Source organism: Lepus europaeus, chromosome 22 (assembly GCF_033115175.1).
Source record: "Lepus europaeus isolate LE1 chromosome 22, mLepTim1.pri, whole genome shotgun sequence".
NCBI classification, from domain to species: Eukaryota; Metazoa; Chordata; class Mammalia; order Lagomorpha; family Leporidae; genus Lepus; species Lepus europaeus.
Window position 1 is genome coordinate 43,262,634 of NC_084848.1, and position 72,089 is coordinate 43,334,722.

Genomic DNA, 72,089 nt, shown 5'->3' on the forward strand with positions numbered 1-72,089 from the left:
GTTGAGCATGACCAAAGTCCTATGCCTCAGTTTTCTCCCCTTCAAGTACACCCATAAGGTGAGAATAGATTCATGAGTCTTCCATTTACATGATACCTCAAGATTCTGTTCATTCAGCCATTCACATTCACATGTGCCCTGTGATGTGGGGCTATGGGAGGTCTGGTGGCTTGAGAGGTTTATGCTAAGAAGACAAGGCCAGAAAAGAGCCTTCCTATGAAAGAGGGAATCTCAGGGTTAAAAAGATTCTGGCTTCAAATGTCAGGAGCCCCCATAGTCCCCTCAGCCAAAACCAGAGATGATTTTCTCTTTCTTGGTTATGCCTCTCTGCAAAGACATGGACACTAGGATAGAAGTTGGGAGATCCCAGCCTTGTCCAGGTTAATGATTGGTTTGACAGCCTGCCAGTCAAGATCCATGTGCTGATCCCAGCTTCAGTTACCAAGCTTCCACCTACCATCTGCCTATTTTCATTTCATGCAATGGTGTCATTTCTGGGCTCTGCTACCTCTGAGATCTGACCCTTTTTTTTAAAAAAACAGATTTATTTATTTATTTGAAAGTCAGAGATAGAGGCAGAGAGAGAAGGGGTCTTCTGTACACTGGTTCACTTCACAGTTGGTGGCTGCTATAGCCAGAGCTGCACTGCTCAGAACCCAGGAGCCATGAGATTCCTCCAGGTCATCCCATGAGGGTGCAGGGGCCCAAGGACTAGTGCCATCTGCTTTCCCAGTCCACAGCAGAGAGCTGGATCAGAAGTGGAGCAGCTGGGAATTGAACCAGTGCCCATATGGGATGCTGGCACTGCTGGGGGTGGCTTTACCCTCTACACAATGCCAGCCCTGAGATCTGACCTTAACCTGGTGGTTCCTGCCTGATGGGCATGGCTTCCACAAATGATGTAGGTGATTGTATTGTGCACCTACAACTTTTGGCACATTGTTTTTAATTATCTATGTCCTTGTCATCAATCCACCAGGACTGAAATTGCCTTTAGGGTAATAATGATATTCACATTATTCATGTTGCATCAATTATACCCAGGAGAGTACCAGGCATAATACAGACAAGTCACCCCTGTCTCCATTCAGTCTCTGCTCCTCGTTCCCACAGTGCTAGGGGCTCTTGCTCTTCTCCTCCTCCTCCACCCCTCCCTCTGCACAGCTACCACCACCATGAGACCCTCACACACCATGCTCCTCTACTCCCTCTGATCCCATATTCTCTCCAGTTCCAATGCATCCAAATGGGATGACATATCAAGTGTGGAGGTTTAGTTGTACTCATGAAGCAAAGCTACAGTGCTCCACTATCACTAAGTGAATTGTGGATCTTGGCCTTGAAAGCTCTGATTGTCATGCTTAGTTCTATGGTCCTATGAAAACTGAGAGCGTGGCAGAAATTAAGGAGATGCCTGCCTGCATATCACATTCAGTTAGGAGTCACAGAACTCTGCAGCATTGTTGTTGGAGCCCTTTCCATTTATTCACTGCTCAAACCTATTGCTTTATTTCCTGCTTTGTGTCCATCCACTCGTATCAGAGTAGCCAGGACAGAGTTTTTATGAGTCATGAGCCAGTGGCTAGACACCTTACATGGACTTTATAATGTGTATTTTGGTTATTCCAGGAAATTGTTTTTTAAAGATTTGTTTATTTATTTGAAATAGTTATAGAGAGAGAGAAGGAGAGGAAGAAAGAGAGGGAAAGGTCCTCCATCTGTTGGTTCATTTCCAATTGGCTACAATGGCCGGAGCTGTGTCAATCTGAATCCAGGAGCCAGGAGCCTCTTCCAGGTCTCCCACATGGGTACAGGGGCCCAAGGCCTTGGGCCATCTTCTACTGCTTTCCCAGGCCATAACAGAGAGGTGGATCAGAAGTGGAGCAGCCAGGACTTGAACTGATGCCCATATGGGATGCTGGCACTGCAGGTGGCAGCTTTACCCACTATGCCATAGTGCTGGCCCCTCCCCAGGGAAAATTTTTTTTTTACTTCTTTTCTGCTTAATTGTGCTTTAGTTACCTAAGGTTGGTAAATATATAAATTGTGAATTAATGAGGTATTCCAAATTTAGCTTTGAATTATATGATTTTGTGGGTGTATTCATTCATTCATTTATTTATTTATTTGAAAATCAGAGTTACGCAGAGAGAAAGGTCTTCCATCTGATGGTTCACTCCCCAATTGGCCACAATGGCCAGAGGTGTGCTGATTTGAAGCCAGCAGCCAGGAGCTTCCTCCGGGTCTCCCATGTGGGTGCAGGGGACCAAGTATCCTCTACTGCTTTCCCAGGACATACCAGAGAGCTGGATTGAATGTGGAGCAGCAGGGTCTCAATCAGGGGCCCATATGAGATGCCGGCACTTCAGGCCTGGGAGTTAACATTCTGTGCCACAGCACCAGCCCCTGAATTTTACTTTTTTATTTAGACCTTTCTTATAGACATGGATTATGTGTTCTAGTTTCTAAGTAACTGCATCATAATGAGGACCATTGTAGATTGTAGCAGTTAAAAATATTTGACTTGATGATCAACATAAGGCTTATAGATAAGTAGCTACCCATGAGATTGTGTCCTGGATTTAGGGGAAGTTTATAAGTCAGTTGGAGGTAGCCTTTTATTACTGATGAACATGAATGTACTGAGAACACCTTGTCCATTAAATAATAAAATCCAAATGAAGGTTTACACATGAGTTCCCTCCTGCCTCATCTACCACTGAAATCCTGTTGTTTCTGCCTTTTGGATCTCCCTGTAATCTGTTGCCTGTTCTTCATTCCCACTACCACCATACCTTGGTTCAGGTCCTACTAAATTACCTTTGATATACTTTTTAATTGACCTCGCTGCTTTTTGTTTTTCTTACCTTTGTGTCAAAAGCCTCTTAGTTCATCCCAACCTTTTTCTGATTGCTCAGGTTCTCTTATTCCAATATCTAGGAAAATCATGTGTCTGGTAGTTCTTTCAACACACCACACAAAAGAATGCTCACTAAATGCTTACTAAATAGTGAATGGAAAGCCTTACAAAACTAGGGTGAACATTTAACCTGCTTGGCCCTGGATGGTTTCTGTTTATACATTTCAGCCCTGTGTCATTATTAATATCTCTCTTTTATTATCAAAGTTGTCTCTGAGCAACAAATTATACATTCATCTAATTGTGGCAGTCATCAAATAGATATCTATTTCATTGTCTCTTCAACTAGGTAGTTCTTGGGGATCAGAAATTGTATTTGTTTAATTTTTATAGTCTCATTTATTCATTCAACTAAAAGAATGACTCTATCAAGATGATGAGTTTTAATGTCAAAGCAAACATGTTTCTTGCCCTCCTGAATTTTCAATCTGGCAAGAAAAAGCAGTCTACACAAAGAATATTGCCTGACATAATAAACATTAGTGTGAAATGAATGGATACATTTAAGCATTCCTAATCCAGCAATTCTAATCCCATGAATTATAATTGACAGAAGTAATCACAAACAGAACTCCATGTCATCCTACTTCCATTTACATTTCTACTTAAAATCTTAAAAATCAAACACCACACATATACCTAACAATGCATAATATTTATATGCTATCTTGATATTAAACATGAGAAAAATAACCATATAGTAATAGCAATTTTGAATCTCCTTTCTTTTTTAGAGAAGTTATAATCCTATGTGTTTCTCTACAGTGAAGATTAGGATTGTAGATACTCTTCCTCTTCCTCACTTTTTATTTTAGAGATGAGAAATCTGGGTTTTAGAAACTGGGCCCCAAGATAAAAGAAATATTTCTTTTTTTAAAGAAGATTTTTTTTTATTTGAAAGGCAGAGTTACAGAGAAGCAGAGGCAGAGGCAGAGAGAGAGAGAAGTCTTCCATCCACTTGTTCACTCCCCAAATGGCTGCAATTGCCATAGTTAAGCTGACCCAAAGTCAGGAGCCAGGAAATTCTAGGTCTCCGATGTGGATGCAGGGTCCCAGGCATTTGGGCCATCTTCTACTGCTTTCCCAGGCTAGAGCAGAAAGCTGGATTGGAAGTGGAGCAGCAGGGACTTGAACCAGCCCCCATATAGAATGTTGGTGTTGAAGGAGGAGGCTTAGCGCACTATGCCACAGTGCTGGTCCCGAAAGATTTCTTAAACCAATATTTCACTTTAGTTGGCCTTTAACCTAGACTTTTTTACCATACTTCCATGGGCAAATTTAATTTTAATCTCTTTCCACCTCAGCTTTCTCTTTGTAAATTGAGAATACTGTCTCCAGAATTAACCTAAGGTATAATTGATACAAAGTAAGGCATTTACTCTGGTAATCTGGCCCCTAGAAGATACTTGGCAATGTTAGTCCTGTATCCAGTTCTCTCTCTCTCTCCCTCTCTCTCTCTCTCTCTTTTTTTTTTTTTTTGTACTTGGTGAATTAGAGGGTGGTGTAAAATGCGTTGAAAAGAACCACAAATAAAAAACACAAATAAAAATTGTATTCTCAAATCTAGATGTTAAACTATGCCGTGTACACCTGTGCTAAGAGTTACATTGAAATCCTTGTCATTCATTACTTGAGAGAAGCTGTCCAGGAATAAAGCAGCCAGTAGGATTTTTCTGAGGGAAACAGCGTGTGTGAGGGAACCGGGATTTGGGACTCAGCAGCAGTGGCTGTCACTTCTTAAGATTTTGTTCAAGAAAGGAAGAACAGCAGCTGACCCTTGAGATCTGGGGTGGGAAGGAAGGGAAGGCGGGATGTAAACAAAAGCAAACGCCCTCTGGTTCCCAGCATGTCTCCGCCCACCCCACACTGAAGTCCTAGGAGAGGGCCAGTAAGTCTATCCAGGAATGCCCTGGCCTGGACTCCATTTCCCAGAGTCACCCGGTGCTCTTACGTTTTCCTGCTCTGAACGCCTGTGCGTGTGCATGCGGAAGAACGTGCGCATGCGCGTGCCTTTCCATGTGGCTCGGAGTTGGGAACAGAAGTTCATTTACTGATCAGAGAGGGCCCTGAGAGGCCGCGCTGCTCCTTCTCCCGCATTCACTGGGGAGTCTTGCTCTGCAAGTGCAGTTGCAGGCGGTTCGGGAGCGCACACCCAGACCTGCCGCCCGCCGCTTCTGTGCTTCTGCATCTGCCACCGTGGGTCCCAAGTTCCAGCGACTTCTCCTGTCCCACACTCTCCGCTTTGCTCCCCGTGTGTCCTGAAGAAAGGGGACCTGCTCCCGAGATTTTCCACGGCAAGTATGGAGAACAGGAGAGGGCATCTATGCGTGTGTGGGAGAGGGGTGGGTGGGATGGCGGGTGGCGGCTCCCAGACCTCGATCACTTGCTTCTCAGTGATCCTGGGAGCTTCTCCGGCAGAATCAAAGCTGGGGCCCAGGTGTTGTGTCTCCCACCGCCACTTCCCGGTCTCCCAACACTTGGCCGGTCTCACGGGCTGCCTCGCTCAAATTCTTAATGTACACTGGGTGAGCAATGGCACAAGCAGGGCAATTGAGAGCACGCAAAGGAAGGAGTCCCATTCCCTATATTTAAATAATCCCAGTTCTCGCTTTGGGTGGGTCAGAGAATGCCTTGTGGCTGGGCCTCTGGCTATATCCCCTGGTAGTTCCAGCTGGGCGGGGCTCAGTGGCCCTCAGCTGGAGCCTGAGGCAGTGGAGAGGTGGGGATGGAAGATCAGAGTAGGATCTGGCTCCTGGCCCCCATGCGGGACCCTGTGGACACATCTGACAGCTGGGGCGCTATGTGTTTGGCTGACTTTCCCAGCAGCATGTGAAGCTTGTGCAGTAGCTTTGTGGATTGATCGCTCCTCCGTGTTTAATTAACAGACTCTTTTTCAATCTGGAGCTTGAGGCCATGGAAACGCAGCTGATTTATTTTCCTGTTTTTCGATTTCTGTCTTCAACCCTTCTTTCTTCTCATGTTATTAGGGATGTCAACTTTTATTACCTGCTGCTAACCCCTTTGCAAAGTGAGTAGTGAACTGAAATTAATGCAAGTCTACCGTGTGAGTTAATAATGAGCTACTTCAATCTGGATTTTCATAGTGGAGAGCTACGAAAACATAAATACAGAAAAGTATCAATTTTTCTTGTCTAGTTCTTTACAGTCACTCAATGCTCCACCTAGCTGATTATTTTACAGTTCACATGGTTTTAATTAAGAGGGCCAGTTACTTTTTTTTTTTTTTTTTTTTAATTTAACAGGCAGAGTTGGACAGTGAGAGAGAGAGAGACAGAGAGGAAGGTCTTCCTTCCATTGGTTCACCCCCCAAATGGCCACTGTGGCTGGTGCGCTGTGCTGATCCGAAGCCAGGAGCCAGGTGCTTCCTCCTGGTCTCCCACATGGGTGCAGGGGGCCCAAGCACTTGGGCCACCCTCCACTGCCCTTCCGGGCCACAGCAGAGAGCTGGACTGGAAGCGGAGCAACTGGAACAGAATCCAGTGCACATATGGGATGCCGGTGCTGCAGACAGGGGATTAACCAATTGAGCCACTGAGCTGGTCCATTACTTTTCTTTTTTTTTTAAATTATTTATTTATTCATTTGAAAGGCAGAGTTACAGAGAGGCAAAGACACACACACACACACACAGAGAGATCTCCCATCTGCTGGTTCATTCCCCAGATGGTCACAATGGCCAGAACTGCATGGATCTGAAGCCAGAAGCCAGGACCTTCTTCCAGGTCTCCCACACAGGCACAGGGGTCCAAGCACTTGGGCCATCTTCCACTGCTTTCCCAGGCCATAGCAGAGAGCTGGATCAGAAGTGGAGCAGCCAGGTCTTGAACCGGCACCCATATGGTTTTACCCGCTCAGAGAAAACACCAGCTCCAAGTTACTTTTCTTATTCTGGGTTCTGTGTTTAACCCCATGACATTTTCAACATGGGAGGATATTAGTGGTAGATTTTCAAAATGACTGGTCTGTGGAAGCCTTTGTACAAGGTGTTAATGTGAAGAGGGGTAAGGAAGAAAAGAGAAAATGTGCCCCTCTCCCCCCACAGAGATGCCCACACAGTATGGTAAAAGATGTGGCTTTGGGCTGGCACTGTAACTCAGTAGGTTAATCCTCTGCCTGTGGTACCAGCATCCCATATGGGCACCAGTTTGAGTCCAAGCTGCTCCTCTGATCCAGCTCTCTGCTATGGCCTGGGAAGGCAGTAGAAGATGACCCAAGTCCTTGGGCCTCTGTACTCATGTGGGAGATCCAGAAGAAGCTCCTGGCTCCTGGCTTTAGATCAGTGCAGCTCTTCTGGCCCTTTTGGCCAACTGGGGAGTGAACCAGCAGAAGGAAGACCTTTCTCTCTGTCTATCCATCTCACTATCTGTAATTCTACCTCTTAAATAAATAAATAAATCATACTTTTAAAAAAAAAGAGCAATGTGGCCCTGAAAACTAGTGCTATAGACTTTCAGTATAATGAAGTTTTCACTTGATTAACTGAGTGATTCATAGATTCTGTGAGACTCATTTAGCATAGTAAGGTTACCTAGGAAGTAAAAATAGAAAGGGAATCCTGGATAGAGGATAGAGGATAGTGTGTTTTTGACCTTTTCTCCCATGTACTCCCTATCACAGTGCTTGTGAGTGGACAAGCAGTTATGTGTTTCTGCTAAAAAGATTTGCTTCACACCCAGGAAACAACTACTTTCTCAGCAACTATGTTGTGTGTACATTAATATGAACTTGAAAACAGCCAAGAACAGGATTCCTGGACTACTCAGGCTAACTCACTGTCCTTGGCACATCATCCCCTGCTCTGCTATAAGTTTCCGGCAAGTTCTTTAAAATTTTTAGGAGAGAGATGTTTCATATGAGAGACATAATCTGATAATGTAGCAGTGATGTCTTTAAGAAAAGGTGCCATGTGAGGAAGCAATCTGATGTGTCCACTCATCTTCCCATTAATAACTCTCATTGATGTCTAGCACAGGGTGGCAGAAGCAATCCTCCTAATGAATTGCATCAAGCCAGGAGGATTCATCTACAGTTTATCTGAGCTTTCCTTGTATGAGGGAATAACCAAAATACTACATTGTATAGGGTTTTTTTTTTTTTTTAATTCATTTTATTTACTTGAAAGGCAGATTTACAGAGAGATGGAGAGACAGAGAGAGAGGTCTTCTATCCATTGGTTCACTCCTCTAATGGCCACAATGACTTGGGCTGGGCCAGGCTAAAACGAGAAGCTAGGAGCTTCTTCTGGTTCTCACACTTGATTTCAGGGGCCCAAACACTTGGGCCATCATCCTTTGCTTTCGCAGGTGAATTAGGGAGCTATATTGGAAATGGAGCAGCTAGGTCTTGAACCAGTGCCCATGTGGGGTGCTGGCACTGCCAGAGTCTGCTTAACCTACTACACCAGTCCCATGTGCATTTTTCAAAGGAGGGGAGGGGTTAAATTTTTTCTAATATGACTCTCAGAAGATTATAATTTGTAGTAGATGATGATTTTGGTTATATTTTGAGTTTCATTAACTTTCTATATTTTTTAAATTAATGAGTACTAGTAGTTACCTTATTTTTTTTTTAAGATTTATTTATTTTACTTGAAAGAGCTACAGAGAGGAGAGGCAGAGTGAGATAAGTCTTCATCTGCTAGTTCACTCCCCAATTGGCTACAGTGGTCGCAGCTATGCTGATCCAAAGCCAGGAGCCAGGAGCTTCTTCTGTGTAGTAGTTATGTTATGTTATCCTTGCTTTGGATAAACAAACTCGCTCCCATCCCTCATTTAAAATGCTTTTCAAAATAGGTTTATTTTGAGGGCTGCACTGTGACATGGCAGGTGAGGCTGCCACCTACAGTGCTGGCATCCCGTATGGGTGCTTGTTTGAGATCCAGCTTCCTGCCGTGGCCTGGGGAAGCAGTGGAAGATTGCCCAAGTTTTTGGGTTCTGCACTGCATGGGAGACCTGACAGAAGCTTCTGGATCCTGGCTTCAGATAGATCCAGCTCTGGCCGTTGCAGCCATTTTCAGAGTGAATCAGTGCATGGAAGACCTCTCTCTGTGCGTCTGCCTCTCTGTAACTCTGCCTTTTAAATAAATAAATAAATTTTTACATGCTACACCATGGAGCTGGCCCCAAGACCTAACAGGTTTTCTGGGTGCTTATCCTGGGGTTCACTTTGAGCACTAAGCATAGTTATTCTGTGTGACTGAATATTTCATGTTCCTTCTTATGGAAAAATTTTTCTCATGATCTGAGTAATTGGCTACATCTGCCCTTAGAGGAAACTAAAACTTAATTTGGCATTTGAACACCCAGAGTGCTGATTCCTGTAATCTTCTGAATTTAATCAGAAAATGTGTTTTGAAACATTTGGTTTATGGGTAGGCAGGGCAGTTTTCCTGGATCCCTGTGAGAATTGATGAACTGATGGTGTTTTTCTACCCCACATTATATTCTGAAATTTACTTCATTTTATTTTCTTAAAATAACTATATTTGAAATTTGCTCCCCCCTTCTGAAATGTTTGTGCTTCTGTCCTCCTTATAACCATGGACATGAGTAGACATTTTCCTTCTCTTTATGATGCTACAAGAACAATGGGACATTGCAGCTCTCTCCCCTAGCAGCACATCTTCCTCAATGTTTCTCTTTGAATTAGTCCCTGGGTTAACTTGGCTGCACAAAAGGCATATACCTAAACCCAGTGTACCTATTGAATGAAAGTCATCATAAAATCAATATGCCTTGTAAACCTCTCATCTTTTGTTTTGAAATGTGTTGTGAATGTGTCTTTTATGTTAGTGTCTGTAAGCCGGAGACTTCCCACTTAAGGCAGAAGGCTGCTGAGGGACAGCACAACTGTAGCTTTGTTCTGTTACTTTACTGTGGCTACTCTCTCACCCTTTCTCTTTATTTTATTAAGATTTGAAAATTTTATTTTAAAGCAGAGTTACAGAGAAAGAGGCAAAGACAGAAGGATGGGGATCTTGCATCTGCTGGTTCACTCAAGAGACTGCAATGAATAATGCTGGCCCAGCCTGGAAGTCCAACCCAGTGTTCCACGTTGGTGCAAGGACCCAAGTGCTTGTGCCATCTGTTTCTGCTTCCCCAGTTGTGTTAGCAGGGAGCTGGATCAGAAGTGGAACAGCTGTGACTCAAACTGGCACTCATGGGGCTGACATTGTGGCACAATGGGGAAAGCCACCATCTGCAATGCCAGCTTCCCAAATGAGCAGCAGTTCATGTCCCAGTTGCTCCACTTCTAACCTAGCTCCCTCCTGATGGCCTGAGAAAAGCAGCAGAGGATGACTCAAGTGTTTGGGCCATTATAACCCATGTGGGAGACCCAGATGAAGTGCCTGGCTCCTGGATTCTGTGTGCTTCAGCCCTGGCCATTGCAGCCATGTCAGATGGAAGATCTCTCTCTTTTTTAGCATTTATTTATTTATTTGCAAGGCAGAGATAGAGAAAGGGAGAGAATGAGAAAGAGATTTTCCATCTGCTGGTCTACTCCCTAGATGGCTGCAATGGCCAAGACTGGGCCAGGCCCAAGCCAGGCACCAAGAGCTTCATTCAGGTCTCCTACTTGGGTGGCAAGGACCCAGGTATTGGACCATCTGCTACTTTTCCAGGGCCACTAGCAGAGAACTGGTTCAGAATGGAGCAGCCAGGACATTAACTGGTGCCTATACCAGATGCCAGCACTGCAGGCAGCAGCTTTACCTGCTAATCCACAATGCTATCCCATCTGACTCTCCCTCCTCTCTGTAACTCTGACATTTTTTTTTAAGATTTATTTTATTTATTTGACAGAGTTACTGATAAAGATAGAGACAGATAGAGAGGTCTTTAGTCTGCTGGTTCACTTCCCAAATGGCTGCAATGGCCAGATCTGAGCTGATCTGAAGCCAGAAGCCAGTAGCTTCTTCCAGATCTCCATGTGGATAAATGGCCAAGGACTTAGGCCATACTGTACCACTTTCCAAAGCACATTAGCAGGCAGCTGGATTGGAAGTGGAGCAGCCAAGACCAGAAACAGGGACCATATGGGATGCAGGGATGCCTCAACCAGCTGTGCCACAGCACTGGCCCCAAAAACACTGACCTTCACATAAATCAATCTTTTTTAAATGGTGGACACACATATTGGATCCCAGCATTTTATTTTGTGGTGGCTTAATCCACTGTGCCACAAAGCCAGACCCACCCTTTATCCTTCTGATGACTTGTGTGTCATGATCTTGGTGATATCTGCTGAACAACTGTTTGTATTATGTTAGACTCTTCTGTTTTATTTTGGTTGTCATTTGTTGAGTTTATTTTGGCTGCCACTTTTGGGTAGCAAGCTGTGATGTCATCAGTGGCTAAAGCTGCCATGTGTTAGGCTGGCACTGATTCTACCTTTCAATTTCTTCAAATAGAAGTGGAAAATGAAATCCTCTTAAGACTAACATGCTACAAAGTAACAACTGGAAATCAAGCTTCCTTTCTTCTCACCTAACAGATCCAGCTGGTCTCTGTGTTTCTCATTTTAGCCCAAACCTATATAGCTTCCTAGAGCAGAAGGAAGCTCATTTTTTAAGGCAGAATTCATAGTTGTGGTTGTCCATTCACCTCTGAGAATTAAAGCCATCACTCTGCTTTTTGACTGGTTCTCAGTCTGTGGTGGTGCCCTCTCTCACAGGAAGACAGATTCTTCACAGAAGAATACACCTAGGTGGAGAAAACTTTATGGAGTGGGTTTTCCAAAGTGAAATGGAATTCTGGCCTGGACATCCTTGAGATCATGATCAGCAGAGTGGGGAAATTCTTAGCTATGTCCATTCACATCCTTTCCTTTTTGTTCAATGTATTCCTCCCTTACATAGTGCTCCGTGCTCTCCTTCTGTTGCACACACACAAGGCATGTCTGTGATTGAGGCTGTTTGTGTACCGCTGAAGTATCTGGAGTTGCCTTTGTCTCCATCTCTAACCAGAAACTCAGATGCAGAGTGAGCTGTACTGGGTAGTATTATTTCTTTTAGATTTGAGTGCTTGGATAGCAAAAGAAATACATATTTTTTTCTTATAGAATGGATTGAGGAAGCACTACATAAAGTCAGCAGCAACTTTCTTGGCTCCTGTTACATGTCAAGATGAGTCAGAATATTCAGGGCCATTTGTTAAATTTTTTTTAAAAATTAAAAATATTTATTTATTTGAAAGGCAGAGTTACAAAGAGAGAGAGACATAAATCATTTATCCATTGGTTCACACCCCTATTGGCCACAATAGCTGCAGTTGGACTGGATTAAAGTCAGGAGCCAGTATCTTCTACATTTCCCATGTGGGAGTAGGAGCACAAGCACCATCTTTTGTAGCTTTCCTAAGGCACATGAAGGAGCTGGATCAGAAGTAGAGCAGCAGCTGGGACATGAACTCATGCACAATATGGAATACCAGCATCACAGGCAATGGCTTTCCCAGTATGCTCTACTGTCTGTTTTATTATTATTATTATTTTTATTTGAAAGGCAGAGTTAGAAAGAGAGATGTAAATCATTTATCCACTGTTTCACACCCCTAATGGCCACAGCACTGGGGTTGAATCTGGATTACAGTCAGGAGCCAGTATCTCCTTCTATATTTCCCATGTGGGAGTAGGAGCATAGGCACCAAACTTTGTAGCTTTTCTAGGCACATGAAAGAGCTGGATCAGAAGTTAGAGCAGCTGGGACATGAACTCATGCACAATATGGAATACCAGCATCACAGGCAGTAGCTTTCCCACTATGCTCTACTGTCTGTTTTTATTATTGCTATTTTTATTTGAAAGGCAGAGTTAGAGAGAAGCAGAGGCAGAGAGAGAGAGAGAGAGAGAGAGAGAGAGAGAGAGAGAGAAAGGCCTTCCATCTTCTGGTTTACTCCCCAGATGGCTGCAATGGCTGGAGCTACCCTGAACTGAAGCCAAGAGCTGGAAGCCTCTTCCAGTTATCTCACATGGGTGCAGGGGCCCATGGACTTGGGTCATCTTCTACTGCTTCCCCAGACCTTAGAAGAGAGCTGGATCAGAAATGGAGCAGCCGAGACTCAAACCAGTGCCCATGTGGGATGCCAGCAGTGCAGGCAGCAGCTTTCCCTGCTGGGACACAGTACCAGATCCTCTATTGTCTCTTTTATGGAAATATATATTTAAGGGATATTAGAAGGCCATTCAGTCCCTCCCTACAAAACATTTTGAAATAATGATTGACAGTCCACAAGACTGCTTCCAAAAGAGAGAGCTGCAGGGACAGAGAGGCAGTGATGTAGAAAGGGTATGAGGAACAAGGGAAGATGTGAAGGCTGGAAGAAATCTTGAAAAGTATTCTAAAGGATAAAGTAATAGGACACAGGACATTTGTGCAGATTTCTATGATAGGGTTTTCCTTTTTTTTTTTTTTTTTTAAATTAGAGATAATTTCTAACATAATTTGTGATATACTTGACTCACTTTTCAGTTTTCCTCTTACAGATAAGATGTGCTTATAAGATATAGAGGGGCTGGTACTGTAGTTTAATCCTCTGCCTGTGGCACTGGCATCCCATATGGGCATCGGTTCTAGTCCCAGCTGCTCCTCTTCTGACCCAGCTGTCAGCTATGACTATGACCTGAAAAAACAGTAGAAGATGGCTCAAGTGCTTAGGCCCCTATACCCAAGTAGGGGACAGAGAAGAAGTTCCTGGCTCCTGGCTTCAGATCAGTGTAGCTCTATCTGTTATAGCCATTTGGGGAGTGAACCAGCAGATAGAAGACTTTTATCTCTGTCTCTTCCTCTCACTGTCTATAATTCAACCTCTCAAATAATTAAAATCTTATAAGATGTAGAGAAGTACTGGAATTAAATCAATAGTACACTCCTAAATATGCAGTTAGCATTAAATTTTTGTTGAGAAAAGGATGAGCTTGGCTTTATGTGTGTCTTGCTTAGAGCAGAATTTTTATGACTGAATTTGAGATAATTAAAAATCAGTTTCATAATTGAAACATTGACCATTTTTACTGCTGCAGCCTCCCCCTCACTCTGTATCCCTATGCAGATAGTCCACATGAAGGTACAACATAAAGAGCGGCCTGCATATCTGGAGTAATGCAAATATGCCCTTTGCTTAAACCAGGGGATTGATCGACTGAAGTTCTTTGTGATTCAGTTTACATTTTTCTGTAGAGTGAAATATAGTGATTTGGGTAAAGTATCTCATCTTCTAGTAGATGATTCCAATTGGCTTTCTTATCCATCTACTTCACATCACAGGTGATTCCCAAGACAGGTATTGGGCTCTATCAAATAAAAAAAGAAAAAGTAGCCTCTTCAGAGTTGATGTATTTCTCCTGGAAAATTGGAGAAATGTTTTGTAAGAAGCAGTTCATGGAGGATGTGTACTCCCCTAGAAATGAGACTGAAATGATTCCCTTTAATTGGCCCTCCCTGAGCTAGTTCTTGAGGCTCATTGATCAGGACAAAAATGCTAATATTTATAGGCCAATTATGAATGATCCATGTTTGTCTTACACATGAGATGTCTGCAGATCTGTTTCTCAAGACCTTTAAGATAAAATAAGAAAATTTTGTAACAAAAGAGAAGGTTGGCGTTGCCTGTTGCCTTGGTCTAGGATCTGTGCATTTATTACCCACTTAGTACTCTGACTCCTATTGTGCACATCTCCGATGGTTCTTTTTTGGCCATTCCTATGTCCAGATTCCTTAATGGGTGACAATCTTTGTCCAGACTTCCAGTCTGATAACTCAGCCCAAATTGGAGTTGACTAGTTTGTATACCCACTTCAGGATTAAGGTGGTCCAAAACTGCCAGTGCCCAATGACTGGGCTGCCTTTATGCTCACTCAAGAGATAAGACTCTGGGCACAGGTCTCAAGTGGTTTGTTTGGTCCTCTTCCCTTTATCTCCCTGGTGACCAGGCTGATTCTCAGGTAGGCAGGGAACTTGTTGGCTCACAGAAGTCTCCAGATTTCTGTTTTGCATTCATCTGCAAAATATTTGAAAGTTTCCTCTTGGATTGCCAAAGAACTGAGTAGGGAGTTTTATTTTGTATTGAGATGTGTCTTTATAAAGACAGGTGTCACTGAAGACTGTGTGTCCTCAGAATTAACTGAACTCACCCAGGCCTGCATGGAGTTCCAGGATCCTTGCTTCAGGCTGAACATTGCCTGCTGTTGTGAGCATTTGGGTGTGTACCAGAAAATGGAAGAAATCTCTCCTTCACTCCATCTCCCCCTGTCTTTCAAATAAAATGAAAAACAGATAAAAATTGGAAAAAAAATGTGTTTTTCCTTGTGTCCTAAGGAAAAAGTAATTACTGTTGTTATAGATAGAACTCATTTGTATACTTCACAAATACTCATCAATCTCAGGTTAAAGGTTTGTTGATCACTGCTGGCTGGGCTGCCTACTCAGCTCCCATTCTGTAATGCATCCCCTTCCATCATCTGCAGTTCACTTTGGGTGCTCATAAAACACCAAACTGCCTGCTGACTTTGCATCCCTGTGTTCTTTATTCATAGCTTGGCCATTGTCTCACTTTCTTTAGCAGCATGCTAATTTTTATGAGTAGTTCACAGGCAAAGAATAATGAATTCATTGATTTTCTCTGAGCTTTTGTCCTAAGTGGTTTATTTTCTGAAATTGATTTTGGGTGATGTGTAGAATTTTGCTGGATTAGAAGTTGGGGTGCAGAATTTTATGTTAAAGAAATAGGGCTGTCACTGCCACTTGCACTGTGTCCTACCCTGCAACCTATGCCTGCCTTTGGATTCTGTTTTTATAGAGTGTTGGAATAAGGCAGTAGTGATTCAATAAAGGAATACATTTTCAATTGTTAAACATTTTTATTTTTATTAATACAAAGAGAAAAGATTGCATAAGAATGTAATTCCAGAAGAACATAACCATACTTCTCTACTTCCTCCTCCTTTCTTCCTTTCTCTTTTTAAGGATTTAATAAGCTGGCTTTTTTCCCTAACCTAGTCTTTACCCCTTCACCTCCAGCCTTCCTGTCCATTTGTTCCTACTTTACAATCTAGTACTTTAAGCTTTTTCCCCCTTCTTTCATGCATGTTTTTGCTTATTCCTACCCCAATTACAAAGAAGGAAAAATGAATAAAAATTGAGATATTGATTCAATGACAGGAATCCTATCCAGAAATACAGAAAAAAGTTATCTCCTTTTTCTTTTTATTAACAATTTATTTATTGATTTAACTTTCTGGAAGAGGCAGCTGGAAGTTCTCTGAGGTCTGTCCTTAGAATGTGAGGAGAGCCAGAGATATTGGATAGACTCTTTACAGTCTGTCTGTTTTACTGTGAGAGATGTTGTTCCACTTGCCTGTGGCAGAAAAAAATGAAATTTCAATGATTTTTTTTTCTGCATTACTAATTTTTATGAGTCTTTTCTTTATCAATGGATAGAGACCTGTCAAATTTGCCATGAGCAAAAAATTTCACAGAAACAACTGCTTCCAGAGGAGATGCATGCCTCTCCATTCCCATGTGGCCTTCCCCTGAGATCTCCAGGTGGCTTCTCTTGGTCTCCTGAAAGCAAAGAGAAGATTCCAACCACAGAAAAAGTTCACTACGACTATGGTGTTGTTTCTTGGAAGTTCCTGTCCAAAAAGTAATCATTTAAGAACAGCAGGGGCATTTTATTAGTTTCACAGGACTCTCTTATTCCTGGCTTTAGTGGAGAGGAAAAATAACCAAAGTTGAAGTGTGATTCTAGGCAAAGCACAATTATTTTTCTGCATAATGAAAATCCTCAATTTTTTCTGCACATTGTTAGTCTTACATGGGTTAGAAAGAAAAATACCATTTAATGTCTTAGAACTCTCCAGTGTTAAAAAGTGCAAGAATTAAAAATTGCTATTTTGTGCTCTTATAAAGCTCCAAAAGCATTAACATTGTGCATTTCTGGGTGATTGGAAAATTCTAAATTTGAAATCAATTAATTGGCTTTGCAGAGTAGGAGGAAAATAATTGGTTTATGAATTATTTATAAAGAGAGACTATGAAAGAAGCTATTCATTGGTCCCAATTCTCTATGATAAGCTTCAGTGTTTATGAAACCATGATTCATTTTATTTTATGAGCTATGTCCACTTGAAGTTGCAAAAGAAAACATACAATAGTGGTTGCAATTCACTTTAACAGATTTTTTGAAAGATTTTATTTATTTATTTGAGAGGCAAAGTTTCTGACAGTGAGAGGTAGAGACAGAGAAAGGTCTTCCATCCATTGGTTCACTCCCCAAATGGCTGAATAGTCAGAGCTGCTCTATCCAAAGCCAGGAGCCAGGTGCTTCTTCCTAGTCTCCCATGGGTGCAGAGGTTCAAGCACTTGGGCCATCTTCTACTGCTTTCCCAGGCCATAGCAGAGAGCTGGATTGAAAGAGGAGCAGCTGGAACTAGAACCGGTGCCCATATGGGATGCCAATGCTGGAGGTGAAGGATTAACCTACTGCACCATGGCGCCAGCCCCACAATTCTCTTGAGAACAGAAACATTTATTCCTGAGTCTTTTACTCTTCTTATATTTATGAGATGATGTCTGATTTCTTTTGGAGTTCTCTTTTGTTCTTTGATTATTTTCTATGACTAGTTTCTTAAAAGGACTTGCATTGTTAACATCTACAGTTAGGCCAATGAAGTCCTGAGAGCACACATATGTCTCTAGAATTAGAGGAGTGCTCATCATTCTCATACTGTGTTCTGTTGCTGTTCAGCCTGTGACAGTGAGACATGTAAATAAGAAACCAGAAACTCAGCATATGGTTACCCCACAAGGAATCTTACCTTGTCTGTATCTGAATAATTTTGATAGCCAGGTGTTTTTAAGTTGCTAAATATTCTCCTAATTTGTATTTATTTAAAGACTATTAACTTAGTATACAATTTTTATTACCATAAGTTGATTGCAGGTAAGGAATTTACAAATTCATACCTTGACTAGAAGTTTTACTTTGTAACAATCACAGGCTAGCAGAAGTCATAAACCATTAACCCTCATTTTTCTAAAATAAGAGGTTGTAATTAATATGAGTATATAAAGAATATATTTTTTGGGATGGTGCCATGCTCAATAGGCTAATCCTCTGCCTGCAGCACCAGCACACAGGTTTCTAGTCCCAGTCAGGGCACTGAGTTCTGTCCCAGTTGCTCCTCTTTCAGTCCACCTCTCTGCTGTGGCCCGGGAGTGCAGTGGAGGATGGCCCAGGTTCTTGGGCCCTGCACCCGCATGGGAGACTGGGAGGGGGCACCTGGTAGCATGGTGCGCCGGCCGCAGCATGCCAGCCACAGTGGCCATTGGAGGGGTGAACCAACAGAAAAGGAAGACCTTTCTCTCTGTCTCTCTCTCACTGTCCACTCTTCCTGTCAAAAAAAAAGAATATATTTTTTAAGATTTTATTTATTTATTTGAGAGGTAGAATTACAGACAGAGAGAGGGAGAGACAGAAAGGTCTTCCTTCCGTTGGTTCACTCTCCAGATGGCTGCAATGGCCAGAGCTGCACGGATCTAAAGCCAGGAGCCAGCTGCTTCTTCCTGGTCTCCCATGAAGGTGCAGGGGCCCAAGCACTTGGGCCATCTTCCACTGCTGTTCCAGGCCATAGCAGAGAACTGGACTGGAAGAGGGGCAGCCAGGATTAGAACCGGCACCCATACGGGATGCTGGCACCACAGGCAGAGGATTAACCTCTGCACCACGGCACCAGCCCCAAGTACATGAAGAATTTAGAACAGAAAATCTACCAGCCTCATGGAGTTTATCTCCTTTTCAAAACTTTTAAAAACATTTAGGATGCAAAATGCTAATATAAGGTGCTGTAATTAAATTCACACAAACAAAAGATGTTTTATTAGTATGTTTTACTTCATTATTTAAGTTAGATACTGTTAGGAAATTCTAAATTATTTTGTGGATAAATTGTAATTTCATTTCATAGGTGTATTGAGTAGAAACACAAGCTTTTATAATCAATTATTTATATTTAAAACATATGCTTATGTATGTTTTATATTAAAATAACAGCATTTTATGAAGTTTAGATACATCTTGTTCAATACAAGCCTATACTTTTTTTAAAGTTTTCTTTAAAAAGAATCTTTGTATTTATTTTTTTAACACAGCAAATTCAGAAAAAAGCATTTGGGAAACCAACATTATTAATATTAACTCTGAAAGCATTTCTACCTCTTTACTGAATGACTTTTCCTTCTGTCAACTTTAAACTCTAATGAATAAAAATTGTGTTTTGAACATAAGTTTTTCATGTTAATCTAACACTTTAGGACATTTGTATTTGTTTTATAAGTCTTAAGGAAAACAATAAGGTAATCTCTCATCTAGACAATTCTGGAATCTTTTATTAGATTTAGAATTTTACAGCAAAGTAATATGATCTCTTTGTCCAAATATTATGGCTTTTAAAAAATTTCTCTTCATGTATGTAAATTAATAAAGCTTATTTCAATATATATTTTCTGTGTTTTCATTTGCTGAAGCAGGGTTCAAAGGGTGTTTTTAGGATCTTGCCAACATCAGCCCTATGTTCCCATAAATTATTGGAGCCATTAAATGGACAATAAAAACTGGTTGAGGCTACTGATGAATGCTTCAAAAGGAATCTGATACACACAGATTTTATTGTCATATTGAATTCAACTGAAGTCTTTCTTGAAACTGTACTCTTGATAGGCTGAAGACAGAGTAATGGAGTTAATTCTTTATGCCAAAGATACACAGATCTGTTGTACAAAGGCTTCATTCTCTGTTGATCATCAGTAACTTGAGGTCTTTCTGTAGATTCTGAATGGCAGTGCTTACAGCTTCATATTGCAAAGCACCGGCAGCATATTTGCAGTATTTCTGAGCTCTCACAAAGTCCTCAGGGGTGAGGTGGGTATCACCTTGGGGAATTGTACTGAAAGTGCAGGATCAATGGCTGGACTACTCTATAGAGTAGGTTGCATAGTATTCCTTGTTACACCCATGGTATGAGGCACTTTTGCTGGTGTGTAGGCTAGGGCATGTGCACCCAGAGGAATCTGTATTCAACTATAGCTGTCTGATGGCATGCTGCCTGGGTCAACTGCTGAAGATGATGATGGCTGAGGTATGTTGAGTGGGCAGAGATGCTACTACAGCATCTTCATTTTCTTCACCATCAATATCTTCCTCTGTTGCAATAGAGCCTGCTTGAGGAGTCTCCTTATTCTTTAAGCAATTATAGATATATGTTGCCTTCCACCTTGCATACTTTCTGTGTTTCACATTTTCATCAGTGTTATGTTAAACACGGTTATGACATCTATTAAAAGACTTGCAGTATAGAAAAACTTAATCATGTTTTTTGTGAAATAGCCCAGCACAATGTTCACTGTCTGCATATATAAATATTTTCCAAGAATAATTCCCCAAATGAGCAGAACCAACTGCTCCTTGGGTAATAGCTTCATTATCACCCAACTGTTTCTTTTTGTTGTTGTGAAGAACCTGAGCCTGGATCAAGGCACAGCTATTTTAGACTAGGCCTCCATCTTGTAACTCAGGACTGACCAGACCCTGAACCCTAAGGCAAAATCTCCTGAAAGAAGAAAAATAAACTCCCCTTGTGATAAACTCCCCTAGCAACAGCCAATCAGCAGATAGCAGGGAAATACCTGCTATCCAGGTGTCTTTTCAGGTAGTTAAGGTGATTGATAACATCCCAAATCCCTGCAGTTTGGCACGTACACCCTAGCGGCCCAGACCCTATACTTTAGCCAATCATTTTAAAAAGCATCAACCCCAAAGCCATCCAACCACCTTTACTAGTCTATTCCCAACACTGGATTTACTAATCAATTTTAAGAGATGTTCTTTAAATTCTCACAGAATGAGATGATTTGCTGAATGGTGCTATAATGTATAGAATGTCTCTGAAAACCCTATATAAACCCCACAAAGGAAATGGGATGGATTCTCATCAGAAGAACACTGTGATGATTGGAGGAGTGGACCCTAGCTTGAGCTAGAACAATAAACCTCTTTGCTTTTGCATCACTGAAGTCTCTCATTGGGATAATTGTGTCCCATCCAAGTCTGGTCTAACAGTTGTTATTGTTAAGATTTATTTATTTATTTGAAAGGCAGTTACAGAAAGGCAGAGAGATGTGTGCAGGGGCCCAAGGACTTGAGCCATTTTTCTACTTCTTTCCCAGGCCAGAGCAGAGAGCTGAGTCAGAAGTGGAGCAGCTGGGACTTGAACTGGAGCACATATGGGATGCCAGCACTGTAGGCCAGGGCTTTAACTTGCTGCACAACAGTGCCAGCCCCCAACTGTTTCTTAAGAGCTCCTAACTGACCCATTAATTTTGATAAAAATTTATGACACTCAGGAGTTTTATTATCAATATTCATTCTAGTTTTCATGGCATATAAATGACACCCTTGGTGAAATACATAATGAACAGCAATGGCTGCCAACACCCACACCTCAGATCAATTCTTGAGCAAGTATTCAGTAATAGGCCACCACAGGGCCCTACTTGTCATGCTCCTGAGCCATCAGGTGATGCTGTATGTTTTGTTTTTTTTTTTTTTTAATTTTTTTACTTTTTTAAATTTTGGCAGGTAGAGTTATAGACAGTGAGAGAGAGACAGAGAGAAAGCTCTTCCTTCTGTTGGTTCATCCCCTAAATGGCTGCTACAGCTGGTGCTGTGCCAATCCAAAGCCAGGAGCTAGGTGCTTCCTCCTGCTCTCCCATGCGGTGCAGGGCCAAAGCACTTGGGCCATCCTCCACTGCCTTCCCGGGCCACAGCAGAAAGCTGGACTGGAAGAGGAGCAACTAGGACAGAACCAGTGCCTCAACCTGTACTAGAACCCAGGGTGCCAGCGCTGCAGGCAGAGGATTAGCCTAGTGAGCCGCAGCGCTGTATGTTCTTAAACTGTGGGGAGAGTGGGGGCAGTGGAGCAAGCTCGGCCATCTCCACTCTAGCATATCACCACTTTTTCAAGCTTATACTTTTTTCAAGTACATATTCTTACATTCACAGAAAAACAGTTAAAACCAGACTGACTTTTGTAAAAATAATTCAGTGGTTATAGAGGTCTACTCATACAACATTTAAAATCGTTCAATAAAATACTCTGTGATTTAAAAAAAAAATTATTTATGTATTTGAATTGCAGATTTACAGAGAGAGAGAGAGAGAGAGAGAGAGAGAGAGAGAGATATCTGCTGGTTCACTCCCCAAATGACCACAATGGCCAAGGCAGGACTAGATTGAAGCCAGGAGCCAGGAACTTCATCCAGGTCTGCCACATGGGTACAGGGATCCAAGCATGTGAGCCATCATCCACTGCTTTCTCAGGCTCAATAACAGAAAGCTGGATCAAAGTGGAGCAGCCAGGACTCAAACCAGCACTCATATGGGATGCTAGTACTGTAGGCAGTGGCTTAACCCACTAAGCCACAGTGCCTGCCCCAAAATGATTTTTGGTTTCTGTATGATAGCCATACTAACTGGGGTGAGGAGAAATCTCATTGTGGTTTCTGTTAGCATTTCCCTGATGGCTAGTGATCCGGAAGATTTTTTTTCATGTGTCTGTTGGCCATTTGAATTTCTTCCTTGGAAAAATGCTTGTTAAAACTGCCTGTTAATATAACAGGAAAAATGGCTGTTGCCCATTTCTTGAACTGGATTGTTTGTTTTGTTGTTGAATTTGTTGAGCTCATTAGAGATTTTGGATATATTTACTAATAGTTTGCAAATGTTTGCTTCCATTCTTCTGTCAGTTGCTTCCTTTGTTGCAGTTCAGAAGCTTCTTAGCTTGATATAATCTCCTTTGACTATTTTTCCTTTTATTGCCTGTGCTTCAGGGGGTCTTTTTCCAAAAGTCTTTGCCTATGATAATGTCTTGCAGAGTTTCCCTGATATTTTCCCCTAGTAATCTGATGGTATCACATAGATTTAGATGGTTGATCTAATTACAGCTAATTTTTGTACAAGTTGCAATGTGGGGATCTTGTTTCCTACTACACTGTGAAGAACAAATTTTTCCAGCACCATTTTTGAAGAGATTGTCCTTTCTCCAGAATTGCTTTATAAAACTAATTGGTTTTAGATGTGTGGATTAATTTTCAGAGGTTCTATTCCTGTTTCATAGGTCTACATGTCTTTTGGCATGCCAATAACAAGCTCTTTTGATTATAACTGCCCTATAGAAGATCTTGAATTCTGGAATTGTGATGCCTCCAGCTTTGCTTTTGTTAATATTGCCTTGCATTTCATACCAATTTTAACATCATCTTTTTCCAAACTCTGAGAAGAAAGTTGTTGGTATTTTGATTGAGATCACATTGAATCTGTAAATTGCTTTTGGGGGGCTGGCATTGTGGAATAGTAGGTTGAGCCTCTGTGGCATTGGCATCACATGGATGCCAGTTTGGGACCCAGCTGCTCCTCTGATCCAGCTCTCTGCTCATGGCCTGGGAAGGCAGTAGAAGATGTCCCAAGTGCTTGGTCCCCTGTATCCATATGGGAGATGAGGAGGAAGCTCCTAGCTCCTGGGTTCAGATCAGCCCAGCATCAGCCATTACAGCCATTTGGAGAATTAACCAATAGTTAGAAGGCATCGCTTTCTGTCTCTCCCTCTCTCTGTCTATAACTGCCTCTCAAATAAATGATTATAAAAGTAAAATTAAACATAATTTCTTTTGGTAGTATGGAAATTTTGATGATATTAGTTCTTCCAATTTATGAACATGGAAGATTTTTATTTTTTGTGTGTTTTCTTCTATTTCTTTAATGTTTTGTAATTTTTCTTGTAAAGATCTTTCACACCCTTGACTAAATTTATTCCAACCATAAAGAATTTTATGGTTATCATGAACGGCACTGATCTGATAAGTTATTTTCCAGCCATGGCATTTTTGTGTGTATAATGGCTATTGATTTTTGTGTGTTGATTTTATATCTTACAACTTTATCAAGCTTTCTTATGAGTTTCAATAATCTCTTGGTGGAGTCTTTTGGTTTCCCAATATTTAGGATCATGTCATCTGCAAACAGATTACTGGACTTTCTCCTTTTTAATTTGTTTTCCTTTTTCTTGCATTCTTGCCGTGGCTAAAACTGTTAGTAGTGTATTGAACAGCAGTAGTGATGGAGAGAAACTTTGGTTTCAGATCTTAGTGGAAATGCTTCCATGAGTTCCCATTCAATATGATGTTGGTTGAAGATTTGTCATATACTGCCTTGATTGTGTTAAGGAGTGTTCCTTCTATTCCCAACTTGCTTAAGGTTTGTGTAATGAAAGCTTGTTTTTTATCAAATACTTTCTCTTCATCTATTGAGATCATCATGTGGTTTTTATTCTTTAGTTTGCTAGTGTCACATATCACATTTATTGATTTGCATATGCTGAACCATCCCTGCATACCAGGGGTACATTCCACTTGGTCCAGGTAAATTATCTTTATGATCTGTTGTTGAATTTTATTAGCTAGTAATTTGTTGAGAACATTTGCATCTGTGCTTATCGGAGATATTGTTCTTTAATTCTTTTCTCTATTGTATCATTTTCTGGTTTAGAAAATAAGGTGACACTGGCCAAATAGAAGGAGTTTGGGAATACTCTTCTCTTTCAATTGTTTTGAATAGCTTAAGAAGAATTGGAATTGGTTCTGTTTTAAAAGTCTGGTAGAATTTAGCAGTGATGCTTTTCTGGCTTTTCTTTGGAGGGTTTTTGTTACTGATTCAATCTCTGCCTTGGTTTTTGGTTTGTTTAGGTTTTCTATATGTCTTCATGACTCAATTTTGTTATCTAGTATGTTTCTTGATTTCTTCTAGGTTTTCTGATTTGTTGATCATTGTATGTGATGCCCACATTCTATATTACAGTGCTAATATAAGTTTTCAGTGTTCCACTTCCAAACCAGGTTCCTGCTTAATATCTCTGGGAATCATGGGGTGGTGGCTCAAATTCTTCAGTTCCTTTACGTAAGTGCAAGACCTACTACTTATTAGGGGACCTGAGAGCCTGGTCCAGCCATAGCTGTTGCAGACATTTAGAGAGTGAACCAACATATGGAAGACCTCTCTGCTTCTTTTTCCCCACCCACTTTCTGTGTGTTTCTCTGCCATTTTAAAAATCATTTTTAAAGTTATTTGTTTATTTGAAAGTCACAGTTAGAGAGAGAGAGAGACATAGAGAGATCTTCCATCATCTGGTTCACTCCCCTGGTGGCTCTAATGGCCAGTGTAGGGCCAGGTTGAAACCAGGAGCTTCTTCTGAGTCACCAATGGGGGTGGCAGGAGCCCAAGTACTTGGGCCATCTTCCACTTTTTATCAGACCATTAGCATAAAGCTAAATCAGAAGTGGAACAAGTGTGACTTGAACCGGTGACTATATGGGATGCCAGTATAACAGATGGCAGCTTTGCATACTGCTGCAAAACACCAGCTCCCTCTCTGCCTTTCAAATAAACAGATCTTTAACAAAGAAATGAAAATGTACTTAAGATAGTAAAAGTCATCATGATTGAGCACTGAGGAATCTATTGAAATGATTACATTTTAAAAGATTTATTTATATATTTGAAAGGCAGTGTTAGAGTGAGAAAGGGAGAGACTGATCTTCCTTCTGGTTTGTTCTCTAAAATGGCTGTAATGACTGGGGCTAGACCAGGCTGATCTCATGAGATAGGAGCTTCTTCCAGATATCACATGAGTTCAGGGGCCCAAGCATTTGGGCAAGCCTTTGCTGCTTTCCCAGACACATAAGCAGGGAGCTGGATAAGTTTGGAGCATCAATATCTGTGACATCCTCCTTGCAGTACAAGGATATAGAGCCCATCTGGCACAATTAACGTCCTATTTATGGGTGGGCCAAGTATAACAGCTTCCAACTCTCAAGATTTGGACTAAATGGGTTCTGAGGAATTGTGTTATAACAGATATAAATCCATAACTCTTGGTTTAAGCTTTTGTTAGCAGATAATGGCTGTGACTACTTTGGGTCTCTGGATTGTCACCAGTGAAGGCATCCAGATTAACAGGAATGATATCAACAGTCAGCAGAATGGTGTCCAACTGAACTTAAATGGTTTTTCTTTTTTATTGTTAGAATAGTGACCTCCTGCAGTACCCTGACATCTGGACATAGACAGTAAACATTGGAAGCCATCCCCTTTGCCAAATGGAGTATGCCAAGTTTTGGGTCCATCATTTATTAAGGAGGCCTTAGTAGCCATCCTCCCATTTTACTGTTATATATCCATGGCCAAAGTCCTACTAGACATCAAGGTTTGTAGAATCACAGGCTCAAGATGTGTAGGTGACTGTTTTTCCAGTATAGCACACTTAATAGCCATCTAATTTAATTTTACTGGCACATAGCAAGGTTCCAAGAGAGGTTATTTCTTGCATCACAGCCCTTGAGAAGTAATGGATATCATAGATGATGCAAAGAATTTAGAAGGCGTATGAGCTCCACAAGTGAAGAAGTCACTGAGAGCACTAATGATAGTGCCTACATAATTTAATTTGACTGATTTTAGCACTTTTCATTGGACAGGGGCCATTTAAGCTGTGCTGATTTGTAGCATCCATGACAACTTTTTAAATGAGGCATGCATTTAGTCCAGGAAGGACTAAAAGGTATTAGCATTGTATGTTCTTCACAAGTGTGTCAAACAGTCTCATTCAGGGAGGAAGTCATCAATGTGATATATTCTGTGCTTCTGATAAAAGGTGGGTAGTTAAACTCTTTGCAAAAATTGTGTTTGATGGCAAAGTCAATGAGATGCTTGTGTATACCCTAGAAGAAGTGTCTTTTCAAAGTGAAAGCAAACTAGACTAAGGGGCTGTTGGAAAAACTTTGAACAACACATTTGCCACTTTTGTAATAGTTGACAGGTCATTTTTCTATTAAGAGGCATCAGATATGTTAATATTAGATATTAGATATAAAGTGTGGTGGACATAATCGATGGCATATAGCATTAAGATTTTAGTAATCTACCATGAGATGCCATTTACTTTTTTCCAGATCTAACAGGAACAATTGGGCTGCCAAGTGGGAAAGAGCTGGAATAATCACCTTTTTGTTAATTAAGTCTAATGTAATAAATTTTAATGCATGAAGACATTGAGTTTCCTTTTATTATGTCATCTTAATTATTTAGTTTGGAACCTGTGGAGTGTTATTTTCCCTAGCTAAGTTGTAGCTTAAAATTTTTATTTTAATAATTGCTGTGTTAGGCCTTCTCTCCCACCTGTGGGATTTTCTGAGTAAAACTGACTATTGGAAATTTAGGTAATACTATAGTTAAAATGAGATGTACCAAATAAATTATTTTTTCTTCTGATACATATTTTGGAACTTTTCTGAAATGGTATTGAGTACCCTGTTTAAATTTAGTGGGATCCCCTGGGTAAGACTGTTATTTGAGCCACGTTACTAATTACACCTATGAAACTCTGTGAATAAGTGCATCTAGAACCTGGAAAAGTTGATGTCTTATGCTGAAGAGACTTAAGAATCAATGTCTCTATCTTTTTAATTAAATAATTTAAAAATAAATTTTAGATGTCTAAAAGGATGTAATTATATATTTTTCAGAAATTTACACCTATATACAACTATAATTTATACATTTTTCATTTTCCTTCTTTAGGTTTTTAATAAGATTTATTAGGGCTGGCTCTGTGGTGTGGGCAGAGCCCACATACTTGGGCCATCTTTTGCTGCTATTTTCCCAGGTTCAATAGCAGGGAGCTGGATCAGGAGTAGAGAGATTGGGACACAAACTGGCACAAATATGGAATCCATTCTCATCTAGTAAAACTTGATCAGACAACACTGATTGTTTCTAGTAGTGATATTTCTATTAGTGATAAGTAGCTCAAGCTTGACCTCAAATTTAGTCCTTGTCAGATCCTGAATTAGTTTCACTCTGTGATCATCACTCTTTTTTTCTTAGGGACTGTATTTTTCATTATTGATTCAGTAAAATCAAGTATTAGAGATCCTATTTCTAAGTGCTTGAAATTATAAATGCTGGTCATTACTCAGAAGGTGTATATAGGGGTTGGCACCATGGCTCACTTGGTTAATCCTCCACCTACAGTGCCGGCATCCCATATCAGCACCAGGTTCTAATCCTGGTTGCCCTTCTTCCAGTCCAATTCTCTGCTGTGGCCCAGGAGGGTGGTGGAGGATGGCCAAGTGCTTGGACCCCTGCACCCACATGGGAGACCAGGAAGAAGCACCTGGCTCCTGGCTTTGGATTAGTGCAGTGCTGGCCATAGCAGCCATTTGGAGAGTGAACCAACAGCAGAAAGATCTTCCTCTCTGTTCTCTCTCTCACTATAACTCTACCTGTCAAATTAAAAAAAAAAAAAAAAGGTATTTAAAACCAGTGAGAGGAAATGAGTTGTAAAAGATCAATCAACAACAGTTGAGTGTTGCATGCTGCCTTCCCACTTTATTTTCAGGAATCCCCACAGAATTCACAACTGTAATTCTAAAATCAGCAACTCCTGCTGTCAGAAGTGTGTGGCTACCACTATAGGGAGCAATAATTTTTAGAAAGGACAAGGCAATCCACTATTTCATTATACTATTCTTGTTTGATGCCTACAACTTCATTTTCTGTTTACATTGTATGATGCTGGGAACTAAGCAATAATTTTCTTCTGGGTCTGAGATGAAGCTAAATAAGATAGAAGTTCAAAACTAAGGTCCCTCAATTTGTAGAATGAAGTCACTGAAAGGCAATTACCAGATCAATGATGGTATAGGCATTTGAATAGCACAATTCATACACTATCTATAGAAAAAATGACCAATAGCTGTGGGCCAACTGTCAATGGCCTATGAGACCATCACACAAATCCTCAAGAGTTTGACTATAATTTCATGCCAACTCTCATTTAGACAAGAAGAGAAGTAAAAGCAGGAGCTCCATGACACCCTAATATTTTTCTCTTGCCTAATTTGTGGCAGCAACCACTACTTAAGTGCAGGTGTATTTTTTTTTTTTAAGATAGCTTTGTTAAAAATATACAGATAGTTAGGCTGGCGCCGTGGCTTAACAGGCTAATCCTCCGCCTTGCAGCACTGGCACACCGGGTTCTAGCCCCATTTGGGGCGCCGGATTCTATCCTGGTTGCCCCTCTTCCAGGCCAGCTCTCTGCTATGGCCCGGGAAGGCAGTGGAGGATGGCCCAAGTGCTTGGGCCCTGCACCCACACGGGAGACCAGGAGAAGCACCTGGCTCCTGGCTTCGGATCAGCAAGATGTGCTGGCTGCAGTGGCCATTGGAGGGTGAACCAATGGCAAAAAGGAAGACCTTTCTCTCTGTCTCTCTCTCTCTCTCACTATCCACTCTGCCTGTCAAAAAGAAAAAAGAAAAAAATATATACAGGTAATTGGCTGGTGCTGTGGCTCAATAGGCTAATCCTCCACCTTGCGGCGCCAGCACACCGGGTTCTAGTACCAGTTGGGATGCCGGATTATGTCTCAGTTGCCCCTCTTCCAGGCCAGCTCTCTGCTGTGGTCCAGGAGTGCAGTGCAGGATGGCCCAAGTGTTGGGCTCTACACCCCATGGGACACCAGGAGAAGCACCTGGCTCCTGCCTTCAGATCAGCGTTGTGCACTGGCTGCAGTGGCCATTGGAGGGTGAACCAATGGCAAAGGAAGACCTTTCTCTCTCTCTCTCTCTCTCTCTCTACTCTCTTCCTTTCAAAAAAAAAAAAAAGAAAGAAAAGAAAGAAAAAAAATATGCATTTTTAAATATTCACAAAGATTTTACAAGGCATTCATGCTGTTTTCCAACAATATTAATCCACCAAATTATTACTATTTTACTGTGAAATATGATCCATTGATGGTCCACAAATTCTTTTACTAAGTAAGATCAAGCATCATTTTAAAGGATTAAAAATGATTTATTCAGGGATATTATTTTCTTCTTTAAATGCTAAGTTAAAAAGAGTCCTTGGAGGGTTTTTCTAAAAATCTGTAGAAGTATTTGAGGGTTTTAGAACCACAATTTAATTATGAGAATTGAAAAAAAAAATACTATATTTAATGACAATTTCCAAAAATCCTTTCCACATTTTAATTTCTCCACATACATTTGAAAGAAACATACTATATTTGCCAAGCCAGGAATTAATGAGGAATTGAAATATTATGTGAGCACTTCATGTAGTTATACACATTTTTAGGTACGCCCACTGTATCCTAAGAGGTTGATTTTCCAGCAGTTTTCTTCCTAATGGAGGTGTGCACTGTTTTACAGGGAAGGTAGCTTCATCTGCTCATGATATCAACAGGGAAAGATGATGGAAAGTCTCCTTTGTTGTCCTTCTCAGCATATGCCATTGCAATCACTCCCACCACCTTTAGAGAATTTCTGGTCCTGAAGCTGTCCCCATATTGCTCAAGAACTGTGATTGGTTTCTATGTCTGTGAATGTTAGTGTGGGGGTAAAAGAAACTTTGTAGAGAAGGACCAGTTCCTGTCTCTTGGTGGCATAGGTGCAGTTATAGATCAGAGGCATTATAATCTCTCATTCAGGTACACCCTTATAGACCTTGGCTGGTTCAAGAAAGGATACCAGTGGTAGATCCTCAGTTCCAAAGCCATAGAAGGGATGAATAATGTTGGATTTTCAAGCATTTTTTTTTTTTTGTCAGAAGATAAGGGGCTACCACTGTGGCTCAGCAGGTTAATGCCCTAGCCTTAAGTGCCAGCATCCCATATGGGCACCGGTTCTAATCCCAGCTGCTCCTCTTCTGATCTAGCTCTCTGCTATGGCCTGGGTTAGCAGTAGAAGATAGCCCAAGTCTTTGGGCCCCTGCACCCACATGGGAGACCCAGAAGAAGCTCCTGGCTCCTGGCTTCAGATTGGCACAGCTCCTTTGTGGCCATCTAGGAAGTGTACCCGTGGATGGAAGACCTCTCTCTCTGTCTCACCTCTCTCTGTAACTCTGCCTGTCAAATAAAAATAAATCTTTTTTATTTTTTATTTTTTTAAACTTTTATTTAATGAATATAAATATCCAAGTACAGCTTATGGATTACAATGGCTTCCCCCTCCCATAACTTCCCTCCCACCCGCAACCCTCCCCTCTCCCGCTCCCTGTCTCCTTCCATTCACATCAACATTTATTTTCAATTCTCTTTATATACAGAAGATCAATTTAGTATATATTAAGTAAAGATTTCAACAGTTTACACCCACATAGAAACACAAAGTGAAACATACTTATGGAGTACTAGTTATAGCATTAAATCAAAATGTACAGCACATTAAGGACAGAGATCCCACACAAGAAGCAAGTGCACAGTGACTCCTGTTGTTGACCCAACAAATTGACACTCTAGTTTATGGCGCCAGTAACCACCCTAGGCTCTCATCATGAGTTACCAAGGCTATGGAAGCCTTCCAAGATTGCCAACTCTGATCATATTTAGACGAGGTCATAAAAGACAGAGTGAGGATAGTAACCAATGATCCTAAGAGTGGCATTAACCAGGTCTGAACAATTATACAGCATTAAGTGGGGAAGAGGACCATCAGTACACACAGGTTGGGAGTAGAGCCATTGGAGGTAGAGTAGAGGTTATGATTATGAAGGAATGAGGCCCAAGTGTGCTAGATAGGGTCTAGAACAAAGGACAGAGTCATTATTAGATGTGCTAACAAAGGTGCTGTCTAAGCTACAATTAAGTTTTCTGACTCAGAGGCAAATAGAACCAGATAGAAGGGGCTTGATAATAATCTGTTGGGCTTTAGGCCTTGTAAGTTAAGAGGCCCAGACCTATCTATCTCTTCACAGGGGGTACATGCTAAGGGAGGTGTGAACCTCCTGGGGGAAGGCACTCTGTTGACTTTCATTACTTGGCTGGCCTGGGAGGAGAGCTGGCCAGGTAAAGGCAGGTGGCATCTCTAACAAGAAATTTACAGTTCTGCCTGCAATGTTGCTGACCCTACTTGGCCATCCCCTCAGCTGCAGTGGTCACTTTGGAAGTTAGGCTGAGTGAAGGGCTTTTCAGCTTAGAGCCAATAAGATCTGTGGCTCTGACCTTGGCATCTTTTGACTCCAGGGCAGGTCCATTTCCAGTGATCCAACTCTTGGCAGAGCTGCCAGGGCTCTTCACAAGCTGACTTCTGCTGAAGCCCAGGCTTACCACATTGAAAGCCACTGCAGTGGACTGGCCTGTTGGGTCTCCTTGAGGGCAGATCACTGTCCAGATCAGCCATTAATAGGCCTGCCACCCATTGCTTCTGATGCCTAGCTTTCTTTTCCTCCTGGTTTTTGTTAAAGCAGACCAGAGGATGTAAGTCAAGGGAGTGCCCAAGTCCCATCTCTAATCTTCGGTGGCCTGAACTACAAGTCTATAGTCACAGGCATGTTCTGTAGTAGTTTTTCTAAGGTAGACAATGCCCATGAGGAAAATTATATTCTCACTTTAAAACTTTCTTTCCCTTTGGTCTGAAAGGGAGGTTTTTTCTACTTACTGTTTACTTCGCTGATGGTGAACTAAATCTAGCTATTTAAGCTCTTATTTTGGCTATGCTGTTACAGAAAAATGTTAGCCATCTCTTTTATAAGGTCTAAAGATTAAATTGTGCGTCCTATAGATTCCTTCATAATAGAATTAGTTTCCCACCTTGAGAAGAATAGAGAAATGAAAGAACAAGTTGGGCTTAGAATAGAGAAATGAGGGAGCAAGTCCTAGATCACCTGCTGAAAATAGCAATATCACATGAATACTTAGCAAACCATTTCAACCATTAGATAACAACTTAAGAAAACATTTACCAGAAGGTCCAATGCCTTCTAGAAATTTTAAGAATCATGTATTTGGAAACACCTCTTAAATATCTAAGATGGTGTAGTTTGTTTAACCAGTAAACTTAAGCACAACCATATAAAATGTTTTTAGTTTCTACCAACAAGTATAAAACATATGATACACAGATTCAGGTCACTCAAATTAAAATGTATCTTTGATTAATTTTAGCAGCTTAAATTTATGGACAATCTTATCTATAAGCCAATTAAAATAAAATTCTTAATAAAATTTCCCCATGTGGACATACAATATGTACACACACATAACATAACATAATAGACCAATATAGCAATTTTAATAATAGCTTTTAAAATCTTTAACTCTTTTTGTAGATTGCCAATTGATTTGAATTGCTTTTTGTTTTTAGTAACCACAGTTAACCATACTTTCTCTCAGTTGGTACTGTTAATACATTATGGGCTTCATCTGTTTACAGAGCCATCCCAAAGTACTGAATACAATAGAAGTGGCTGGAAAAAGTCCATAGGAACCTATAAGAGGACAGCTAAACACAGAACCAACAACACTTTAGTTTTATGAGCAGCAAATCATATATAACTGTGGATGACAAAAGACTTTAAGTTGCCATGTTTAAAATTATAAACTCATCAACCAACAAGAGGCACTTGGTTACTTCACAGTATTTTTGAAAGCACCTGTAGGATTTTACAAGTATTTAACCCTTTAGGTCTCTGGGGCTTTCTCATTAAGATAACTATCATGTCTAGTAACACAAGATCATTATTAGAGTTTTTAATTCTCAAACATTTGTATTAATAGCATTTTCCATTATAGAAACTTAAAATTTAGTACCACATCACATCTTGACAGTACTTCTAATATGATCCAAATAGCCTGATTAGTTGGTGTCTCTATAAGTTGAAAGACATAGGTCCTTTGATTTTTTCAGTTGGGCCCAAACTGGAAAAAACCAAAGTCCAGGATTTACTGGAAATTTTAGAGTCCAGATTGTTTGAAACTTTGATTTTTTGAATGCCTGTCAAGAATGCCAAGAAGGCTCAAAATCCAAAATATCTGGTTGAATTAAGATTTCTTAAAATCATGACATAACATAGACCAAATTTGATCATTGTTACAAGGTTTTTATTCAAATCTTTGAAAATAAGTACATATTTAAATAACCCATAGCTCTTCATAAAAATTCAGCTGTTTTTGAACAATTAGAATTTAACAGACATCAAGAGAACATAATAGATTACTTTAACACATTGCTTTAACAGAGCATCAGAGTTTAATTCTCTGTCAAAGAGAAATTGAGCTTCCTGTGATCTTTTGCTGTGAGGTTTCCTTCCTTTACCTTCTTTCATATTGATGACCATGTTTCTGTGTGTAACAACACATCTTTAAGCATCTTTTGCAGGGCAGGACAAGTGGCAACAAATTCTTTCAATTTCTGTTTGCTATGAAAAGTATTTCACCTTCATTCACAAATGAGAGCTTTGCAGGATATAATATTCTGGGCTGGCAGTTTTTCTCTCTTAGTACCTGGGCTATGTCTTGCCATTCCCTTCTAGCTTGTAGGGTTTCTTATGAGAAGTCTGCTGTGAGTCTAATTGGAGATCCTCTGAGAGTAATCTGACGTTTCTCTCTTGCACCTTTTAGAATCTTTTCTTTATGTTTCACTGTGGTGATTTGATTATAACGTGTCATGGTGAGGATCTCCACCTTTACTAAGATGCCTCTGTCCTTTTCCAAACCTGGGAAATTTTCTGCTAGTATCTCACTAAAAAGACCTTCTAATCCTTTCTCCCTCTCCATGCCTTCAGGAACTCCTAGGACCCGAATGTTAGGTTTTTTAATAGTATCCTGTAGATTCCCGACAATATTTTTTAGATTTCTAATTTCCTCCTCTTTTCTTTGGTTTGCCTGTTTCCTTTCCTGTTCTCTGTCTTCTAAGTCTGATATTCTCTCTTCTGCGTCACCCATTCTGTTTTTAAGGCTCTCTAATGTGTTTGTCATTTGATATATCGAATTCTTCATTTCATTATGATTTCTCATCACTATCACAGTTTCATGTTCTACTAGTTGTTTCATTTCATTTTGGTTCTTCCTTAATATTTGATTTTCACAAGAGAGATTTTCTATCTTGTCCATTAAGGATTTCTGTAGTTGAAGAATTTGTTTTTGAGAACTTCTTAACGTTCTTACCAATTTTTTGAGATCCGCTTCTTGCATTTCTTCTATCTCATCATCTTCATAATCCTGAATTGGGGTGTCTTTTTCATTTGGGGGTGTCATGGTGTCTTCCTTGTTCTTATTACCTTGATTTTTGCGTTTGTTGTTTGGCATGTTGGAGATATTTGGTTTCTTTACTGTGGTGTTTTTTCTTGTTATACTATGGGTCTATATTAAGTGGACTGTCTGCTTTCGATGGAGCCTTAGAGGCTTGAGATGAGTGTGGCCTGAGAGCTCTGTTTGGTTCCTCAGGGTGGAGGGTGTACCAAAGGTGACACTCCCAGGTTAGGCATGGTAAATCTCTTTCTTTCATTCTTTTTTTTTTTTTTTTGATTCAAAAGGGAAGTAATTCCACACAGCTGAACAGAATTGGAGGTAGTTAGCAGGCAAATGATGTACCCACAGGAGCCAGAGATCTGAAGCTCTTTCCCAAGGACCACACAGGGAATCTCTGCTGCCCTTGGTGTGGGCTCCAATTCTCCTGCAGTTTCCCTCTGGGTTGCCAAGTTAGATCCTAATCTCCTGTTATTTCACCCCTCCCCCGCAGAGTCAGGTTTTTCTGCTAGGCTCAGGGCGGGTGCAGACCTGAGGTCACCCTGCTTATGACGTATGTCCAAAATGGCACCTGCTCTTTGTCTTGCTCGCCTTTGAGAGGTGAGCAGAGAGAGAGAAACTTGTGTCTGTATCGGTCACTTTTTTAATTTTTTTCCTCTCTCCCTTCTAGTTAGCCTCGTGAACTTTTTCCCATGGGGTTTCAAGCCTCATTCCCTGTAGTCCCCTCTTTCTGCTTTCCTGCTGGTGTCTCAAGCTACTGAGGTTCAGCTCACCTCGTGTTCCAGTGCTGTTGTGTTGAGTCTGCTGCTGGTGTCCCGAACTTGGGCTCCCACACTCTCCACGCAGGTCCACTGTGAATCACTAGTTCCTGAAGAGTTTCCTCTGCTGTTTCTTCCCCTACTCTTCCTTGACCCTGCAGTATATCCACTTTTATTAAACTGTCTCCTCCTGGACTATCAGTGTGCTCCCTTCCTATTCCACCATCTTGCCGCTCTAATTAATTAATTGTTAAAAAAACACTAGGAAGTGAAACCGTGGATGGAAGACCTCTCTCTCTGTCTCACCTCTCTCTGTAACTCTGCCTGTCAAATAAATAAAAATAAATCTTTTTTCAAAAAAAGATGATGTGTCTGATAGAAGTCCAGTCGGTCTCTAGGTATACAGAAAGGGGTTCTAAAATTTCTGTAGACAACTTGTCTCATGCAAGATGGCCTTGGGCTGGAGATGGGTGTTCAGACCATTTGAGCTGAATTGTATATGAGCTGAATGTAGGTTGCATCTCTGTCACTGTTTACTCATCTCTAAGATGAGCGTAGCAGCAATACTAATGAAATATCCTTACTGTGAGATGTGTGCAGGCTGACTTACGCTGTGTTGCAATTGCATTTATGGGGTTTCTGGTGTATCTTCTTTAAATGAAGTTTCTGGTATCCTGCACTGTATAGCCTGTCCAGTGCTACTCATTTGAGGTTACTGTACTTATACAATACATAGTTTCTTGGAACATGGAAGTTTGGGTACTGGGGGACAGTCCCATTTCCTTTGGAAGTTAGTAATTTTTATGGTTTTTGAAGAAGGGAGCTCCACACATAGGAATCTTTTCTAACAGTATACAACTTAATGCTCTCTGAGACAACACCTCAAGGCTCAAAGAGCAGAGACAAGAGTCATTGAATTGTAAAGATCCTAGTTGCATGGTCCAAGCAGTTATGGATCATACTGACCAGAGTGAACCAGATATACTTGATATTACCTTACCTCATCCATTATTTTCAAGACTTGGTGGTAATAGAAGTTCTGGACCAGCATTCAAAAGAGAGGCATGAGTGGATTAGAAGACAGTGGTCTTAAGGATGCAGCCTGGAGTGGAGGGATAACCTCTCGTATCTGAGAGTCACCATATGCACTGCTTCCTACCACATGCCCATTACTTCATTCTACTGCCAGGATCTCTAGAAATGGAGGTCTGTGAAACCTAGTCTGTCATATACTTGTTACCTGGGCTATGCCGCTGCCCCCTGTATTCTAATAGTCCTTCCTGGTAGCTCAAAGGAGTTTTGCTAGGATCTCTGTAAAAAAATGAAACAAATTGTATTTCAGGAGAAAAGTAGTTTGAGTAATGTCACATGATTTGTAAATACCCGGCACCCTAACTTCTGTCTAATATTCTCTATCTTGCCACACTTAATTAAAAAAACATTTATTTTTCAGATCCATTTCAGAAATTATCACCAGTTCAAATAATACTGCTTTAGAAAACTTCCCTGAGCATGTCTTCCCTTTTTGTTCCTAATGCTGTTTGGAGTGTGACTTCAAAAAGCATATCATGAGGCCAGTGCTGTGGCACAGCAGGTTAATGCCCTGGCCTGAAGCACCCACATCCCATACGGGCATGGGTTCAAGACTTGGCTGCTCCATTTCTGATCCAGCTATGGCCTGGGAAAGCAGTAGAAGATGGCTCAAGTCCTTGGGTCCTTGCACCCATGTAGGAGACCCAGAAGAAGCTCCTGGCTTCAGATTGGTGCAGCTGCAGCCATTGCAGCCATTTGTAGAGTGAGCAATTGGATGGAAGACCTCTCTCTCTCTCTCTCTCTCTCTCTCTCTCTCTCTCCTCTCTTTGTGTAACTTTGACTTTCAAATAAATAAATAAATCTTTTAAAAAAACAAAAAGCATATCATAAAAATTTTCCCCCTTTCAGTAATTTATTCTTGAACAATATACAGTATACATGCAGCTACAGAAAATTACTGTGAACCTTTATCCTGCTTTCTGAAATAGTAAAATTATATTAAATCATATTCATGTGATAACAAGATTCTTAAAATATAAACCAAAAGAACACAATGACCATATATAAGCTGAAATGTGAAGAACAACCTTATGGTCTCCAGATAATTTATTTGTGTGAATCTCAGGACTTTTTTTTTTTTTTTTAATCAGCAGCTTTTCTAAGGTCTAATTGATAGGCAAAATTGTGTTTATAGGAGCTTTTTTCTAAGTTTTTTAAAAATTTATTTGAAAGTATTGTATATAGAGGAAAGACCCAGAGAGATCTTCCTTCTGCTTGTTCACGTCACAGATGGCTGCATTGAGCAGGGCCAGGACAGAATGAGGCCAGGAACCAAGATCATCTTCTGGGTCTCCCACATTTGTAGCATTTGCCCAAGTACTTGGATCATCTTCTGTTGCTTTTCTCAGGCCAACAGCAGGAAGCTGAATCAAAAGCAGAACAGCCAGAACATGAACCAATGGCCACATGGGGTGCTTGCATTGCAGATGGCAGGTTTTCTTGCTATGTGACAATGTTGGGCCTGTTTTATGGGAACTTCTAAATGAAATTTTGAAGTTGTATGCATTGTAGTTTGCATGTAATTCAACTTTCTGCCAATCTTACTGGTATGTATCAGCATTTGATGTAGGACAAATCAGAAAACACGATGGCTTAGCAAATAGCCATTTGATTTGCAGTTCTGACTCTGTGTTATGGGCTTCACTCAGCTTGACAATTCCTATGATTAGTCTGGGAGCAGAAATGAGAGTTTCATCATTTGGGGAACTGATTGAGACTTCACTTAAGTGTCTGGGGTTTGTGGTGAATCTTGGCTACATACTATCTCTTCAACAGGAAGGTTTTTCAGAAGATAACTGTCAGAAAAAGAAAATCTGAGAAGGCAAATACTTTACAAATTGTCTATTTCTGGAACTGGTGCTGTGGCATAGCAGGTAAAGCCACTGCCTGCAGTGCCAGCATCCCATATGGGTGCCAGTTTGAGACTCGGCTGCTCCACTTCTGATCCAGCCCTTTCTACAGCCTGGCAAAGCAGTAGAAGATGGCCCAAGTCCTTGGGCCCCTGCTCCCATGTGGAAGACCTGGAAGAAGCTCCTGGCTCCTATCTTTGGATCTACACAGCTCCAGACATTGCAGCCATCTGTGGAGTGAACCTGCGGTTCAAAGACCTCTCTTTCTCCCTCCCTCTCTCTCTCCGATTCTCCTTCTCTCTCTGTGTAACTCTTTCAAATAAATAAATCTTTTAACAAATTGTCTATTTCTATCACATTTATTGGTATCTCATCAGGTAAATCAAGAAAATGGTGAAATTCAGGGTCTTTTTTTAAAAGATTTATTTGAAAGTTACACACAGAGAGAGGGAGAGGCAGAGAGAGAGAGAGAGAGGTCTTCCATCCACTGGTTCACTCCCCAGTTGGCTGCAATGGCCAGAGTTGTGCCAATCCAAAGCCAGGAGCCAGGAGCTTCTTCTGGGTCTCCCACATAAGTTCAGGGGTCCAAGGACTTGGGACATCTTCTATTGCTTTCCCAGGCCATAGCAGAAAGCTAGATCAGAAGTGGAGTAGCTGGGAATCAAACAAGTGCCCATATGGGATGCCAGTGCTGCAGGCAGCAGCTTTACCCACTAGGCCACAGTGCCAGCCCCAATCCAGGGTTTTGTGAAGGGATGAAGTACAGGGAAAGGTGCTACTTGGAATCACTACTGGTAAAGTGCACTGTATTAAATATACATTATGTGTATTTGTTAATTTTCTTTAGTATAAACTTAATAACAACATAATGTTTATCTCTTTGATAACTTCATTTATTTGAACACTCAAAGTTTCTTTTTACTTTTACATTATTATTTTACAAAATTTGTAGATAATGCTTTTATTAAACCAGTGATAACTTCTGTTTAATCTCTGCCACTTAATATAGGTGGGTGCATTTTCCTATATATTTCAACTTTTACAGGTTTATTCCTCCACTGTGAAGCTGATGTTTTCTTGGTTAATGTACTTATTATTCTTTATTCATTCTATCATATTCTTTTGTTCCCCACTGTTCAGTTCATAAGGAAACCAGAGGGTTTTTGTTTTTGTTTTTTTAAAGATTTCATTTATTTACTCGAAAGAGTTGCAGAGAGAGAGAGAAAGTCCTCCATCTGCTGGCTCACCCTCCAAATTATTGCAAAGGCTGGAGCTGAGCCGATCCAAAGACAAGACCCAACAGCTGCTGGGTCTCCTATGCAGATGCAGTGGCCCAAGTACTTGGACCATGTTCCACTGCTTTCTTAGGACATAGCAGAGAGCTAAATTGTATGTTGAGCAGGCAGATTGTATTGCAGACATCCCCAGGTTCTCTTTTTGGGCAAATAATTGCATTGCTTTCACTTTAATTATGTATAATGTTCTTTCAAATGTTTATCATTTGAATGTTTTGGGCAAGTAATTCTATTGCTTTCACTTTAATTATGTATAATGTTACTTCAATTGTTTATCAGTAGAAAAATCATAGACAAGGGCAAAAGCTAATTTGTATTCTTTGTCTTACTTGTATTTTCTCTCTTACTTATAAATATTTATTAGTTTGATAGAGAAAGAAGTTGATGGACTGAGAGAGAGAGAGAGCTTTGACACATTAATTCACTTCCTAGATAACCATACCAAACAGAGTTGGGGCAGAACTGAAGCCAGGATTGAGGAATGGAATCTAGGCCTCCTTCATTGGTGACATCACCACAGCTTCCCCAGGTCTGCATTATCTGGGAGCTAAGAACTGAAGCTGGCATTGGAAATCAAACATAGGCACTCTGAGGTGGCATCATAAACGCTAAGCTAAATGTCTGCCCTGTCTTTTAATATATTTTTTTTCTCTGACATATTGGAAGTGATATGCATGGTGTTTTCCTGGAAATTCTTTTCTGTTCATTCCCATCATAGTTTCACTGATGGTTTTTTGCCTTTTTTTCTCAATGCTTCTACATACTTCCCCTTAACATTGCCCATTCAAGAGTCAATATTAACCCTCTTCTAGCCTGCTGTGCAATTCCCCTTGACAGATGTGGCCTTTGTGATTTGAACCTCCTGTTTCCCTCCAGCTTGGGCATTTTTCACAGCCTGTAGATCATGGGTTTGACTCTATTGAATACTTCTGTGTGGCTTTCTAAACACTCAACAAGTCTAATGTAAAACTATATCCTTCCTTTTTCCTTCATATCCATACATAACTGTCAGTGTTTGTTTTGTGACAGAGTTAATATGTTGACTGGAAGTGTAATGTTACAGGTGATGATAGCATTTGAAGACCTGGCTGTGTACTTTAGCTGGGAGGAATGGCAGAAAATGAACAATGCTCAGAAAACCCTATACAGAGATGTGATGCTGGAGACCTACAGCAGCCTGTTCTCCTTGGGTGAGTGACACCCATCACATGCCCAGTGATAACATTTTCTTGCTATTTGACAAACAAGGGAACACTTTATAATGTTTAATATTGCACAGATATAGAATTTGAGTCCATGAATAATCTGAATATCTACCATCTAACAAAAGATTCAAATTGGAACATTTGTTGCATAGCTCCTGGACCAAGCTATAGTCCTTTAAATAACCCAAGATAGTGATTTCACAAAGTCTTACATTGTTTTCATTAATAGGGCACTGCATTACCAAACCTGACTTGATCTTCAAGTTGGAGCGAGGAGCAGAGCCATGGATGGTGGAAGAATGCCTGAATCAGAGCCTTCCAGGTCAGTCTACACATAAGACACAGGAAGGCCAAGGCAGAAAGTGTGCAGATGTTGACTGGTGCTCTTTCCACGATTTTTTCTCAAGCCTTACTCCTGATGACAGCTGGTTTTGTGCATCAGACACAGGCATTCTAGAGTATTTAGAGATACCAGTATCTTTCTAACTTTTGTTCTTAGTGAAGATGTTCTTTGATTTAAAAAAATCCAGTCATTTTCTGATGTTACTAAGGCTTTTATCTAGGTTTGATACATTCCCCAAATTCTAACTTGTCCTTCTCTACACTTTTATACCTTTTCTTTCATGCACTTATTAGTTCCTTCAGTGCTTGTTAACTAGGTAATGTACAGAAAGTTTTTTTAAGATTAGTGTTTCTTTCTGTTTATTTTTAAAGATTTATTTATTTATTTGAAAGTCAGAGAGAGAGAAGGAGAGGGAGAGAAAGACAGAGAGAGAAAGAGAGAGACAGAGAGGTCTTCCATCCACTGGTTCACTTCCCAATTGGCTGTCATGGCTGGAGCTGCACTGATCCAAAGTCGGGAGCCAGGAGCTTCTTCCAGGTCTCCCACATGGGTACAGGAACTCAAGAACTTGGGCCATCTTTTACTGCTTTCCCAGGCCATAGCAGAATGCTAGATCAGAAGAGGAGCAGCTAGGACTTGAACTGGTGCCCATAGTGGTGGCAGCACCGCAGGTGGTGGCTTTACCTGCTATGCCACAATGCTGGCCCCCAGAAACTTATTTCTAGCTCATTGCTCAGAGTTCCCACTCATGATTTTGCCCAGTCATAGAAATTGCTCAGGACTGAATCAATAAATGTGAACTTTCTCTTTCTTAGTCTCTTTCTTTTTTTTCCTCTATGCCTCTCAAATAAATAAGAAATTATGGTTTGTTGGAAACATTTGAGGAGTGAGCTATAGCTGGCAAACCTGTTTCAGTCTCTCATTCTGTCTCTCTGACTCTCAAGTAAATAAGTAACCATTAAAAGATGGTCATGTGGACGGGGCTGTGGTGCAGTGGGTTAACACCCTGGCCTGAAGCATTGAAATCCCATATGGGCACCAGTTCAAGACCCAGTTGCTCCACTTCCAATCCAGCTCTCAGCTATGGCCTGGGAAAGCAGTAGAAGATGGTCCAGGCCTTGGGCCCCTGCACCGGAGGGAGACCCAGAAGAAGCTCCTGGCTCCTGGCTTCAGATCAGCACAGTTCTGGCCATTGTGGCCAATTGGGGAGTGAACCATTGGATGGAAGACCTTACTCTCTCTTTGCCTCTCCTCTCTCTGTGTAACTCTGACATTCAAATAAATAAATAAATAAATCTTTAAAAAAAAAAAAAAAAAAAAAAGATGGTCATGAGTAAGCCTCTGTGCTGTGACATTAGAAATTATGAAGCTAGGAAAGACGCTGTAGTGCAATGTGTTAAAGCTGCAGCCTGCAGCACTAGCATAGCATATGGGTGCCAGTTCAAGTCCCAGCTGATCCTCTTCTAATTCAGCTCTGCTAATGCACCTGAGAAAGGAGCAGAGGTTGGTCCAAGTCCTTGGCCCTCTGTACCCATGTGGAAGACAAGAAAGAAACTCCTGGCTCCTAACTTTATCTTGGTCCAGCATTGGTCGTTGTGTCCATGTGGGGAGTGAACCAGCAGATGGAAGACTTCTCTCTGTCTCTATCTCTCTCTATAATTCTAGCTTTCAAGTAAATAAAGTAAATCTTTGAAAAGAAGAAATCATAAACTAAGCATGAACTTATGTAAAACATGAAAATAAGTGATCCTAGACTCACCAAAAAAGTAATGACATTTTGAGACCCAAGGTCAAGTAGCTGTGTGGGTTTATGTTGAGTGGCTCAGATTTCACTAAGGGTGGAGTTTGAAGTATGATTTCTCTCTTATTTTTCAGTATCATTGAAAAATGAGCAAACAAAAAGATAAAGAAAAGCATAGGAACTGAAGCTTTCTATGAAAATAGGAGACAACTGATCAAAAGTCTCCAGAAATTTTAATTATCACACAGGAATGTTTATAGAAAGAATTGAGAGGAGGTAACCAGCACTGATGATTTCAGAGTGAGCTAGAAAACACTTTTCAAAGATGAGCACATCCTGGTTTGCAGAAACAAATTCTTCAAACTGATTGGGAGTGTTTAACTAAAGTGGTATATTAGGACTTTTCTCTACCTGTTGTATTTCTGAAAAGCTGAAGGTGTCGGATGTCCTTAGGAATTTGGGGAAGCTGTCATAGAGTAGAGACAAAGTAGTTTTTCATTTGAAAAATCCCACAAATGATGTTTACCTAGAAAGACTGAACATAAGATAATCATAGATTCAAATCATACTCTTTAAATGTTTCAATCTTCTCCATTTCAATCTTCTCCATCTGCAAGTAAATGATCAGTAAAACTTTTTCATGTTTATGGTTGAAATATCAGAGAAGCAAAAAAACACACAATTTTTATAAAAATAAGCTGGAGAAAAAGGACAGAGAAAAAGGACAGGTAGTGGGTGAATATTTTTATTAAATATTTGTCCATTCTTTAAAATATTTTATAGTTATTTCATCTTTGTGAAAAGCACAGTGATAGTGAGAGGAGAAAGAGAGAGGTCCTCTAATAGCTCACTTCCCAGATGCCTGCAACACTTAGGTCTAACTAGTCTGAAGCCAAAACTTTAGAATTCATCTAGTCTTCCCTGGTGTATCACAGGTTTCCAGGCATATGAACCATTATCTGCTTCCTCCCGGTTTACATAGGCAGAGAGCTGTACTGAAAGCAGAGTAGCCAGGGCTCACACTGACTCTGTTTTGAGATGCAGGCATCCAATACATCATAGCACAAAAGTCATCCTACCGTACTTGAAAAATTTCCATGGTAAAAAGGATCATGTTTGAACATTGGGAAACCTCATGGTACATTTTAATACATTAATGTATTAAGGAGAAAAACCATATATTTTTTTATTTATTTTTTTTTTTTATTTTTAATTGTTTTTGACAGGCTGAGAGAGACAGAGAGAAAAGTCTTCCTTTGCCATTGGTTCACCCTCCAATGGCCACCGTGGCTGGCGCACTGCGCTGATCTGAAGCCAGGAGCCAGGTGCTTCTCCTGGTCTCCCTTGCAGGTGCAGGGCCCAAGCACTTGGGCCACCCTCCACTCTACTCCTGGGCCACAGCAGAGAGCTGGCCTGGAAGAAGGGTAACCGGGATAGAATCCGGTACCCTGACCAGGACTAGAACCCGGTGTGCTGGCACCACAGGAGGAGGATTAGCCTATTGAGCCACAGCACCAGCCAGGAGAAAGACCATATAATGGTCATAAATAAGTACCTCATACTGATTTTTCAAAATCTAATACCACTTGAATAACAAGTAACTTCATTCCCTTTATAAATATGCCAGGAGAAACAGTTACATGTGATTCAGTGACATGATTGCTTTTTTCTCATTTCAGTGGTCATGAAAAGGGATGACCTGATTAGGATCAACCAGGAAAGTCAGGACAAAAATCTGAATCAGGATTTTATGAAAAATAACAAGACATCAGCTCTCAAGAGAGTTGAATTAAGAAAAACCCTTAATTTAAATTCAAGCCATATTCCAACACTGATTATTAAAAAGGGAACCTATTCACGATTGAAGCCTGAGGAATTCAGTAAATGTCACACTGTGTATCCCCACAGTGGGCCTGATCAATTACAGGATGGAGAGAAATTTGATAACACTAAGATACCTGGAAGTTCTCTCCAGTTCTGTGAGCCTTTTGGTCAGCATGACAAGATTCACATCATGAAGCAGCCATTTGGACCCACTGGACAAGCAAAATTCTTCACAAGAAAGATGCTCTGTAAATCTGAGAGGGTTCATATGGCAGAAAACTGTAATAAATCAACTGTCACTTTTGGAAAAGTAACTCCAATTGAAAAAGCTATCCATGAAAATTCTAGCCTCAATGTGCATCAACAAACTCACACAGGAAAGAAATTTTATAAGTACACTAGGTATGTTGAACCTGTCATTCACCAGCCACAACTTGCAATAAATCACAGACTAAATACAAGGGGAAAATTCTCTACATGTAAACGTTGTGAAAATTCACTGAGTTTTAATTCACCTTATGAATGCAATGACTGTGGAAAAGCCTTTAGACAAAAGTCATACATTCTCATACATCAGCGAATTCACACAGGGGAGAAACTTCATGAATGTAATGACTGTGGAAAAGCCTTTAGATACAAGTCAGTCCTCATGAAACATCAGCGAATTCACACAGGGGAGAAACCCCATAAATGCAATGACTGTGGAAAAGCCTTTAGACACAAGTCAGACCTCATGAAACATCAGCGAATTCACACAGGGGAGAAACCTCATAAATGCAATGACTGTGGAAAAGCCTTTGGACACAAGTCATACCTCCTCATACATCAGCGAATTCACACAGGGGAGAAACCCCATGAATGCAATGACTGTGGTAAAGCCTTTGGACACAAGTCATACCTCCTCATACATCAGCAAATTCACACAGGGGAGAAACCCCATGAATGTAATGACTGTGGAAAAGCCTTTGGACACAAGTCATACCTCATGAAACATCAGCGAATTCACACAGGGGAGAAACCTCATAAATGCAATGACTGTGGAAAAGCCTTTGGACACAAGTCATACCTCCTCATACATCAGCGAATTCACACAGGGGAGAAACCCCATGAATGTAATGACTGTGGGAAAGCCTTTGGACACAAGTCAGACCTCATGAAACATCAGCGAATTCACACAGGGGAGAAACCTCATAAATGTAATGACTGTGGAAAAGCCTTTGGACACAAGTCAAACCTCATAAATCATCAGCGAATTCACACAGGGGAGAAACCTCATAAATGTAATGATTGTGGAAAAGCCTTTGGACGAAAGTCACACCTCATCATACACCAGAGAATTCACACAGGGGAGAAACCTCATAAATGTAATGACTGTGGAAAAGCCTTTGGATACAAGTCTGTCCTCATCACACACCAAAGAATTCACATGGGGCAGAAACCTCATGAATGTAATGACTGTGGAAAAGCCTTTGGAAATAAGTCATACCTCAGGAAACATCAGCGAATTCACACAGGGGAGAAACCTCATAAATGTAATGACTGTGGAAAAGCCTTTGGACACAAGTCAAACCTCATGAATCATCAGCGAATTCACACAGGGGAGAAACCTCATGAATGTAATGACTGTGGAAAAGCCTTTGGACGAAAGTCAGTCCTCAGGAAACATCAGCAAATTCACACAGGGGAGAAACCTCATAAATGTAATGACTGTGGAAAAGCCTTTGGACGAAAGTCAAGCCTCATAATGCACCAGCGAATTCACACAGGGGAGAAATCCTATGAATGTGATGACTGGAAAAGCCTGTGGACACAAATCACACCTCATATTACACCAGAGAATTCACATGATGTAGAAAACTCATGAATATAATAACTGTGGAAAAGCCTTTGGATGAAAATCACACCTCATCATACGCCAGAGATTTCACACAGGGGAAAAACCTCATAAATGTAATGACTGTGGAAAAGCCTTTGGACAAATGTTAGACCTCATGAAACATCAGCAAATTCACACAGGAGAGAAACCCTATGAATGTAATGACTATGGAAAAGCTTTTGGCCATAAGTCAGGCCTCATGAAACATCAGCAAATTCACACAAGGCGGAAACCTCATGAATGTAATAACTGTGGAAAAGCCTTTGGATGAAAGTCAAGCCTCATAATGCACCAGAGAATTCACACAGGGGAGGAACCCCATGAATGTAATGAGTGGGGGAAAGCGTTTGGACAAAAGTCAGTCTTTAGGAAACATCGGAGAATACACAGGGGAGAAACCTCATGAATGTAATGACTTTGGAAAAGCCGTTGGACAAAAGACAAACCTCATATCATAGCAGAGAATTCACACAGGGTAGAAAACTCATGATTGTAATAACTGGAAAAGCATTTAGCCATAAGTCAACCCTCATTGTGCATCAGAGAATTCACACAGGGCAGAAACTTTATAATGACTGGCAAAGCCTTTGGACAAAAGTCAAACCTCATAATGCACCAGAGAATGCACACAGTGTTGAAACTTCATGAATGTAATGACTATGGGAAAACTTTTGGTCTTAAGTTCCAACTCCAACTGCATCAGAGGATTCACACAAGGAAATAACATTAGAAATGTAATGGCTGTGGAAAAGCCTTTTTCTATAAATTATACCCCATATCAAAACAATTCACACAGGCAAGAGACCTTATGAATCTAATGAGTGTGGGAAAGCCTTTTGTTATAAATCATAGCTCATATCACACCAGAGAATTCACACTGGGGAGAAACTTCATGAATGCAATGACTGTAGAAAAGCCCGTGGCAATAAGTCGCATCTCATAATGCATCAGAAAATTCACATGAAGAGAAACCTTTTGGACATAATGACTTGGAAAGCTTTTTCCAATAATGCAGTCCTCATTGCACATCATCTAATTCATATGGGGGAAAACACTTTGGATCTAATGCATATGTAAATGCCTTTATCCATAAGTAACACCTCATAAAACATCAGAATTCACATGGAGGAGAAACCTTATGAATGGAATGAGTGTTGGAAAACTCTGCCAAAATCACACAATATAACATCAGAAAATTGATTATATAATAGAAATCTTGTAATAAGTGTGGGAAAGCCTTTTGTCAGAAGTAATACCTCATAACACATGTAGTTCAAACAAGGGAGAGAACTTTTTATAACCATGTGACAGAGCCTTTTGCTGGAAATTACATCCCATACAATAGGCATTCCCATAAGGAAGAAAGATTGGGACCAGCGCTGTGGCACAGTAGGTTAAAGCCCTGGCCTGAAGCACTGGCATACCATGTGGGCACTGCTTCTAGTCCTGGCTGCTCCTCTTCTGATACAGCTCTCAGCTATGGCCTGGGAAAGCAGTAGAAGATGGCCCTGTACCCATGTGGGAGACACAAAAGAAGCTCCTGGCTACTGGCTTCTGATCATTGTAGCTCCAGCCATTGCATCCATCTGGGGAGTGAACCAGCAGATGGAAGACCTCTCTCTCTCTACCTCTCTCTGTAACTCTGTCTTTCAAATAAAGTAAATTGTTAAAAAAAGGAAGAAAGGTTAGAAATATTAGTGTGAAAAAAAGCCATTTGTCAGAAATTGATCACTATACATCAGAGAATTCACACAAAGGGTTTCTTTGGAATGTAATGAATGTGGAGTGTAATGAATGAATGTATATTTTCATGGTATTCAAGCTGTCATAAATATGCAACTCAAAAAAGGTGATATCCTTCAAGTGCAGTAGATGTGAAAAAACCATAACCAGAAATTAAACAGGCTGGCGCCATGGTTCAGTAGGATAATCCAGTTCTAGTCTCAGCTGCTTCTCTTCCAATCCAGTTCTCTGCTGTGGTCTAGCAAAGCTTTGGAAGATGGCCGAAGTGCTTGGGCCCCTGTACCCATGTGGAGACCAGAAAGAAGCTCCTGGCTCCTGGCTTTGGATCAGGGCAGCTCTGGCCATTGTGGCCATCTGGGGAGTGAACCAACAGAAGGAAGACTTTTACCTATGACTATTGTAATAGGAAATACCTTTATTATTAGGCAAACTTCCACAAAACATAGCAAGATTATAGAGAGAAGTCCCTGAAGTATAATTTGTTTGGAAGAATTCTTTGGTGGAATCACACCTTAGTAAGTATTGGGGCAGTTTTCATGATGAATTGTGACAGTGGTTAACTGTTCTTCAGAATTTTTTTCTCTTATACAACCTGTAGTTTTGGTTTCTCATTATTGTGAGTGGGATAAAGTATATGAACTGAACTGTACTCTCTTATGTAAATTTTGTTAATAAATATCTAAAAGTTGAGAAACAGTTGTTGCAACAGTTATTTGGAACACCATCTTCATCAATTACAAAGTTATTTGTTTTATGGATGCTTTGTGGGCCTCCCAGGATTCTTTCCCCACATTATTGTGCAAACCAGTGATGTGACCATAGGCATATCAAGTGACACATGTTCCAGCCATAATGGTGTACTCCAGCCCTGGAAAATAAGTGTTGTGTGCAGCATAAGGGAATGAGTTTGTGGTGACCTATATACCCATGAGAAATTTCAACTTATCTGTGTGCACATCTGGATTAGACTCCACTACCCAAGGTCTATTTGAATATGCAAGTAGATGTTATCCCACACATCACCCTCATTCTTTAAAGGGACAACCTCAAACCCTATAAGTCACAACACTTATCTGAATTTTCCTGTATTACTGAATGCATAATGCCTTTTTCATTCATGATCCCCCTTTTCCACTCTACTTCATTCAATTCCTATTTGCCTTGAAAAGAATACGGAATGAAGTCTATCCAGGTGGTACCCATTGCAACGGAGAAGCAGGAGCATAAATGTAGTATTTATTTATTTGAAAGTCAGAGTTAAACAGAAAGAGGAGAGGCAGAGAGAGATAGATCTTCCATCCAATGGTTCACTCCCCAGATGGCCACAATGGCAAGAGATGCACCAATCTGAAGCCAGGAGCCAGCCACAACAGCCGCAACTGTGCTGATCCAAAGCCAGGAGCTTCTCCAGATCTCCCATGTAGGTGCAGGGGCCCAAGCACTTTGGCTTTCTACTATTTCCCAGGCCATAGCCGAGATCTGGATTGGAAGTGGAGCAGCTGGGTCTCAAACCAGTGCCCATATGGGAAGCTGGCACTTTAGGCCAGGGCATTAACCTGCTGTGCAACAGCACTGGCCCCTGTAGTACACTTGTATTAATTTAACTTTACTATAATTTTTATAACCTTTTTTATTGTATTACTCCCTTCTCCTACAGGTGGCCCTCATTTTTATTGAAAATGTGTGTTTTTATCCCTTCCAATTTACAAAGTCCTTACTTGATTTACATAAATCTGATTTACATTCAGTTAATTCCTCAGGATACCCTCAGGAGGAACACTTTACCTAGGTTGCATGGCCATCCCTTGATAACAGGGCTACAAATGCTAGGATGCATCTAGCTTCAATAGCTCTTTTATTTCCCATCTAGATAATAGCTCTGCAAGTAATCCATTCCACCTCCATTAGAAATAGCTCTTCATCTCTGTTTAAGTCCTCACAGCTTCTTACAAGTGTTTATCAAATTAAATCTTATAAACAGATTTAATAGAAAATGAATGGTGTGGCTGCTGGTAGTTTCAGTGAGGTTGAATGATTTGCTGGACTGCTGTTTTGTCTGGGTTATCTTTCATATTACTTAGAACTAATTTTTCACAATATTGCTTGCCTGAGCACTTTTTCTAGGGTTCCAGGTAAACAGGTGTTTGAAGAGTAGATTTACTGTTAATTCTCATGGTACAACTCATTAAGGACAGAGGTCCCACATGGGGAGCACAGATCATTATGTGGTCCTTGGACAGAGCAAATATTATACCCATTTGATTTAGTACTCAGGCACTGGGCTCCATTGAAGATAAGAGCTCAGCTGAACAGAATATAATTCCCTTCTGAATAAAAAAAAAAAAGGAGAAGATTTACCATGCCAAACCTGGGTGTGTCACCTCAGGCATACCCTTTACCCTTGAGAACTGAACAAAGCTCTCTGGCCATACCCACTACAAGCCTCTAGAGATTCACTGAAAGCAGAAAGTCCATTTATCTATAGTCATAATACAATGATAAAAACTACCACGGCAGAGAAAAAAAAAAAAAAAAGACGAGTATCTCCACAAATGCAAGAATCCAAGAAACAAGAATAAGGAAAACATCATGATGCTCCCAAAAGAACATGACACTTCAATATTAGAATATAAAGATGATAAGATAGGAGAAATGCAAGAAATAGAACTCAAAAATTTGATCATAAGATTACATAGAAGTAATCAAAAGCAAATGCACAAACTACTGAAATCCATGAAGGACATGAAAGAAAATGTATGGCAAGGATGTTTTCTGGTCATGTCTATTTGAAGTTCTGTGTGCTTCCTGTACTTGGACATCTCTCTCTTTCTCTGCTAATATTTCACTAAAAATGCCTTCTAATGCTGTCTCTCTCTCCACACCTTCAGGAATTCCTAGAACCCAAATGTTTTTTTTTTTTTTAATAGTTTCCTGTAGATTCCCAACAGTGTTTTTAGATTTCTAATTTCCATTTCTTGTCTTTGGTTTGACTGTATGCTTTCCTGTGCTCTGTCTACTAAGTCAGATATTCTCTCTGCTGCCTCATTGATTCTATTTTTAAGGCTCTCCACTGCATTTTTTATTTGTTCTATTGAATTCTTCATTTCACTTTGATTTCTCTTTAATATCTCAATTTCATGTCCTACTGAATTCTTCATTTTATCTTGATCCCTCCTTATAATTTAAATTTCATGGGAGAAATTTTCTTTCATGTCCTTCATGGATTTCAGTAGTTTGTGCATTTGCTTTTGATTACTTCTATGTAATCTTATGATCAAATTTTTGAGTTCTATTTCTTACATTTCTTCTATCTCATCATGTTCATAATCTAGTATTGAAGTGTCATGTTCTTTTGGGAGTGTCATGATGTCTTCCTTATTTTTGTTTCTCATATTTTTGCATTTGTTTAGCATTGTTAAGATATGCATTGGTTTCTTGTTTTTTTTTTTTTTTTCCACTGCTATGGCTTTTATCTTTGTACTATGACACTGTAGATACGTGTACTGTCTACTTTCACTGAATCTCTAGAGGCTTGTAATGGGTATGGCCAGAGAGCTCTGTTCAGTCTCCAGGGTTAAGGGTGTGCCTAAGGTGATATACCCAAGTTTGGCATGTTAAGTCTTCTGTCTCCTTTTTTTTAATCAGTAGAATATTCTGCTCAGCTGGGCTCTTCTCAATGGAAACCAATGCCTGAGTACTAGCCCCAGTGGGTATAATATTCATCTGCTCTGCCCAAAGAACCACACAAAGTATCTGTGTAGTCCTCAGTGTAAGTTCAGTTTCTCCAGCAATGTCTCTCATTGGGTAACCAGGAACCCCCAACTTGTGGCATCTCAAACCGAGAGTGCTCAAAGTCCTAGCCACACTGCGAGTCTTCCCACACACCCTCAGTTTTTTATTTTTTCACAGTCTTGCTTTGGAAGCTTCACACAGTCACAAGTTCCTAGTTCCCTGTTTTTCTCCCCACCAGAGTCAGGAGTCTCCACGCAGCTGTTGCCAGGTGCAGACACAAGCTGGCACAGCTGTTATGTATGTTCAAAGTGGCTCCTGCTCTATCAGCTTGCACACACTTGTGAGATGATTGGAGAGAGATAAACCTGTCTGTATTGTCCCTTTTTTTCTCTCCTCTAGTTTGGCTGGCACACTTTCCCCCACGGAGATTTAAACTTCATTCCCTCTATGTTCCTGCCACTTTTTTTGCCAGTGGCTCGGGCTACTGCAGTCTTGTCTCACCTCACCTTCCAGTTCTGGTGCATAGGCTCTCAGCTGTTGGAGTCGTGAGCCATGGGCACCATGCCATACATGTGGGTACACCAAGTCCCTCTAATGTCAGTAGAGTTTCCTCTGCCATTTTTTCCCTAACTCTTCCCTGAGACTACTCTATCTCCACTTTTTTAAAACTATCTTTTCCTGGGCTAGAGCAGTAAGCTCCCTCCCTACTCCGCCATCCAATTATTAGCCCATCTCTATATGATTATGACTCTGTTTCTGCCAAATTACTAATTTACACACCATATAATCAAAATTAAATGCCTTCCATGGAATGCATATTTATTTTATCATTTACTACTGTCACCTGAATGTGTAATGAGTAACCTGATTTGTGACAGTCCTAACATAGGGAAATGATGGGTACCATGGTTTGGTTTATAATTGTGTGGTCATCAACTCATTTGAAATGGTGAAAGTCCCAGCAACTGTCATGGGTATAGGATTTGAGTACATTGCAGTGCCAGCACCATCATGGTCATCAGCACAGCATATGTTCTTAATGTTTCTAGATGCTCCTGGAACTGTAAATTATTTTTTGATTGTGGAAAATTTTCCAAACTACAAGTCTGTATCATACTGTAATTTTTCCAGTTTATTCTGGACTGTTTTTTCACCAAATACTTATCCACATATTTGTTTTTTAATTATGGCTCACATTAAAATACACATTGTTACTAAGGGCAAAGCAAAGTTTTAACTTCCATGTGCATCAGGTTTCTATGTTTTATTTTGTCTTTCATTAATTTCATCTGAGTATGTCAATATCCACATGGAAACCAATATTAGCACTGCCAAGGTGTGATGATTCTTTTGGGCACTTACATTTTCATGTCATGAATGCACTAAATAATGTTCAAGTTGTCTTAGCAACCTCCATCTTTATGGTCTATCAAATAATTTTAGAACATTACATTCTTTTTTTTTTTTTTTTTTTTGGGGACAGGCAGAGTGGACAGTGAGAGAGAGAGAGAGAGAAAGGTCTTCCTTTTTCCATTGGTTCACCCCCCCAGTGGCAGCTGTGGCCAGTGCACCACATTGATCTAAAACCAGGAGCCAGGTGCTTCTCCTGGTCTCCCATGCGGGTGCAGGGTCCAAGGACCTGGGGCATCCTTCACTGCCTTCCCAGGCCACAGCAGAGAGCTGGACTGGAAGAGGGGCAACCGGGACAGAATCTAGCACCCCGACTGGGACTAGAACCCAGGGTGCCAGCACCACAGGTGGAGGATTAGCCTAGTAAGCCATGGCACCAGCTGAATGTTACATTCTTTTACACTTTCAAGGACACTTTCTTATAGCTTCTTTATTTTTAGAGAATCAAAATTGTCATTCTCTTTAAAATTTCCATGCATTAGATTGATACAATTTTATCTTGGTTTTAAAATTACTGAATTAAATGGCATAAGCTTTCTTTGATTTAAGAGAGCACAAATTTTCTGTATTTAAATGTGTATTTAGGGCTATTTTTATTAATGTCTGTTACATCTCCTTGTAACCTTATTTCTGCTTCTACTAAATTTACCATTTGTACACACAACTGTCAATATACAACATATATAGAAATGAATATTTCTCTATTTTTGTATTTTTCATGTTGATTTAAATTTATTATTACCGCCTTAATAAATAGTCAATAACCTAATTTGTGCCAATTCTAGTGCAGGGAACTTCAGGCTACCATGATTTATTTTATCATTGTAAGGCCATCAACTATCTAAATTCTAGAAGATATCCAAATTTTATTTTCACAGTATTTGAGAACAATTTAGGGCCAGTTCCATCACTCATTAGCAGGAGATTTCATTCTTAGCCTTACAGACATTCATGGAACTTGCAATTAACCTTTAATTATGAAAATTTAAGTTAATTTTTAAATTCACTGGAGTCACTCTTTTGCACAAATATTTTAGTCTAGGCCAATCCTAACCCTGTGAATCTGTTGCCATGGTGATTTAACTTTTATTATAAGATCGTCATCACTCTCAACATTCTATAAGTTGCCCTGGAAACTGTCAGGTACACAGTGTCTCAGGGCCATTTTAGCCAAGGGTAATAATTCTTTCTCCTCAATGTAATATATTTATGAATATATGTAACATGTATAACATACTTATATATATATATATATATTTGACAGGCAGAGTGGACAGTGAGAGAGAGAGACAGAGAGAAAGGTCTTCCTTTTGCCGTTGGTTCACCCTCCAATGGCTGCCGCGGTAGGCGCGCTGCGGCCGGCGCACCGCGCTGATCCGATGGCAGGAGCCAGGTGTTTCTCCTGGTCTCCCATGGGGTGCAGGGCCCAAGGACTTGGGCCATCCTCCACTGCACTCCCTGGCCACAGCAGAGAGCTGGCCTGGAAGAGGGGCAACTGGGACAGGATCGGTGCCCCGACCGGGACTAGAACCCGGTGTGCTGGCGCCGCAAGGTGGAGGATTAGCCTAGTGAGCCACAGCACCGGCTTGTATCAGATGTTTTAATTTTGTTGGTAAAAAGAAACTAAAGACATTCTATATGCTTGTGCTTAAGTTTGGTTAAACAAGCTACATCACGTTAAATATTTAAGATGTTTCCAAATATGTATTTTTAATATTTATAAAAGGCTTTGGGCCTTCTGGTAAATGTTTTCTTAAGTTGTCATCTAATGGTTAAAACTGCTTTCTAAGTTTTCATGAGGTATTGCTATTGTCAGTAAGCGATCTGGGACTACACCACGGTTGCCGGTAGGGAGCGACTCTTTCTCTATCGCCAGGTTCTCCTAGTGGGTCTCAAGGGGGCAGGAAAGTGCCCCACCTTTGGCTAAGGTACGTGCAATAGTCCAGGGAGCTGAGGAGATGCTGGCAGGTTTCTTAGAAAGACTAATGGAAGCCTACCGCATGTATACCCTGTTTGACCCCCTTGTGGAGGAGAGGCAGGGGAATGTGATCATGTCCTTTATCAGACAGTCAGCACCAGACATCTGAAACAAACTGCAGTGGCTAGAAGGGTTGCAGGGTATACTATACAGGACTTAATAAAGGAGGCAGAAAAAATCTTTAATTAAAAAAAAAAAAAAAACTCCAGAAGAGAAGGAGGAGAGAATACGTAAAGAGCAGGAGGAGAAGGAAGACAGGAGAGACAAAAAGTGTAACAGGGAACTGAGTAGAATTCTGGCCACTGTAGTACAGAATGCAGGACGGAGTAAGGCAGGACAGAACAGGGACCTGAGAGACAAAAGGAAGCCACAAGTGGAAAGGGACCAGTGTGCCTACTGCAAGGAAAAAGGACACTGGGTCAAAGACTGCACAAAGAAGCCTCAGGGACCCAAGAAGAAGCCTGTTCCAGTCCTCCCCTTGGAAGAAGATGACTAGGTAGGTCAGTGGCAGGAGCCCCACCCCGAGCCCAGGATAACCCTTGATGTGGGGGGCCAGCCGGTAACCTTCCTAATTGACACAGGAGCTCAGCACTCAGTCTTGACCAAGGCAAAGGGGCCTTTGAGCTCCAGGACATCCTGGGTCCAGGGAGCAACCAGAGGAAAATTGTATCAATGGACAACTGATCGAAAGGTCCATTTGAGCACGGGGCAGGTAACACACTCATTTCTATTGGTGCCAGACTGCCCTTACCCCCTCCTAGGCCGAGACCTCCTTTCGAAGGTCGGAGCCCAGATACACTCAAAGGGGCAACCTCTCCAGGTACTAACTGTGCATTTGGAGGATGAACATTGGTTGCTTGAAAAACCCCCACCTTCTGATCCCTCCCTGGATCCCAAATGGCTCGCTGACTTTCCCCAGGCCTGGGCAGAGACTGCAGGAATAGGGCTGGCTGCCAACCAGCCTCCCCTAAATATAGACCTAAAGCCCTCAGCTACTCCCATGTCAATCCGTCAGTACCCGATGAGCAAGGAAGCTAAGGAAGGTATCCGACCACACATCCAGAGACTGTTACAACTAGGCATTTTAAAGCCTTGCCATTCACCATGGAACACCCCCCTACTACAGTAAAGAAACCCAGCACAGGGGACTACTGGCCAGTACAGGACCTGCGAGAGGTCAACCGGAGAACGGGGGACATACACCCCATGGTGCCCAATCCCTACAACTTACTGAGCACCCTGCCCCCGAGCCATGTCTGGTATACTGTGTTAGACCTTAAAGATACATTCTTTTGTTTAAGACTGAGTCCCCAGAGCCAGCCTATATTTGCTTTTGAGTGAAAAGATCCGGAGACAGGATTCTCGGGACAGCTCACCTGGACAAGACTGCCACAAGGATTCAAGAATTCACCCACCCTGTTTGATGAAGCTCTACATAAGACCTGGCTGACTTCCGAGTCAACCACCTGGACCTGGTCCTTCTACAATATGTGGATGACCTCCTCCTGGCAGCTGAAACTGAGCAGGACTGAGAGGTACTGGGGCCCTACTAAAGGTACTGGGGAAATTGGGGTATAGAGCCTCCACCAAAAAGGCCCAGATATGTAAGAAACAAGTGGCCTACCTAGGCTACCTTCTTGAGGAAGGGCAGCGATGGCTAACTAAAGGCCAAAAGAGAGCAGTTACCCTGATCCCGCCACCTGCAGATGCCAAAAAGATGCGGGAGTTCCTCGGTAGCATGGGATTCTGCCATCTTTGGATCCCAGGGTTTGCGACGCTAGCAGCCTCATTGTACCCCCTCACAAACTCCAACATTCCCTTCCACTGGGGAGAAAAACAGCAACGGGCATTTGACAAAATAAAAAGGGCCCTGTTGTCAGGCCCAGCCCTAAGCCTCCCTGATATGACCAAACCTTTCATGCTGTATGTTGATGAAAATAAGGGAAGAGCAAAGGAAGTATTGACCCAGAGGCTCAGGCCCTGGAGAAAGCCAGTGGCATATTTCTCCAAGAAGCTGGACAATGTAGCCACTGGCTGGCCGCCCTGCCTTCGCATGATTGCGTCAGTAGCGGTCCTGGTAAAGGACTCTGACAAATTGACTTTGGGACAGCCCCTCACTGTAGTGGCCCCTCATGCCATAGAGACTGTCATCTGCCAGCCTCCAGACAGATGGCTATCAAATACTAGAATCATCCACTACCAGACTGTGTTGCTTAACCCCGAGCGGATTCGGTTCGGCACCACTGCCTCTCTCAACCCAGCTACTCTGCTCCCGGAACCGGGATCCAAGTCGCAGGTCAGCCACGACTGCCATCAAGTGCTGGCTGAAGCGCATGCAATCCGAAAAGACCTGAATGACCTGCCCATGCCAGACGCTGAATGCACCTGGTACACGGATGGGCGTAGCTTCCTGCACCAAGTTTTTGTAGACACTTTCTCTGGATGGACAGAAGCATTCCCCATGAAGTGGGAAACCGCCCAGGTGGTTGTCAAGAAGATTCTGGAAGAAATTTTCCCCCGGTTTGGCTTGCCTAAGGTAATAGGGTCTGACAATGGCCCTGCGTTTGTCTCCCAGGTAAGTCAGTTGGTGGCTGGAGTACTGGGAATAAATTAAAAATTACACTGTGCCTACAGACCCCAGAGCTCAGGACAGGTAAAAAGAATAAACAGAACAATTAAGGAGACCTTAACTAAATTAGCTTTGGAGACTGGCACTAGAGATTGGGTCCAACTCCTCCCCATGGTCCTGTTCTGGGTTCAGAACACCCCCTCTTACCATGGGCTGACACCGTATGAGATACTCTACGGGGGGCCTCCACCGATGACAGGTCTGCTTGATCCTTCCACTGACTCTGTTGCCAATGCCCCTAACTTGCAGGCCCGATTAAGAGCATTCCAGATATTCCAAAACCAGGTCTGGAAGCCCCTTGCTGCAGCCTATCGTGTCTGAGAAACAACTGTCCCACACCCCTTCCAGATCGGTGACTCTGTGTACATCAGGAGACATCAGTCCAAGACTCTTGAACCTCGCTGGAAGGGCCCGTTCACCATGCTGCTGACAACCCCCACTGCTCTCAAGGTAGACGGAAGTGCTGCCTGGGTCCATGCCTCGCACGTGAAACGAGCACCACCTGAGGACCACAAAAACCCGGACGGACCAACCCGATGGAAACTTCAGCATACCCAAAACCCACTCAAGATAAGACTCTTAAAAACTGCTTAGTGCTTGTAATGCTTTTGGTTTTCCCCACCCCAACTGTAACCAACCCCCATGATCAGGCCCTCAGGACCACTGAGATACCACAGATTTTAAGATTAAAATCAGTACAAAGGAAAGGAGGGAATGAAAAACCCGAGGGACCCTTACTCCGGTGTTTGGTGTGCTTTGTGACAAGTGTGGTTAGGAGCTAACTGCAAATTTTTGCTTCTGTACCCGATTGCTTTGCTTGCTAATACTTGATCTTCTGAAATGCGCCCTCCCCCCCCAGTTAGCCAATACTCTATGAGTTTCGATTTCCCGAGAGTTTCGCTCCCTGAAAGTTCCGGTTTCCCCAGAAAAGAAACTGATTGTAACTCCCACCTGGGGCTCCTGCCCGGGACAGCCACTCCCCATCTAAAGGATCCAATGAGTACTCATGGTAACTTTCAGACTGGCCAATCAAGCCAAAGCACACAAAATATGTTAATCTTGTGGGTTTTGTCTTTAAAAGCTGCTGGTAACCACTGCTCGGGGCTTCTCTTCGCCGTTTGCTGGCAGGGAGCCCGTTTGCGCAAACGCCTAATTAAAATCCTCTTGCTATTGCATCTACTGGTCTGGAGATTTGGATTTTTTTTTTTTGACAGGCAAAGTGGATAGTGAGAGAGAGAGAGAGAGACAGAGAGAAAGGTCTCCCTTTTTGCCATTGGTTTACCCTCCAATGGCTGCTGCGGCCTGTGCATCGCGCTGATTTAAAGCCAGGAGCCAGGTGCTTCTCCTGGTCTCCCATGCGGGTGCAGGGCCCAAGGACTTGGGCCATCCTCCACTGCCTTCCCGGGCCATAGCAGAGAGCTGGCCTGGAAGAGGGGCAACTGGGATAGAAGCCGGCGCCCCAACTGGGACTAGAACCCACCCGAGCATGTTGGATTCCCGATTTTGGGGTCCTTCATTGTGAATTGTGCTGCAATGAACATGGGGTTATAGATAACTCTTTCATATGCTAATTTGGATTGGGTAAATTCCAAGGAATGGGATGGCTGGATCATATGGTAGGTCTATAATCAGATTTGTAAGATATCTCCATACGGTCTTTCACAGTGGCTTGCACCAGTTTACATTCCCACCAACAGTGGACCAGGGTAACTTTTTCCTCACATCCTCACCAGCTTTTGTCATTTGTTGATTTCTATATGTAGGCCATTCTAACTGTGAAACCTCATTGTGGTTTTAATTTGCATTTCCCTCATGGCTAGTGATCCTGAACATTTTTGCAAGTGTCTGATGGCCATTTGAATTTCTTCTCTCACAAAATGGCGGTTCAAATCCCTTTCCCAGTTCTTCACTGGATTGTTTGTTTTGTTGTTTAATTTCTTTAGCTCTTCATAGATTCTGTTGTCAATCCTTTACTAGTTGTGTGGTTTGCAAATACTTTTTCCCATTCTATCAGTCACCTGTTCACTTTGCTGAATGTTTATTTTTCAGTGCAAAAGCATCTCAGCTTGATGTAATCCCATTTGTCAATTTTGGCCTTGATTGCCTGTGCTTCTGGGGTCTTTCCCAGGAAGTGTTTGCCTATGCCAATGTCTTGCAGAGTAGAGTTCACTCAATGTTCTCTAGTAATTTGATGGTATTGGTCATAGATTTAGGTCCCTGATCCATTTTGAGTGGATTTTTGTGTAAATTTTAAGGTATGGATCTTGTTTCATACTTCTGCATTCAGAGATCCAGTGTTGCTAGCACTATTTGTAGAAGAGACTGTTATTGTTCCAGGGATTGATTTTAGCTTCTTTGTCAAAGAGAAGTTAGTTGTAGATATGTACATTGTTTTCTGGAGTTTCTATTTTGTTACATTGTTCTATATATCTAATTTTATTTTGTGCCAGTATCAGGCTCTTTTGGTTATAACTGCCCTGTACTATCTCTTAAAATCTGGCTTGGGATGCCTCCAGCTCTTTGTTGTTGTTGTATAAGAGTGCTATAGCTATTTGGGGTCTCTTGTTTTTCCATATGAATTTTAGGATCTTTTTTTTTTTTACATCTGAGAATGAAAATTACAAAACACTAAAAAAAGAAATATAAGAAGACATTAAAAAAATTGAAAAATCTTCCATATTCATGGATTGGAAGAGTCAACTTCAGCCAGCACTGTGGCTCAACAGGCTAATCCTCCACCTTGCAGCGCCGGCACACCGGGTTCTAGTCCCGGTCGGGGTGCCGGATTCTGTCCCAGTTGCCCCTCTTCCAGGCCAGCTCTCTGCTGTGGCCTGGGAGTGCAGTGGAGGATGGCCCAAGTGCTTGGGCCCTGCACCCCATGGAGGACCAGGAGAAGCACCTGGCTCTGGCCATCAGATCAGCATGGTGCGCTGGCCACAGTGCGCCAGCCGCAGCGGCCATTGGAGGGTGAACCAATGGCAAAAGGAAAACCTTTCTCTCTGTCTCTCTCTCTCTCTCTCACTGTCCACTCTGCCTGTCAAAAAAAAAAATCCCTTACATGTGATTTTCTCATTATTATTTATATTATCAAGTAACTTACTTCATTCACACTAATGAAAGTATAATTTATATTTCAATTAGTATACCTCTTTGTATATTTTGTTTTTCTTTGAATTTACACTCGTCGATTGTGTAAATTGTTAATAGCTTAATGAAAGTCCATCCTAGGACTAAAACTATCAGTATGCAGCTCAAATTTTATGTTAGAACATCATAAACAAAGGCGAATTTTGTGAATTTTTGCCACTTTTATGTATACAGTTCATTGGAAGCACTTTTGGCCAATATTATCATTCTCTGTTTCCAGGTAATATACCTTTAACTTTCTCTGGTTTATGAGAATGTACTTAAATCTTTGATTATTAGTATTTTCGTGTCACTGTAGATGTCAGTATCTTACATTTCAGCATTTTTTTGATAAATGGTATGATATTCTCTATCATTGTTGATTTTTTCTTTGATTTCTCAAGTTTAATGCACATTCAATATATGTTGTATATGTTTGTCATTCTATTATTGCTCCTATATTATTCCTGTCACTTCCAGTAATAAGAATATAGGTTATAGATTAACATGCACATATTTTTAAATTTTTATCTTTTAGTTCTATGATACATACACATCAGGATGTATTGTGTATCAATCCTAGTACAGAGAACTGTAGCCTTTCCTGGTTAACTTTTTCATTGTGACTTGGTCAATTTGATGAAAATTCTTTATGTTTACTTTTCAGTGTTCCTTGATTTAAATTCCTTGAATTTAAAAATTTTCTGACAGTAAAATAATTTTCTGGGTTATTGTTCACCAAATTATTTTATGTCTACTGATCACTCTATTTATTATCCTAATTCTAACTATAATGATCAAAATGCAATTATGTCATAAAATTTGCATTTTATTTATTGTCTTAATTCACTAATATAACCTCTTTATATGATCAATATCCAATTATAAGCCAATCTAACTACTAGTAAACTTAGTCCTTCATTTTTTATCAATATGAGGAATACAGACTTCATAAATTTCATAAGTACAGTTTTAAGAATATAGTGATTCTGGCCTGCGCCGTGGCTTAACAGGCTAATCCTCCGCCTTGTGGCTCCAGCCCACCAGGTTCTAGTCACAGTTGGGGTGCCAGATTCTATCCCGGTTGCCCCTCTTCCAGGCCAGCTCTCTGCTATGGCCTGGGAAGGCAGTAAAGGATGGCCCAGGTCCTTGGGCCCTGCACCTGCATGGGAGACCAGGAGAAGCGCCTGGCTCCTGGCTTTGGATCAGTGCGATGCGCCAGCCACAGTGGCCATTGAGGTGTGAACCAACGGCAAAAAGGAAGACCTTTCTCTCTGGCTCTCTCACTATCCACTCTGCCTGTCAAAAAAAAAATAAAAGAATATAGTGATTCTTCCCATGGAGCATGACCTCTACTCACCTTCCCACTCTCTTCTTCCCTCTCTTATTCCACATCATCTTTTATACTAAATTTTCTTTTCTTTTTTTTAACAATTCAATATTCTTTTTTTTTCATTTTCAATTCTCTTTATATACAGAAGATCAATTTAGTATAAAGATTTCAACAGTTTGCACCCACATAGAAACACAAAGTGAAACATACTGTTTGAGTACTAGTTATAGCATTAAATCACAATGTACAGCACATTAAGGACAGAGATCCCACATGAGGAGCAAGTGCAAAGTGGCTCTTGTTGTTGACCCAACAAATTGACACTCTAGTTTATGGCGCCAGTAACCACCCTAGGCTGTCGTCATGAGTTGCCAAGGCTATGGAAGCCTTCCAAGTTTGCCGACTCTGATCATATTTAGACAAGGTCATAAAAGACAGAGTGAGGATAGTAACCAATGATCCTAAGAGTGGCATTTACCAGGTTTGAACAATTATACAGCATTAAGTGGGGAAGAGGACCATCAGTACACACAGGTTGGGAGTAGAGCCATTGGAGGTAGAGTAGAGGTTATGATTACGAAGGAATGAGGCCCAAGTGTGCTAGACAGGGTCTAGAACAAAGGACAGAGTCATTATTAGATGTGCTAAGAAAGGTGCTGTCTAAGCTACAATTAAGTTTTCTGATTGAGAGGCAAATAGAACCTGATAGAAGGGGCTTGATAATAATCTGTTGGGCTTTAGGCCTTGTAAGTTAAGAGGCCCAGACCTATCTATCTCTTCACATGGGGTATATCCTAAGGGAGGTGTGAACCTCCTAGGGGAAGGCACTCTGTTGACTTTCATTACTTGGCTGGCCTGGCAGGAGAGCTGGCCAGGTAAAGGCAGGGAGCATCTCTAACAAGAAATTTACAGTTCTGCCTGCAATGTTGCTGACCCTACTTGACCATACCCTCAGCTGCAGTGGTCACTTTGGAAGTTGGGCTGAGTGAAGGGCTTTTCAGCTTAGAGCCAATAAGATCTGTGGCTCTGACCTGGGCATCCTTCGACTCCAGGGCAGGTCCATTTCCAGTGATCCAACTCTTGGCAGAGCTGCCAGGGCTCTTCACAAGCTGACTTCTGCTGAAGCCCAGGCTTTCCACATTGAAAGCCACTGCAGTGGACTGGCCTGTTGGGTCTCCTTGAGGGCAGATCACTGTACAGATCAGCCATTAATAGGCCTGCCACTCATGGCTTCTGATGCCTAGCTTTCTTTTCCTCCTGGTTTGTGTTCAAGCAGACCAGAGGATGCAAGTCAAGGGTGTGCCCGTATCCCATCTCTAATCTTCGGTGGCCTGAACTACAAGTCTATAGTCACAGGCATGTTCTGTAGTAGTTTTTCTAAGGTAGACAATGCCCATGAGGAAAATTATATTCTCACTTTAAAACTTTCTTTCCCTTTTGTCTGAAAGGGAGGTTTTTTCCAGTTACTCTATACTTCGCTGATGGCAAAGTGAATCTAGCTATGAGATTATTATTTAAGTTCTTATTTTGGCTATGCTATTACAGAAAAATGTTAGCCATCTCTTTTATAAGGTCTAAAGATTAAATTGTGCATCCTACAGATTCCTTCATAATAGAATTAGTTTCCTACCTTGAAGAGAATAGAGAAATGAAAGAATAAGTTGGGCTTAGAATAGAGAAATGAGGGAGCAAGTCCTAGATCACTTGCTGACAATAGCAATATTACATGAATACTTAGCAAATCGTTTCAACCATTAGATAACAACTTAAGAAAACATTTACCAGAAGGTCCAATGCCTTCTATAAATTTTAAGTATCATGTATTTGAAAACGCCTCTTAAATATCTAACATGGTGTAGTTTGTTTAGCCAGTAAACTTAAGCACAACCATATATAATGTTTTTAGTTTCTTTCTACTAACACGTTTAAAACATATGATACACAGATTCAGGTCACACCAATTAAAATGTATCTTTGATTGATTTTAGCAGCTTAAATTTATGGACAATCTTATCTATAAGCCATTTAAAATAAAACTCTTAATAAAATTTCCTATGTGGACATACAATATGTACACACATATAACATAGCATAATAGACCAATATAGCAATTTTAATAATAGCTTTTAAAATCTTTAACTCTTTTTGTAGATTGCCAATTGATTTGAATTGCTTTTTGTTTTTAGATTACTTTAACACATTGCTTTAACAGAGCATCAGAGTTTAATTCTATGTCAAAGAGAAATTGAGCTTCCTGTGATCTTTTGCTGCGAGGTTTCCTTCCTTTAACTTCTGTCATATTGGTGACCATGTTTCTGTGTCTCTGTGTGTAACACATCTTTAAGCATCTTTTGCAGGGCAGGATGAGTGGCAACAAATTCTTTCAGTTTCTGTTTGCTATGAAAAGTCTTAATTTCACCTTCATTCACAAATGAGAGCTTTGCAGGATATAATATTCTGGGCTGGCAGTTTTTCTCTCTTAGTACCTGGGCTATATCTTGCCATTCCCTTCTAGCTTGTAGGGTTTCTGATGAGAAGTCTGCTGTGAGTCTAATTGGAGATCCTCTGAGAGTTATCTGACGTTTCTCTCTTGCACCTTTTAGAATCTTTTCTTTATGTTTCACTGTGGTGAGTTTGATTACAATGTGTCGTGGTGAGGATCTCTTTTGGTCATGTTTATTAGGGGTTCTATAAGCTTCCTGTACTAAGATGCCTCTGTCCTTCTCCAAACCTGGGAAATTTTCTGCTAGTGTCTCACTGAAAATGCCTTCTAATCCTTTCTTGCTCTCCATGCCTTCAGGAACTCCTAGAACCCGAATGTTAGGTTTTTTAATAGTATCCTGTAGATTGCCGACAATATTTTTTAGATTTCTAATTTCTTCTTCTTTTCTTTGGTTTGCCTGTTTCCTTTCCTGTTCTCTGTCTTCTAAGTCTGATATTCTCTCTTCTGCGTCACCCATTCTGTTTTTAAGGCTCTCTAATGTGTTTGTCATTTGATCTATTGAGTTCTTCATTTCATTGTTGTTTTTTGTCACTATCACAGTTTCATGTTCTACTAGTTGTTTCATTTCATTTTGGTTCTTCCTTAATATTTCATTTTCACGAGAGAGATTTTCTATCTTGTCCATTAAGGATTTCTGTAGTTCAAGAATTTGTTTTTGAGAACTTCTTAATGTTCTTGTCAATTTTTTGAGATCCGCTTCTTGCCTTTCTTCTATCTCATCATCTTCATAATCTTGAGTTGGGGTGTCTTTTTCATTTGGGGGCGTCATAGTGTCTTCCTTGTTCTTCTTAGCTTGGTTTTTGCGTTTGTTGTTTGGCATGTTGGAGATATTTGGTTTCTTCACTGTGGTGTTTTTTCTTGTTACACTATGGCTCTATATTAAGTGGACTGTCTGCTTTCAGTGGAGACTTAGAGGCTTGAGATGAGTGTGGACTGAGAGCTGTGTTTGGTTCCTCAGGGTTGAGGGTGTGTCAAAGATGACACTCCCAGGTTAGGCGTGGTAAATCTCTCTTTCTTTTTTTTTTTTTTTGATTCAAAAGGGAAGTAATTCCGCACAGCTGAATGGAATTGGAGGTAGTTAGCAGGCAAATGATATACCCACAGGAGCCAGAGATCAGAAGCTCTTTCCCAAGGACCACACAGGGAATCTCTGCTGCCCTTGGTGTGGGCTCCAATTCTCCTGCAGTCTCCCACTGGGTTGCCAAGTTAGAACCTAACCTCCTGTTATTTCACCCCTCCCCCCAGAGTCAGGTTTTTCTGCTAGGCTCAGGGCTGGTGCAGACCTGAGGTCGCCCTGCTTATGACGTATGTCCAAAATGGCGCCTGCTCTTTGTCTTGCTCACCTTTGTGGGGTGAGCGGAGAGAGAGAAACTCGTGTCCGCATCGGTCACTTTTTTTTTTTTCCTCTCTCTTCTAGTTAGCCTGGTGAGCTTTTCCCCACGGAGTTTCAAGCCTCGTTCCCTCTAGTCTCCTCTTTCTGCTTTCCCGCTGGTGTCTCAGGCTATTGAGGTTCGGCTCACCTCGCGTTCCAGCGCTGGTGCGTTGAGTCTGCCGCTGGTGTCCCGAACTTGGGCTTCCATGCTCTCCACGCAGGTCCACTGTGAATCACTAGTTCCGGAAGAGTTTCCGCTGCTGTTTCTTCCCCTACTCTTCCTTGACCCTGCAGTATCTCCACTTTTATTAACCTGTGTGTCTTGCTGAACTATCAATGTGCTCCCTTCCTATTCCGCCATCTTGCCACAACAATTCAATATTCACTAAATTTTATTTTCAATTAACTTTATACACCAAAGATTAGTTTATAGTAAGTGAAGAGTCCAACAAACAAAAAAAAAAAAAAAAAAGAAGACAAGGGCTGTTCAAAATCATTGCTTTTCCCAGGTTAATTTCCTTTTCTTGTTTTTTGAGAAACTTTTTTTAAAATATTTATTTATTTGAGGGCTGGTACCGTGGCACAGTAGGTTAATCCTCCATCTGTGGTGCCAGCATCCCTTATGGGCTCCAGTTCAAACTTGGCTGCTCCTCTTCCAATCCAGCTCTTTGTTATGGCCTGGGAAAGCATAGAAGATGGCCCAAGTCCTTGGGCCCTTGCAACCACGTGGTAGACCTGGAGGAAGCTCCTGGCTCCTGGCTTTAAATTGGCACAGCTCCAGCTGTTGCAGCCATTTTGGGAGTGAACCAGCCGATGGAAGACCTTTTTCTCTGTCTCTCTTCCTCACTGGAGAGACAGTTTAACACTTTAACCCTTAAAATCTTTTTTAAAAGATTTTATTTATTTATTTATTTGAAAGAATAACACAGAGAGAGGAGAGGCAGAGAGAGAGAGAGAGGGAGAGAGAGAGAGAGAGGTCTTCCATCCGATGGTTCATTCTCCAATTGGCTCCAATGTTCAGAGCTGTGCCAATCCAAAGCCAGAAGCCAGGAGCTTCTTTTGGGTCTCCCACTTGGTCACAGGGGCCCAAAGACTTAGGCCATCTTCTATTGCTTTCCCAGGCCAAAGCAGAGAGCTGGATCAGAAGTGGAGTGGCTGGGACTTGAACCAGCACCCGTATGGGATGCTGGTGCTTCAGGCCAGGGCATTAACCTGCTGCATCACAGTGCCGGGCCCAAGAAACTTTATTTACTTTAAAGAAGCACCCAAGAATGATACATCTTTTACAAGCACTTAGACATAGTTTTAGGATATCCTGCACTTAATCCATTAAAAGAAAGTAAGTCTTTGGGAACAAGTTTTATCATTAATCAAAGAAACACCTAAGAAAATAAGCAATGAAGTTGGACACTTTGACGTAACTGAAACTTATGAGACATAAGAATATCCTCCACTTAATATACTAAATATACTTAATATACTTTGAAAACAAGTTTTACTGCTAACTCTCCTGATGCAACTCTTTGAGGGCAGAGGTCTTGCATGCCAAGTTAGTGCACAGTGACTACTGTTGTTATTTTAACAATTAACACTCTTATGTATGGCATCAGTGATCACTGAAGGCTCTTGACATGAGCTGCCTAGGCTATGGAAGCCTTTTGAATATACAAGTTCTGTAAGAATTTAGAAAAGACAATAAGCAAAGTGGAAGTTTTCCTCAAAGAAACCTTTTATTTAAGGAATACAAATTTCATAAGTATAACTTTATTAATATAGTTATTCTTCCTACTGTACCCACCCTCTCACCCACACTCTGATCCCTACTCCTCCTCCTTCTACCATTTCCAGTCCCATTCTGCATCAAGATTCATTTTCAATTAGGTTTATACAAAGAAGGTAAAGTATAAAGTAAGTAAAGATTTCAATGGTTTGCACATACACACACACACACAAAACTGAGAATAAGTTTTACAGTACAATTCATTAAGGACAGAGGTCCTGCAGGGGAAGATAGTGGGCAGTGTCTCTTGTTTTTAAATTAACAATTAACACTCCTATGTATGATGTCAGTGATCACCCAACGCTCTTAACATGAGCCACCTAGGCTATGGAAGCCTTTTGAATCCACAAGCTCCGTCAGTATTTAGATGAGGTGGTAAGCAAAGTGGAATTTCTCTTCTCCCTTCAGAAGAAAGTACATCCTTCTTTGATGACCACTTCTTTCCCCTGGAGTCTCACACTTAAAGGTCCTTCATGTAGGAAATTTTTTGCCACTGTGTCTTGGCTTTCCTTGCCTGAAATGCTCTCATGGGCTTTTCAGCCAGCATCGAATGCCTTAGGTGCTGGCTCTGAGGTCAGAGTGCTTCTTAAGGTGATTGTCATCCTATGAGTCTGCTATATGGACTGCTTCCCATGTTGCAGCACTCACTCCTTTTTAATTCTAGTATTATTTCCAAACAGTGAATCCTATTTATATGATCATTTTAACAATCATATCCATAATATCACTTTAACACTTAAAATGCTATTTTTACTCCCAACTTAAGAGGATTTGGAGTCCCATGGCAAGTTTTTAAAGCAGCAGGTTAAAACCCTGGTCTGCAGCACTAGCATGCCATTTGGGTGCCAGTTTGAGTCACAGTTGCGCTACTTTCAACCCAGCTCTCTCCTGTGGCCTGGGAAAACAGTAGAAGATAGTCCAAGTCCTTGGACCCCTGCACCCACACAGGAGGCCCAAAAGAAGCTCCTAACTCCTGACTTTGGATCAACGTAGCTTTGGCTGTTACAGCCATCTGGGGAGTGAATCAGCAGATGGAAGATTCTCTCTCTCTCTCTCTCCCTCCCTCCCTCCCTCCCCCCTCTCTCTCTACCTCTGCTTCTCTGTCTCTAAAAATCAATAAATAAAATAAACTCTATCCTTAGATGTAAGTCCATAGGAATGTATTCAGAATTATACAGCTTTACAGTTCCAAACATCATACTTATAATTTTAGGAACATGGCATTTCTTCCCACTGTGCCTACCTTCTCACCCACACTCCCACCCCTCTTTCTCCTCCCTTTCTAATCCCCAATCTTATTTTTTATTATGATCTATTTTCAATTAACTTTATGCACATATAATCAACCCTTTCTTAAATAAAGAGTGCAACAAATAGTAAGAAAAAAATTCCTCAACAGTCATGACAGAAGCTGCTCAGTTATTTCTTCTCAAAATGTCAATTTCAATTCTACAGATTGCCTTTTAGGTTCTCTACTACTTATCAAGGGTCAGGGAGAATGTATTGTATTTGTCATTTTGGAACTGGCTTGTTTCATGAAGTATATTTTCCAGTTTCATCCATTTTATTGCAAATGACCGGATTTCTTCTTCTTTTTTTTTAACCACTTTGTAATATTCTATGGCATACATATCCCATGATTTCTTTATACAGTATTCAGTTGACAGGACTTGGATTGATTCCATGTTTTAGCTATTGTGAATTAAACTGCAATGAATATGGGGATACAGATAACTTATATATGCTGTTTTCATTTTCCTTGAGTAAATTCTCAGGAGTGGGATGGCTGGGTCATATGGTGGGTCTATATTCAGATTTCTGAGCTATTGCCATGCTGTCTTGCACAGTGACTACCAGTTTACATTTCTACCAACAGTGAATTAGGGTACATTTCCCCCCCTACCCTCACCTGCATTTGTTGTCTGTTGATTTCTGTATGAAAGCCATTCTAACGGTTTGAGGTAAAACCTTATTGTGGTTTTGTTTTGCATTTCCCTGACAGCTAGTGATCCTGAGCATTTTTTCAGGTGTCTGTTGGCCATTTGGATTTCCTCTTTTGAAAAACACCTGTTTAAGTCATTTGCCCATTTCTTAATTGTGTTGTTTTGTTGTTATTGAGTTTCTTGATCTCTTTATATATTCTGATAATTAATCCTTTATCAGTTTTAAAGTTTGCAAATATTGGGGCCAGTGCTGTGTTCAGCAGGTAAAGCCGCTGCCTGCAGTGCCAGCATCCCATATGGATGCTGGTTCGAGACCTGGCTGCTCCACTTCTGATCCAGCTCTCTGCTATGGCCTGGAAAAGCAGTAGAAGATGTCCCAACTCCCTGGGTCCCTGCACCCACATGAGAGAACTGGAAGAATCTCCTGGCTCCTGGCTTTGGATCAGTGCAGCTCCAGCCATTGCCGCCAATTGGAGAGTGAACCATCAGATGGAAGACCTCTCTCTCTCTCCCTCTCTGCTTCTCCTTCTCTCTCTGTGTAACTCCAACTTTCAAATAAATAAATAAATCTTTAAAAAAAGTTTGCAAATATTTTCTTTCATTCTGTCCATTGCCTTTTTATTTTGCTGAAGTTTCTTTTGTAGTTCAGAAGCTTCTCAATTTGATGTGTTCCCATATGTCAATTTTGGCTTTCATTGCCTGTGCCTCTGGAATCTTTTCCAGGAACTCTTTTCCTATGCCAATGTCTTGCAGAGGTTCCCCAATGTTCTCTAATAATTTTATGATATCAGGTCATAGATTTATGTCTTTAATCCATTTTGAGTGGATTTTGTGTAAGGTAGTGGTCTTGCTTCCTATTAATGCATGTGGTGATCTAGTTTTTTCAGATCCATTTGTTGAAGAGACTCCTTGTTCCAGGGATTGATTTTATTTTTTTTTAAAGTTTATTTATTTATTTGAAAGTCAGAGTTACACAGAGAGAGGAGAGGCAGAGAGAGAGAGAGAGAGAGAGAGAGAGAGAGAGAGAGGTCTTCCACCCACTGGTTCACTCCCCAAATGGCTGAAATGGCTGGAGCTGCAGTGATCTGAAGCCAGGAGCCAGGTGCTTCTTCTGGGTTTCCCAAGTGGGTGCAAGAGGCTCAAGGAATTGGGCCATCCTCTACTGCCTTCCCAGGCCACAGCATAGAGCTGGATCAGAAGAAGAGCAGCCAGGTCTCAAACCTGCACCCATATGGGATGCTAGCACTTCAGGCCTGGGCATTAACCTGCTGTCCATGGTATTTTGATTGGTATCACATAGAGTCTGTAATTTGCTTTCAGAAGAATGGATATTTTGATGATATTTTGGGTAATATTTTGTTAAGGATTTTTGCATCTATGTTCATCAGAGATATTTTTCTATATTTATCTATAGTTGGGAGAGTATTACTGATACAATCTCTATTTTGGTTATTGGTGTGTTTATGTTTTCTATAAGTTCATGACTTT

General features: G+C 41.1%; 1 protein-coding gene and 1 pseudogene across 1 annotated transcript; one reads left to right on the plus strand and one right to left on the minus strand.

Moving 5' to 3' along the window:
* Positions 1–4,947: 4,947 nt before the first annotated feature.
* On the plus strand, positions 4,948–49,013 carry LOC133751344 (zinc finger protein 260-like). The gene is made up of 4 exons (XM_062181342.1): positions 4,948–5,214; positions 41,127–41,253; positions 41,498–41,590; positions 45,032–49,013. The coding sequence occupies exons 2-4, from the start codon at positions 41,130–41,132 to the stop codon at positions 47,038–47,040; spliced, it is 2,226 nt and encodes a 741-aa protein (XP_062037326.1). The 5' UTR covers positions 4,948–5,214; positions 41,127–41,129; the 3' UTR covers positions 47,041–49,013.
* LOC133751175 (vacuolar protein sorting-associated protein VTA1 homolog) lies at positions 19,723–21,927 on the minus strand (annotated as a pseudogene).
* Positions 49,014–72,089: the final 23,076 nt, after the last annotated feature.

What these genes read in the sequence shown, in the direction of transcription:
- LOC133751344 (XM_062181342.1), top strand. Translation starts at nt 41,130, where the DNA reads ATGATAGCATTTGAAGACCTGGCTGTGTACTTTAGCTGGGAGGAATGG. An exon ending in CAGCAGCCTGTTCTCCTTGG is followed by an intron (nt 41,254 to 41,497) that starts GTGAGTGACACC and finishes TTTCATTAATAG; the next exon opens with GGCACTGCATTACCAAACCT. An exon ending in CCTGAATCAGAGCCTTCCAG is followed by an intron (nt 41,591 to 45,031) that starts GTCAGTCTACAC and finishes TTCTCATTTCAG; the next exon opens with TGGTCATGAAAAGGGATGAC.